Raw genomic sequence first — 72,089 nt, forward strand, 5'->3', positions numbered from 1 at the left:
CATAGGTACTCCCCTGTGTAACTTCAATGTTAGCCAGTGCCAGCTCATGCATGAAACCTCGTTTTCTCGTGCCCTTTGAGGAGGCCACTTTATATGTCAGTCACCAGGACTACGGGATGAACAACGTCATTCCACTGATTCAAATCCAGGAAAACATGCTGGTTAATCTGGCTGGTCAGGGGACTGGAAACGTGGCGCCTACATCTCACGGCCACATGAGCCCTGTGGGGGCTGAACTGGAGGAGGAGGAGGACATTGGAGCACAAGCAATGTATAGGGAAATGGGTGGTGTTTCTACACAGTGACAGGAGAGGAGGAGCAGCCGGAGGAGCAAGAGGGAGATGAGGAAGACGAGGCAGATGACCCAGACACACCGTGGAAGTATGCAGTGGAGATGGAGGCAGGGAGTCCCTCCGAATCACTTGCGTAAATGGCCCGATGCATGCTCACTTGCTTGATTAGTGACAGCCGAATTGTCACCATTCGGCAGAGGGATGACTACTGGCTCTCCACCATGTTAACCCTCGCTACCGGTCCAAAATGGGGACCTTTTTTTACACCTGCTGAGAGGGAGGACAATCTGAACTACTATAAAGACATCCTGTGTAGTCAGTTGGCTGCTGCTTACCTGCGCCATCGTCCATCCTCTCGAAGGTCTGACTGAGGGGGCCATATGTGCTTACATTCCACTGCCATGGGTGCTGGGGGGTGGCAGTACCAGCTCCATCAGCAGCAGCCTGAGTCTAGAGACGCTGATGAGCAGCTTTCTTCACCCGTATAGTGAAGAAACTACTCACCAGGAGCTAGACATAGAGCAGAACCTGAACCAGCAGGTGGTGGCATACTTGGAGTACACCCTGCCAGCCATAATTGAAGATCCGCTGAACTACTAGGCAGCCAAACTGGTTTTGTGGCCGCAACTGGCCGAGTTTGCCCTGGAAAAGCTGTCCTGCCCCGTCAGTAGTGTGGCATCAGAGCAGGTGGTTACTACAGCGGGGCCATAGTTACCCCAAGGAGATCTTGCCTGTCCACCCAAAATGTGGAGAGACTGATCTTTGTCAAGATGAATCAGGCGTGGATCAGCCAGGATTTCCACCCACCAGTGCCTCATGCATCAGATTAGATCATCCATGCTGCTTCACCCAAACCTTGACAAAAGAGACCGGTTTCTTCTGGCTACCTGCCTCAGCTACTATTCTGATGCTGCCACCCGCCTGATGCCACACATCTTATGCTAAGTGCTCCTTCTTACACCCACCATCGTCAGCGTGTACTGTTAATGACACCCACCTTCCCACTCTGTCACCGGGTCACTCTGTGGTCTCCTGATGCTGCTGCCACCTCCACACTATGTTATCTTGCCACTCTGTGGCCTCCTGATGCTGCTGCTGCCACCTCCATTCTGTCATTGTGCCACTCTCTTTTGAGAAATTCGCTCATCTCTAGACGTCAACACAAACTTACTGCTGACACCCTCTCCACTCTGTCAGGGGGGCTCTACTTGCATAAGCGTTTAATAGAACAGGGTCTGTAGACATCTATGTGGAATCAACTGAGGACGTTGTAAAAGACGTACACTCTTTCACGCTATAGTAGGATCTTGGGCCTCTGCGCGGTTCTTTATACCTGACGCTAACATCGTCCTGTAAGGTTGAGTTCACACTTGAGTTATTTGGTCAGTTTTGGCCCCGTAACTGCCCTAAGAAGTGAAGTGTGCATTGATTCTAAGAGCGACGCCTGTCATGTGCTCTTAGTATTGTATTGTTTCACTACCACAGCAGACTCACTATGCGTGTTGCTGCAAGGCACAGTGTTCTACACCACTATACAGGCTCTGTGCAGCCAGGAAATAGCTGCTTTTTAACGCAATTCTCAACAAATTAGTTCAGATCGAATCAAATCTTTTCGGAAAATTTGGCGTACCGACCAAATCAAATATTTGAGAAATTCGCTCATCTCTACAGATAGTGCAGAATTATTAGGCAAATGAGTATTTTGACCACATCATCCTCTTTATGCATGTTGTCTTACTCCAAGCTGTATAGGCTCGAAAGCCTACTACCAATTAAGCATATTAGGTGATGTGCATCTCTGTAATGAGAAGGGGTGTGGTCTAATGACATCAACACCCTATATTAGGTGTGCATAATTATTAGGCAACTTCCTTTCCTTTGGCAAAATGGGTCAAAAGAAGGACTTGACAGGCTCAGAAAAGTCAAAAATAGTGAGATATCTTGCAGAGGGATGCAGCACTCTTAAAATTGCAAAGCTTCGGAAGCGTGATCATCGAACAATCAAGCGTTTCATTCAAAATAGTCAACAGGGTCGCAAGAAGCGTGTGGAAAAACCAAGGTGCAAAATAACTGCCCATGAACTGAGAAAAGTCAAGCGTGCAGCTGCCAAGATGCCACTTGCCACCAGTTTGGCCATATTTCAGAGCTGCAACATCACTGGAGTGCCCAAAAGCACAAGGTGTGCAATACTCAGAGACATGGCCAAGGTAAGAAAGGCCGAAAGACGACCACCACTGAACAAGACACACAAGCTGAAACGTCAAGACTGGGCCAAGAAATATCTCAAAACTGATTTTTCTAAGGTTTTATGGACTGATGAAATGAGAGTGAGTCTTGATGGGCCAGATGGATGGGCCCGTGGCTGGATTGGTAAAGGGCAGAGAGCTCCAGTCCGACTCAGACGCCAGCAAGGTGGAGGTGGAGTACTGGTTTGGGCTGGTATCATCAAAGATGAGCTTGTGGGGCCTTTTCGGGTTGAGGATGGAGTCAAGCTCAACTCCCAGTCCTACTGCCAGTTTCTGGAAGACACCTTCCTCAAGCAGTGGTACAGGAAGAAGTCTGCATCCTTCAAGAAAAACATGATTTTCATGCAGGACAATGCTCCATCACACGCGTCCAAGTACTCCACAGCGTGGCTGGCAGGAAAGGGTATAAAAGAAGAAAATCTAATGACATGGCCTCCTTGTTCACCTGATCTGAACCCCATTGAGAACCTGTGCTCCATCATCAAATGTGAGATTTACAAGGAGGGAAAACAGTACACCTCTCTGAACAGTGTCTGGGAGGCTGTGGTTGCTGCTGCACGCAATGTTGATGGTGAACAGATCAAAACACTGACAGAATCCATGGATGGCAGGCTTTTGAGTGTCCTTGCAAAGAAAGGTGGCTATATTGGTCACTGATTTGTTTTTGTTTTGATTTTGAATGTCAGAAATGTATATTTGTGAATGTTGAGATGTTATATTGGTTTCACTGGTAAAAATAAATAATTGAAATGGGTATATATTTGTTTTTTGTTAAGTTGCCTAATAATTATGCACAGTAATAGTCACCTGCACACACAGATATCCCCCTAAAATAGCTAAAACTAAAAACAAACTAAAAACTACTTCCAAAAATATTCAGCTTTGATATTAATGAGTTTTTTGGGTTCATTGAGAACATGGTTGTTGTTCAATAATAAAATTAATCCTCAAAAATACAACTTGCCTAATAATTCTGCACTCCCTGTAGTTTCAAACTCTTGACTACTGTGGGCTGAGTGCCATATACCACAGCACTTCATTTTTACAGTGGAGTGCATATTCCTGTCCCTCTCAATCAGGGATGCCATCAGGCTAGGCAGGATAGTGTCTAGTAGTGTTAACACTGATTTGACAGCATCATGTGGGTGGTGAAACTACTCTAATTACGTCCAGTTGTCAATTTAGTCATAATTATTTTGGAGAAATAACAGTGGAAAGAAACACAGAATTATAACTAAACATGTACTAAAACTGAGAAAGAGAGACTTTTCCAGGCAATCTGAGCACTTTCAATTTGGACCTAAATTGAATTGGCCTGCAGATTTGGCCAAATGATACCAGAATCGACTATTTTTCTTCATCAATATCACTATCACTTTTCTTGCAGCCATTATGTCGGCAAAATGTAAGGACTAAGACTGGGAAAGTAAAACAACAATGACAATGATATAAGCACTCTGGTAAGCTGATAATGTAAAGTAACAAAAAAAAAGTTTTTAACAAAAATGACACACCCTTATATAATGTAATGGCGGCTTACAAGTGACACTTTGAGATATCACTTTTGTATTTAGCTTCCTGCTTTGGGTTGCTTAAAATCCTGGGTTATCAGTAAAACCAGCTGTTTCTAGAAGTTATTCTGTTGTTTTTATTAAACCTTTTAGTTCAATTAAAGTTGATAACGTTGAACTAATGGCTGTTTTAAAGTGTTTAAAACAACAATCGAATACAGTCTCCATTTCCTGCATAAGACGTCTTGGTAGATACCCTATTAAGAGACTATTCTGCTTATGTTGGCGTTTTATCCTCAGTCTATTAATTAGACATTCTGACTCCACATTCATTGATATGCATTAAAATGAAAACAATAAAAGAAAGAACCAAAAGGTCTTCGTTATTTTATGCATTCACTTCACATTTTAAATTCAAATTTTATTGGGAATATAAATTAATGTACTGTATATAATACATAGGTTGAATTGTATTATTTTGACCTGGATATGACAATCCTTTCAAAACAAAAAAAAGCATAACAGGATTACTGCCATAATAAATTATATTAAAATAGTATGAAGGCAATGATAACTCTAGTAGTAACTGTTTATATAAAGCCACAAAACATGCTAAGAGTGAATTAAAGATTCTATTAATTAGCAAACCTTATTAAGAAGGGAGTCATTTAATTCTTTACAGTGTAATATCAGACATCAGAGTCAGGTGTCAGGGTATGTAATTTCTCTCAAACCTACAGTATTATTGGCTTTGAGCAAATTGAAGCATCAGAAGTGGAATTCGTTCTGACGTTCAGGAAATCTTCGATTCGCAACAAATCCGAATTTCCTCACACTTCATGGTAACAAATCAGTTTTTCTTAAAATAGCGGCTGCACATGTTACAAAGTGAAGGTAAGAAACCTGGGAACGTGAGATCACCCATAATACCATGCAGCCAGCCAATCCACAGGTAGCCGTCCCCTGTGATGTCACAGCCCTATAAAATCCTCATCCCATTGTCCTGTGAGCTAGTGATAGGAAATTTAGCTCATTTTGGGGATTAGTTTATTCTGATCTAGTTCACTTGAAAGATTAGGTCAAAATATTAGTTTGTTCATCTAGTTCATTCTTTCTTTGGCTCTGTGATGCTACTGACAAATGATTAGAAGCACAGATCTGCTCTGTTACACATAGGATTTACAGCTCCTTGGATGAGTTATAGTTTTATTAAAAGCATCAGATATATTTATTATTATCCAGTAGTGTGAATAAGAACAGACAGATGATATTTGGTGCAGTGAACAGAACTCCAGTATAGCCTACTGCCTGTACTGCAGTACTATGTCCTGAGGTGATGGATATGGAGCCTGTGGCTTGTGAACTACACACACATACACTGTACAGTCGTGGCCAAAAGTTTTGAGAATTACATAAATATTGGAAATTGGAAAAGTTGCTACTTAAGTGTTTATAATAGCAATTTGCATATACTCCAGAATGTTATGAAGAGAAGAGTGATCAGATGAATTGCATAGTCCTTCTTTGCCATGAAAATTAACTCAATCCCAAAAAAACTTTCCACTGCATTTCATTGCTGTCATTAAAGGACCTGCTGAGATCATTTCAGTAATCGTCTTGTTAACTCAGGTGAGAATGTTGATGAGCACAAGGCTGGAGATCATTATGTCAGGCTGATTGGGTTAAAATGGCAGACTTGACATGTTAAAAGGAGGGTGATGCTTGAAATCATTGTTCTTCTATTGTTAACCATGGTGACCTGCAAAGAAACGCGTGCAGCCATCATTGCGTTGCATAAAAATGGCTTCACAGACAAGGATATTGTGGCTACTAAGATTGCACTTCAATCAACAATTTATAGGATCATCAAGAACTTCAAGGAAAGAGGTTCAATTCTTGTTAAAAAGGCTTCAGGGCGTCCAAGAAAGTCCAGCAAGCGCCAGGATCGTCTCCTAAAGAGGATTCAGCTGCGGGATCGGAGTGCCACCAGGGCAGAGCTTGCTCAGAAATGGCAGCAGGCAGGTGTGAGCGCATCTGCACGCACAGTGAGGCGAAGACTTTTGGAAGATGGCCTGGTGTCAAGAAGGGCAGCAAAGAAGCCACTTCTCTCCAAAATAAACATCAGGGACAGATTGATCTTCTGCAGAAAGTAAGGTGAATGGACTGCTGAGGACTGGGGCAAAGTCATAATCTCCGATGAAGCCTCTTTCCAATTGTTTGGGGCATCTGGAAAAAGGCTTGTCCGGGGAAGAAAAGGTAAGCGCTACCATCAGTCCTGTGTCATGCCAACAGTAAAGCATCCTGAGACCATTCATGTGTGGGGTTGCTTCTCATCCAAGGGAGTGGGCTCGCTCACAATTTTGCCCCAAAACACAGCCATCAATAAAGAATGGTACCAAAACACCCTCCAACAGCAACTTCTTCCAACAATCCAACAATAGTTTGGTGAAGAACAATGCATTTTCCAGCACGATGGAGCGCCGTGCCATAAGGCAAAAGTGATAACTAAGTGGCTCGGGGACCAAAACGTTGACATTTATTTTAGTGATACAGTTACTGTGCCTCAGTATTAAAGGCAGGTGACATATATCGCCATGTGCATCACTGCTGCTGCTGCTGACACCCTCCCTACTATGTCATGGAGCCTCTACTGTCACTGTTACTGCCAATCTCCCCACTCTGTCATGGGGCCACTATTGTCACTTTTTCTGCCGCATATAGAGCAGCTCACTGCAGCAACTCGCTCTATACATTCCCTCAGTCATATGGGTATACCTGATTTATAGCGATTCATGACAAATTAATTTGTAATGAATCAAATTTCTTGACTAACCTCGGCGAATCGGTCGAATCAAATTTTTTAAAACTTTGTTCATCTTAAATTATATTTGACTATTATATTTGAGAGCAGGGCCAGCTCCAGGTTCATGTGGGCCCTTGGGCAATAAATCCAAGTGGGCCCCCTTGAGGCATTTTTGTACATTTACATGTCCCTCTGTGGCTCCCACATGGTATAATGACCACCAGTGGCCCCTATACAGTATAATGACCACTAGTGGCCCTTCACACAGTATAATGACCCCCCAATGCCCCCAAACACAGTATAATGACCCTGAGTGGCCCCACACACAGTATAATGACCCCACAGTGCCCCTCCATTCAGAATAATAACCCCCAGTTGACCCCCATTCAGAATAATTTGGGGGGTTATACTGTATGGAGGGGGCACAGGGGGTCATTATATTGTATGGTGGTCACTGGGGGTCATTATGTTGAATGAGGGCTCTGGTGGTCATCATACTGAATGAAGGGTCATTGGGGATCATTATACTAATTGGGGGGCACTGGGGGTCATTATACTATGTAAGGGGCCCTCACAGTGTAATAACCCCCCCAGTGGCCCCCTCACATACCTGTCATTGATGGAGCGCAGGGGAACCGGCGGTCCTCTCATTCATTAACCGCAACTCCCTGCGCTCCTTCTCTCCTTAGGACTGCTGCAGCAGTGAGACATATGTCATGACGTTACTGCTGGGCCGGACCTGGAGGAGAGAAGGAGCTGTGCAGTGATGTAGATAGAACTGACTGGGCCCCACAGAAAATTTTAGTATGCCACCTGCCCCCTATGATGTGTACAAATGTGCAGCACTCCACGTTTTTGTATCCTACAGAGTCCAGTAAAAAAATGCATACGCTAAGGTATATGTTTGTTTTTGTTTTTTTTACAATGGAACTGTATGGTGAACGGATGCCACTGTACGGTATCAGTTTGAGGCATCTGTTAATGTTTACATTTTTGGTATGCATTAAATGGATAGCAAAAATGGGATGTGAACCCAGCCTTAGTGTCAGAATAAGCACCAGTACACAGCGGAGCAGCAGGGTGGAGAGGGGAGGCCGCTATGTACTGACAGAGCGCTACCTGGTCCTGGTGGTCAGAGGTGAGGACTGTGTTTCTCTAGGATCATTTATCTACTGGGAAATACAGGGCACATTATAATACACTAGAATCTATATACTATAAATATATTAGCTCTACCCCCGAATAATAATACAATTAGGGGGTCATTTATTATATAGAAATACGGCTATATTAGGCTTATTTCTGACACAGATTGTGGCGCAAAGGTCCTTAGCACCACAATCTGCATCTTTTTCCCGCTCATGCCAGGTCTAAAAAAGGTGGCGTGGGCAGGGAAAGGGATACAGTTATGGCCATACAGTTATTGGATACCACCGCCATACAGTGACCGGATAGCACCTCTGTACAGTGACCGGATAACACCGCCATACAGTGACCGGATAAAAGAGTATATGAAGGCACAGTACAGAGAATGACTAGGGGCACTGTACAGGGTGTGGTAAGAGGGCACAATTCAGGGTATAAGGGGGCACATTACGGGGTGAGGGGCACAGTATGAGGTGTGTGGCACAGTACAGGGTGGGGAACACAGTCACATGACCCTGTGACGTTAGAAGGTCCTTATGGTGAATTTGGTTCAGATGCCACCATAATGAGAGACAGAGGAGTGAGACAGGGGCCTAGGGCCCTGGATGGACAGGAGGTGTGAACACAACAAGTAGGTGGAAGGAGCTCTGAGGGAGATTCATACAAGAAGTAGTGGCAGAAGGTCTGTGCAGGGCAGCAACAGGAGATAGGAGGGTGGAACAGGAGCTCTGGATACATGAGGGAGGAAAGGAGACAGAAGGGGATCCATGAGGATGAGATAGAACAGGATATGGGGGGGCAGGTGTCATGGAGGCAAACTGCTTAATGAAGCAGTAAAACAACTAAATAGCATGAAACAGCATCCAGCAGCACTGTCCCTGTCCCACAGAGAAGAGACAGTCACAGTGAAAACTCACTGACAAACTCTGCGTGTCTGAAGCTGGTAAAGTAATCTGCTGCTCTGCTGAACGGAGTGAGGGGGAGTGTCTGAAGCTCTGCAGCAGCCGGCCTCATGTGACTCAGAGGGCCCACCAGAGGGGTACTGCGTAAGTGAAAGGACAGCAATGAGTGCTTCCATCTGTATTGATGGAAGTGCTCATAGCAGCTCAGTGGGCCCCCTCAGGAGCAGTGAGCCCCGGCATTTGCCCGGGTTTGAAGTTTTTCATTCCTGGGTTTCCTTTTTTTAAAGAGTTTGTCTCACTTCAGCAAACAGCATTTATCATGTAGAGAAAAATAATACAAGACGCTTCCTAATGTATTGTTATTATCCCTATTGCTTCCTTTGCTTGCTTGATTCATTTTTCCATCACATTATACACTGCTTGTTTCCAGGGGTTATGGTCACTGCTACAACGCACATATGTGGTGGCTGGGACGTGAGTTGCTGTGAATGCATGCCTACTCACAATCCTATGGTCTCCAGACACCAGAGGGGTCTGTGCTTTTTCCTATAGAAAAACTTGACCTCCGCTGCTGGATTGCAGTGTGGTCGTAACCCCTGGAAACAAGCCATGTATAATATGATGGAAAATTAATCAACCCAGCAAAGAAAATAATATGGACAATTACAGTACATTAGGAAATGCCTTCTTGCTGGTTCACTATAGAATACAATTTAAACTTACAGTATCACTCTGACCACAAAGCTCTTCACAGTGCTGCACCTTGCTATGTGTCTCTTCTCTCCTCTCTGCCTTGTATTAACTTTGTCTACTTGATAAATGCCATTTGCTGAAGTGAGACAACCCCTTTAACTTCTATGGTGCAAATAGAAAAGTTATTTTGTTACTGTTTGTTTTATGCAATAGCTCTGTCTCTTGAAAAGTACAGTACATGACTATGAAGGCATCAAAACTATGAATTAACACATGTGGAATTATATACATAACAAACAAGTGTGAAACAACTGAAAATATGTCATATTCTAGGTTCTTCAAAGTAGCCACCTTTTGCTTTGATTACTGCTTTGCACACTCTTGGCATTCTCTTGATGAGCTTCAAGAGGTAGTCCCCTGAAATGCTTTTCACTTCACAGGTGTTCCCTGTCAGGTTTAATAAGTGGGATTTCTTGCCTTATAAATGGGGTTGGGACCATCAGTTGCGTTGAAGAGAAGTCAGGTGGATACACAGCTAATAGTCCTACTGAATAGACTGTTAGAATTTGTATTATGGCAAGAAAAAAGCAGCTAAGTAAAGAAAAACGAGTGGCCATCATTACTTTAAGAAATGAAGGTCAGTCAGTCAGCCGAAAAATTGGGAAAACTTTGAAAGTAAGGGCTATTTGACCATGAAGGAGAGTGATGGGGTGCTGCGCCAGATGACCTGGCCTCCACAGTCACCGGACCTGAACCCAATCGAGATGGTTTGGTGTGAGCTGGACCGCAGAGTGAAGGCAAAAGGGCCAACAAGTGCTAAGCATCTCTGGGAACTCCTTTAAGACTGTTGGAAGACCATTTCAGGGGACTACCTCTTGAAGCTCATCAAGAGAATGCCAAGAGTGTGCAAAGCAGTAATCAAAGCAAAAGGTGGATACTTTGAAGAACCTAGAATATGACATATTTTCAGTTGTTTCACACTTGTTTGTTATGTATATAATTCCACATGTGTTAATTCATAGTTTTGATGCCTTCATAGTCATGAAAATAAAGAAAACTCTTTGAATGAGAAGGTGTGTCCAAACTTTTGGTCTGTACTGTATATGCTATTTAATAAGATGGATGAATGTAAGTCTCTTACAAATAATGACGCATTTACAAGTGCCAACTGAGGAGGCAATGATTGGGAAGGAACGATCTGCAGAAACATTGATTTTAGTTTCAGCGTAAGCAATAATTTCATCCAATGAATGAGGGTTTGCGCTGATAGGCGGCACTTTTAAATGGGCCTATTATCAGGAATTAGCATTCATACCAATGTTTGTTCCTACAATCTGCCTACTAATAGTGCTGTGTAAAGCGATCTTAAATGGCTTGTTCGGTGTTTTCATATTTATGACCAGGCTTGGCAGGGGTCTGACTCCAAGCAGCTGTTTGAAGAGAATGCAGCAGACCATCGGACCCCATTATAGTCAATAGGGCTGGCAGGCATTGCGTTAACATCTGGCAATGCCGAATCCATAGAGCTCTAGCAGGCTGTTCTCTGGCGCAACAGCCTGGCTGATCATGTTAGTGTGAAACAAGCCTTAGAGGTACCTAATGGACATTGCCTGTTATTTGCCTATTATCTACAAGTACACCCAGGCCCATTAAGTGATTCTTCCATTTTTTTCTTGTAGGACATATACTGCATGTAGATTATTAGATGCATAACTTTACATTTATACACTTTGAATTTGCCAAGTGGATGACCAAACACTCAGCATTTTAAACTCTGCTTGTAATTTTTGAACATCTTCCACAGACTGCACAGTACTACACAGCGTGATGTCATCTGCAAAATATAAGCTGTGCCATTAATGCCATCCACTATATTATTAATAAGTAACTTTAATAATGAACATAATAACTGCAAAGAGTGGTCCCTCTCCATCTTAAACGTTAAACCTTCGCTATCGCTCACTGTCAGGAAAGGTAGGGGGGAAGCAGAGAGTGGTCAGAAAAGGAGCATTGCTCTGACAGATTTTTGTCAGATTCAGCAGCACCAGTAGCTGTGTGCCTCACACACATACTAAAGAAGCAAAATGGAAGGATACTTCTAATAAAGCCCAAAGCTACTTAATTTTGCATTTAGAAAACAAATTAAGTACAAAAAAATCAGTGTTAAGGTGTTAATAGCCATTAAATGTTCAACATATCTACAATTATGAGAAGTAAAAGGCTAATGTATTGAAATATATCCATACAAATGAATATAAGATTGACATTGGTTCCTTGCTATGGAAAGAATTCCCAAATCCAGTGGTCACTTATATAGCATTCTGTCATTTAATTTAATTTTGCATCTGCTCTGTACAGGCAATAAACATTTAAAAAATAGGAAAACCCTCTGTTCAGGTCTACTCCTCCATTGCATCACAATAGTGAAAAACTAGTAAGTGGTATCTACTGCCAAGAGTTCACCTCGCATCATTATGCAGGGGCTGTATCAGGAGCAGGCATGGGATTCAGCCAGTTCCCTCCAGTTCTCCAGATCTGGTTGTTAAATTACTACTGGATTGGAGAACCATGTTACCAGCTGAGTCCCGATCCGGTGCTCTGGTGGCGGCAGAGCAGCTGGAGATGTTTGCTTCCATTGCTTTGACCGCCGCTGATAGTTTAGCTCCTTAGTTGGGTGGTATGTGTGTTGCAAATATATGGTGTATGTATATGTAAACATGTGTCGTGATACCGCGTGTCCGCTGTTGAGCGGGGAACCTGTTGTTAAAAATTTCCCATCCCTGATCAGGAGAGTTGCTGTGCTAACCAGACTAGCCCCGGCTGCTGGATTTTTATTTTTTTACTACATTCATTATGTTTATCACCCTGCTTGCTGATTTCTCTTTCACCTCGCTGGTCCTCTACTAATGTGCACACATCAATATTCTGTTATTAACTCCGTCGATGTATCCTGGGTCCCTAGCAGCCAAGTCCATCCTGCATTGCAGTGGACTCTGGTGAATACCTAGGGTAGTTTTCATTTCATACTACCTGGAGTGGTTTCAGAAGGCTGGTAGCAGTTTTAGGGTCCACAGGTGGTGGTCCCAAATGGTGACTGTAATACACCCTAAGATCTACTTCTTATTATTTGCATATTGCCAGTGTATTTTAGAGTACTGTATAGAGGATACACTCATTTCTACCTTAGGGCTCAGTGGTGCAAGCAATCCATTTTCCATATCTCATATGTGCAAGAACTCACTAAGGCCATGAGATGCAAACTAACCTCAGGATGTTTTTTTAAGTGTGGAAGGAAACCAGAGTACTCAAAACAGAGAAGGTTTGGGGTTTCAGTGGTCAGATTCAAACCCACAACCACATTCCTGCAAAAGTGAAGACTGTTGACTCCCATGTGCTTTAAACTACTCAATATAATTTCTCAGAACTGCTAACTCAGTAGTGCTAAATGCTTCTGGGAACTTCAGTTTCAATTGAGATTGATCAGAGATCATAGATATTTATATAAGATTCTTCCAACAATCTAATAATAAGGCCACTATTTTGCATCAGTATTTGTAAGCCCAAACCAGGAATGGAAAAAAAGAGGAAAAGCATGATTGAATGATTGGCATATCTTCCAGGTTTTAAACCTGTTCTAGGCTTCGGCTTACATTAATAGGAAAGTAGACAGGTTCATCTGACTGGAGATACCAATGCACACACACATTAACCCCTTAAGGACCAGGCTCATTTTCACCTTAAGGCCCAGGCCATTTTTTGCAAATCTGACCAGTGTCACTTTATGTGTGAATAACTTTAAAACGCTTTTACTTATCCAGGCCATTCTGAGATAGTTTTTTCGTCACATGTTGTACTTCATGACACTGGTAAAATGGAGTCAAAAAAATTCATTATTATATATAAAAAAATACCAAATTTACCCAAAATTTTGAAAAATGTGCAAATTTCCAAGTTTCAATTTCTCTACTTCTATAATACATAGTAATACCTCCAAAAATAGTTATTAATTTACATTCCCCATATGTCTACTTCATGTTTGGATTATTTTGGGAACGCCATTTTATTTTTTGGGGACGTTACAAGGCATAGAAGTTTAGAAGCAAATCTTGAAATTTTTTAGAAATTTTCTAAAACCCAGGTCTGAAGTCACTTTGTGAGGCTTACATAATACAAACCACCAAAAAATGACCCCATTCTAGAAACTACACCCCTCAAGGTATTCAAAACTGATTTTACAAACTTTGTTAGCCCTTTAGGTGTTCCGCAAGAGTTAATGGCAAATGGAGATAAAATTTCATAATTTAAATTTTTGGGCAAATTTTCCATTTTAATAATTTTTTTCCAATAACAAAGCAAGGGTTAACAGCAAAACAAAACTCAATATTTATTTCCCTGATTCTGATTAATTTACACCATGTCCCATTTGAAGCACCCCTGATGCACCCCTACAGTAGAAACTCCAAAAAAGTGACCCCATTTTGGAAACTAAGGGATAAGCTGGCAGTTTTGTTGGTACTATTTCAAGGTAAATATGATTTTTGGTTGCTCTATATTACACTTTTTTTGAGGCAAGGTAACAAAAAATAGAAATTCAGAAATTTCATCTCCATTTGGCAATAACTCTTGTGGAACACCTAAAGGGTTAACAAAGTTTGTAAAATCCGTTTGGAATACCTTGAGGGGTGTATTTTCTTAGATGGAGTAAATTTTTTGGAGTTTCTACTCTAGGGGTACATCAGGGGGGCTTCAAATGGGACATGGTGTAAAAAAAACAGTACAGCAAAATTTGCCTTCCAAAAACCATATGGCATTCCCTTCCTTCTGTGCCCTGCCGTTTGGCCATACAGCAGTTTACAGTGGTTGGGATGTTTCTGCAAACTACAGAATCGGGTCAATAAATATTGAGTTTTGTTTGGCTGTTAACCCTTGCTTTGTTACTGGAAAAATTTATTAAAATGGAAAATTTGCAAAAAATATAGCTGTTTTGGGACAGTTTTTATTTTTTCTTATTTACATTGTTGATCTGACAGGTTATATCGTGTGCTATTTTTATAGAGCAGGTTGTTACGGACGTGACAATACCAAATATGACAACTTTTTGGGGGGTTTTGCTTCAGTTTTACATAAAAATTTGTGTCTCCACATTCTGAAAGCCATACTTTTTTTTTTTGGGCGACTGTCTTATGTAGGGGCTCATTTTTTGCAGGATGATATGTTGGTTTGATTGGCACTATCTTGGGGTGCATATGACATTTTGGTCGCTTGCTATTGCAGTTTTTGTGATGTAAGGTGACAAAAATGGCTTTTGACACCGTATTTATATAAATTTTTTTGCTGTGTTCATCTGAGGGGTTGGGTTAGGTCATGTGTTATTTTTATAGAGCAGGTTTTTACGGACGTGGAGATACCTAATATGTATACTTTTTTATTTTATTTAAGTTTTACACAATAATATCACTTTTGAAACAAAAAAAAATTATGTTTTAATATCTCCAAAGTCTGATAGTCATATTTATTTATTTTTTTGGGCGCTTGTCCTATGTAGGGGCTCATATTTTGCGGGATGAGATGGCGGTTTTATTGGTACTATTTTAGGAGGCATATAACTTTCTGATCGCTTGTTATTGTTCTTTTTGTGATGTGAGGTGACAAAAATGTTTTTTTTTTACACTGTTTTTATTACTTTTTTTTACGGTATTTACCTGAGGGGTTAGGTCATGTGATAATATTTATAGAGCAGGTAATTACGGACGTGGCAATACCTAATATGTATAGTTTTTTTTATTTGTTTTACTTTAAAACAATAACAGCATTTTAGAAAAAGAAAAATCATGTTTTAGTGTCTCCATAGTCTGAGAGTCATATTTTGTTTACTTTTTGGGCGATTGTCTCATGTATGGGCTCATTTTTTGCGGGATGAGGTGCCGATTTGAATGGTACCATTTTGGTGTATATACGACTTTTTTGATCATTTTTATTACCTTTTTTGGGAAGTAAGGTGGGCAAAATTTCACTTTCATCATAGTTTTTATTTTAAATTTTTTATGGTGTTGACCGTGCGGGGAAAGTAACATGACCATTTCATAGATCAGGTCATTATGGACGCAGTGATATCAAACATGTGTAGTGCATTTTATTTTTTAATTTTTAATCTGTGATAAATGTTTTTTTTTTTACCCAGACCCCCTTTGTTCTTGAAGATCCAGTGGGTATGATGTCTGTATAATACAATACAGTACAGTACAGTATATAGTGTACTGTACTGTATTTTCACTTTACACTTAGTCTGATCAGACTTCTGCCTTTAGCAGAAGTCTGATTAGACTTAGCCTTACCATGGCAAGCCGGAAGCCTGTGAAGGCGTCCGGTTGCCATGGTAACCATCACCCGCTGCCACAACAGAGCAGCAGGTGATCCCGTCAAGAATCGGGGGCTGAAACGGCACAGCAGCCCCCCATAGGAGAGGAAGGGATCTCCCTCCCTGTTTAACCCCTTCCATACAGCGGTCCCTACGGACCGCGACATGGAAGGGGTTAAACGGCTGACATCTGGACGGGCTGATGATCGTGTGTGCACCCGCCCGCACTGCCTGCACCCCTGCAAAAATTAAAAGGTGTCATTTTGAAGTTTCTGATCCCCGCGGTCACGGACCACGGAGTTCAGAAACTTCCGAAAGCACTGCAAACTGCAGGTCTGAATTGACCTGCGGTTTGCAGCGATCACTGATACGTGGGGGTCACAGGACCCCCCTCGGCATTGTCACAGAGTGCCTGCTGAATGATTTCAGCAGGCACTCTGTTCCGATCACTGCCCACCGCCCTGTGTCCCCAAAAGGTTAAGCACATAAGATTCCAATATAATGTATTTAAAGGAAGTAACATGGCACTGTGGGGTTTATTTACATGCATATAGCACATATTTATATTTATATCCTATTAAGGGTCCATTGACATGACTGTATCTGTTTAAAACACGGATACTGGCCATGTGCCTCCTGCATTTTGCAGTTCCGCACATTATGCTTTATGTTAGAAATGCCTATTCTTATCCGCAAAATGGACAAGAAATAGGGCATGTTCTATCTTCTATATTTTTTGCAGAGCCACAGAACGGACATACGATGCGGACAGCACACAATGAATGGACCCTTAAGAAACAATGCTAGCATTATATCCCACAAACAATAGTGACATTGGAGACGGCTGTAGAGCGGAAGTTGTTGTTATAAATCACCATTATTTATAGAACGGTTATTGATTTCTCAACAATACACACCACTAAATAAAAGTTTAGCCTACAAGAAACATTACAGATAGTAGACTTGACCAAAGAGATGTAAACTTTTCCTAAAGTTGATAAATAAACAGATATTTGCTATCGTTTACAAATTGCCAAGTGTAACAATAATAATTCAACGTAATCATGCAAATATTGAGGTACCTCCTACATGACTTGAACAGTAAGGAATTATCACATTCAGTCTAAATCATCTATTGCCATCTGCTTTACATCTATATACTCTAAGGTTAGCCATACACATTAGAATAATGTCTTCCAGACCTGCTGATTTTAAAGGAATCGGTAGAGCATGTGATATGTATAGGGGCCTCTTAATATCAGTGGACAGAATCATCAGGCAGTTAGATTGCAACATGTCCAATGCGTATGATAAGGTGTCTACAATTGTCTTCCTCCTCTCTCCCCATTTAGAACACACACATACTTGTTAACATGTATGAGGGTTTCAGGAGAGATAGCTGTCAAGGGTGTTCGGCCATCAGAAATGTATGGCCAGGTGAAGAACATTTTCCACTAAAGACTAAAATTACATCTTGTGGCCATGTAAAACCATTCATATAACACCCCCCCCCCCCAATAATTACATAGAAATATGAAAGATAAAATACTATGACTGCTCAGCCATCATGGCCTCCATTCCTATCAGATTGATATAATAGGCATTCATGTGCTTTACAGTGAATTCCAGCTCCCAAGAAGAGGTTCTTATAGGCATGTATATATCTTAGGTGCCCAAATCATATTCTAAAAAGAAAACCACCATTGGTAAATGATCTGGGAAAAAGGTTTGTATGAAAACTGAAGGTTTATCAGAATAAAATGGTTTTTTTTAAGTCCCCTTTCACATTTTCCCTAAATTTAAAAGAGTAAACTGAAGAGTTTGCTAAATAATATATAGCATATTCAGTTTGAATTTAAATAAACATCAAGGGGGTCATTTATTAAGACTGGCGTTTTAGACACCAGTCTTAATAACCCTGTGCACTGGCGGTGGATCCACCAAACTTATGATGAGGCGCCGGCCTCTACATAACTTCAGAGCATCCACCACTGGTCTATATCTATGCCAGCTTCTTTGCTAGCTTAAATTTAGACTATTTTCTACACCTAAAAATCGACATAAAAAATAATAATGTATCAAAATTCAACTTATAGGCGCCGGCCTCTACATAACTCCAGAGCATCCACCGCTGGTCTATATCTATGCCAGCTTCTTTGCTAGCTTAAATTTAGACCATTTTCTACACCTAAAAATCTACATAAAAAATAATAATGTATCACAATTCAACTTATAGGCGCCGGCCTCTACATAACTTCAGAGCATCCACCGCTGGTCTATATCTATGCCAGCTTCTTAGCTAGCTTAAATTTAGACCATTTTCTACGCCTAAAAATCTACATAAAAAAATAATAATGTATCACAATTCAACTTATAGGAAAGACAATTCAAACAAATAAAAAATAGTGACCTCAAACGTAATACGAAGGCGTGAAAAGTCACAGACGGAACAAACACATTTATACTGTACATTCTCATTGGCTCTAATTTCTTCACAGCAAATCCAAATCTAACATCAGCTATTGCACCCCAATATAATTCAGAACAAAGGGGCCCTTTCTCAGCTTCAATTTACTTCAACACAATTATAAATGGCAGGATATATATTTCAATCATTTCACACATGATCCCACACAGATGAACAACTATAACTCAGATGACAAACTTAAACACATTATTTTACTGCACTACATATACCTAAAAAGTGTAAAAAGAAAAGAAAGAAAACTGAATGAAAATAAAAGAAATCAACAAACAGTAAAATATGCAATGCAACATCTAAATGCATATTTTAAAAGATAATTAAACTAAACACCTATCAAAGGGATTACATTTTTATCACACCCAGAATACTGATGAAATCCAACTATTCTTGGCTCTCAATAATATTGTAAGGAAATTCACACATTTTAAAAACATTTCTCTCTTTTAATTTGATGTACTATTTCACCAGACAATATTTTGTGTGCTTCCTTCTGAGATAATTTTTTTGGTACCATGGTACAATACCCCTTCCTTGTCTGCTGCTTTGATTATGATGTTTCAATTCTCCATTTTTGTTTGAGAGCGTTCTTATTTTAACTGTTAACAGATTATTTTTTATCAATTAACAAAATTCAAAGTAAATGAACAAAAGAGAAACCTAAATCAAATCAATATTTGGTGTGACCTCACTTTGCCTTCAAAACATCATCAATTCTTCTAGGTACACTTGCATACAGTTTTTGAAGGCACTCAGCAGGAAGGTTGTTCCAAACATCTTGGAGAACTACCCACAGATCTCCTGAGGATGTAGGCTTGCTCAAACTTGACAGACTCAGTGATGTTGAGATCATGGCTCTGTGGGGAAAATATCATCCCTTCCAGGACACCTTGATCTTCTTTATGCTGGAGACTGAAGAAAATGATTTGATTTATATTTCTCTTTTGTTCATTCACTTTGCATTTTAATTGATAAAAACAAACTATTCAAAAATTTTATTATTGAAAACATTCTTACTTTAAAGCATTTTTCCACACCTGCTTAAAACATTTGGACAATACTCTATATATATATAATCTGGCAGATATGTATGTGCATAAAGCCAAATAGAATTTTTATACACTTTACATCATGACTTTTTACTTTGGTAACTAAAAAATATCTATAACATCCTCCAGAACAATGTGAATAATTTATCCAAAAGTGAAATGAGAGCTCTAAAACAATAAAGGAAAATACAAACATCATAATCAAAGCAGCAGACAAGGGAAGGAGGTATTGTACTACAATATCAGGATGCTTATCTGATGGAAGCACACAAAATATTATCTGATGAAAAATATTCCATGTAATTAGAAGAACATTTCTAAAAGAGTTTGGAGTTAATTGCCTTAAGCCCTTAATCACTCAGTCTTGCTTTTTATTTTTTCTTCATTTTTTCCTTCCCACCTTCCAAGAACTGTAACCTTTTAAATTATTCACACACATAGTCATATTGCTTCGTCTTTGTGGGACAAGTTGTATTTTTTATTTGAACCATTTAATAATTTACAATAGATTGCCTTGGAAAATGGGAAACAATCTTTGTAGGTGAAACTGAAAAAAAATTCAAAATCCTATCATGGTTTTTGGGGCTTTTTTTAGTATTCATCGGGTGCTAAAAATGACACGACGACCATCTTCTGCAAGTCAGTTTGATTATAGCATTTCAAAATAAAAAAATGAGAAAACAGTCCTTTAACCTCAAACTTCCAATTTTACAACCTTCCTATAGTCCACAAGGCCAAAAAAAAGTATAATTTCTGGAATTGGGTCACTAATCTGTCAACTATAACATTATATTGATATTTTTTCATGAACTGGTCATACCCTTACCTTCCTATTTAAAATATTCCACTAGTCTTATCTGAGATTGGAAAGACTTTCCTTGGCAGACCTTCTGACCTTATATTTATCAGCCCCCTCCTGTAATAATGATCATGATTTAAAGTTGGAAGCTGTTGACTACTATCTTGCCAGCAATACCACAATCCCACCTGAGCAGAGAAACTTTCCTCAAGATGGCTTAAAATTCAAATTAGTATATTAGAGATTGGAGTACCGCACACTGTTTTACTCTTCCCAGTGTCAGCAAAGACCCACTGGTCATCCAACAATAGTAAAAATATGCGGCACACAGAATGTTTTTTGCAATTTAAAGGTAATTTTATTTAGCGATTTTCACAATAAGAAGTTCATGATCCAGTTTATAGGAAATTAAATTATGCGCAACCACTATCCATATATGAGCAGGACGTTTCAGTCCATAGGGTCCTTTTTCAGAGGCTTGGAGTTTCTGTGGTCAGAAATAAAGGGATATCACTAATTAAAATGACCTTTAAATTGCAAAAAATATTCCATGTGCCGCATATTTATACTATTATGGCTTAAAATTCAAATTGACACATAGCATATTTTAAAAGTAAAAAGCAATACAAGCACTCACCATCTGGGACCAATAGTAGAATAAAGGACAATAATTTTATTATATATAAAAATTAAGGATAAAATGTTTAGATTATACTATTGATAACTGTAAATACTCCAGAATATAGTTAACGAATAGTAGCAGTGGAGTGATAAAAAATTATAATAAAATTATATAAAGTTACAATAATAGCAATTTACAAATTGACAGATAGATGCAATAAAATTGGCAGAAAAAAGGAATGTCTCTTATTCCGTGGATAATTGAGCAAAAGTACAGAAACATGTGTGCAAAAATGTTAACAAAATTTCGGTGCAGGATGTGTGACTCCGGATAGTCATTAAAGGTTGATATACAGTACAGACCAAAAGTTTGGACACACCTTCTCATTCAAAGAGTTTTCTTTATTTTCATGACTATGAAAATTGTAGATTCACACTGAAGGCATCACAACTATGAATGTACACATGTGGAATTATATACATAACAAACAAGTGTGAAACAACTGAAAATATGTCATATTCTAGGTTCTTCAAAGTAGCCACCTTTTGCTTTGATTACTGCTTTGCACACTCTTGGCATTCTCTTGATGAGCTTCATGAGGTAGTCCCCTGAAATGGTTTTCACTTCACAGTTGTGCTCTGTCAGGTTTAATAAGTGGGATTTCTTGCCTTATAAATGGGGTTGGGACCATCAGTTGCGTTGAGGAGAAGTCAGGTGGATACACAGCTGATAGTCCTACTGAATAGACTGTTAGAATTTGTATTATGGCAAGAAAAAAGCAGCTAAGTAAAGAAAAACGAGTGACCATCATTACTTTAAGAAATGAAGGTCAGTCAGTCAGCCGAAAAATTGGGAAAACTTTGAAAGTAAGGGCTATTTGACCATGAAGGAGAGTGATGGGGTGCTGCGCCAGATGACCTGGCCTCCACAGTCACCGGACCTGAACCCAATCGAGATGGTTTGGGGTGAGCTGGACTGCAGAGTGAAGGCAAAAGGGCCAACAAGTGCTAAGCATCTCTGGGAACTCCTTCAAGACTGTTGGAAGACCATTTCAGGGGACTACCTCTTGAAGCTCATCAAGAGAATGCCAAGAGTGTGCAAAGCAGTAATCAAAGCAAAAGGTGGCTACTTTGAAGAACCTAGAATATGACATATTTTCAGTTGCTTCACACTTGTTTGTTATGTATATAATTCCACATGTGTTAATTCATAGTTTTGATGCCTTCATAGTCATGAAAATAAAGAAAACTCTTTGAATGAGAAGGGGTGTCCGAACTTTTGGTCTGTACTGTAGATGTTTAAAAACTTATCTAATTGAAGTGCATACTTGGGAAAAAACGGAAAAAAGGTTGCAATGTTCCAGATAATAAGTATCGAGTGTCCGTACTTGTAGGGGTCTTTCTGGAGATCACATTTGAGAAATATACTGTTAGTGATGATATTAAGTGTCAATCGTCTTTAATTGTATAAAACTATTGTACTGTAGATTTGCTCTTAAAAGGTCAAAGAGGTGAGACCATCTCTACTGTCAGCAAATTATTGTGGAATTCACACTTGAGGGATATAGGTATATAACGTCTCTATTCCCTTCAGACTTCTATAGATATGGCACTTGGAGGGTATAATATAAATAATGTATGTCTCTACTCACAGGAGATGTATTTAATTAGGGCTGGAATCGGGGGCGTCCCACCCGTTACTCAGCCACTCACCCGTTCTGGTGTGTCTGCATAGTTTCTGTGTTGCTCCGTGTGGAAGTTTTCGTGTAGCTCACCTCGCTACACTGTCGGGATCTCACGTGACTTTAGATCGCTCACGTGTTCGCCCGGCGTGTCACGTGTTGCTTTCAATCCTTGCGATTTTATTGTATATATTCGTGAGATTCCGATTATTTGTAATGGAAATATTTCAATAGTCTCTCACTGCCGAGTCCCCGACTTTGAAGTGAGCTCGAGATAAAATCGCAATAGTTGTGGAATATCGATTTTCATTCCAACACGGTGCTAATTTAAATTATATGTGAATTCCAGAGTCCTCGATTTTAGTAGATGAATAAATGGCTGAACTTGTAGTTATCTAAAAAGAGGGTCCCATCCAATACCGCCAGACGCATTTGAGGGGTACTACCTCTTCCAGCCTGGCCACTGAGAAAGAGGTAGTACACCTCGAAACGCGTCTGGGTGTATTGAATGGGACCCTCTTTTTGGATAACTACAAGTTCAGCCATTTATTCATCTACTAAAATCGAGGACTCTGGAATTCACATATAATTTAAATCAGCACCGTGTTGGAATGCAAATCTATATTTCAAAAACTATTGTGATTTTATCTCGAGCTCACTTCAAAGTCGGGGACTCGGTAGTGAGAGACAATCAAAATATTTCCATTACAAATAATCGGAATCTCACGATTATATACAATATATGTATACAATAAAATCGCAAGAATTGAAAGCAACACGTGACACGCCGGGCGAACACGTGACCGATCTAAAGTCACGTGAGACGCCAACAGTGTAGCGAGGAGAGCTACACGAAAACTTCCACACGGAGCAACACAGAAACTACGCAGACACACCAGGAGGGGTAAGTAACGGGTGGGACGCTCCCGATTCCAGCCTTAATTAAATACGTCTCCTGTGAATAGAGACATGCATTATTTATATTATACCGTCCAAATGCCATATCTATAGAAGTCTGCAGGGAATAGAGACGTTATATATCTATATCCCTCAAGTGTGAATTCCACAATAATTTGCTGACAGTAGAGATGGTCTCACCTATTTGACCTTTTAAGTGGAAATCTACAATAGTTTTCTACAATTAAAGACGATCGACACTTAATATCATCACTAACAGTATATTTCTCAAATGTGATCTCCAGAAAGACCCCTACAAGTACGGACACTCGATACTTATTATCTGAAACATTGCAACCTTTTTTCCTTTTTTTCCCAACAAGTATGCACAATTAGATGGATAAGTTTTTAAACATCTATATCAACCTTTAATGACTATCCGGAGTCACACATCCTGCACCGGAATATTGTTAACATTTTTGCACACATTTTTCTGCACTTTTGCACAATTATCCACGGAAAAAGAGACATTCCTTTTTTTACCAATTTTATTGCATCTATCAGTCAATTTGTAAATTGCTATTATTGTAACTTTATATAATTTTATTATTATTTTTTATCACTCCACTGCTACTATTCGTTAACTATATTCTGGAGTATTTGCAGTTTTCAATAGTCAATATAAACATTTTATCCTTAATTTTTATATATAATAAAATTATTGTCCTTTATTCTACTATTAGTCCCAGATGGTGAGTGCTTGAATTGCTTTTTACTTTTATCTATTACAAATTTTTTGACAGGGTGAGTCAAACACTACAAAGCACCCTTACCAATTTTGCAGAGGAGGGAGAGCCACTACAAACTATATCTATATAAACATAACATATTTTCCATTCAGGATGAACTATCTATCTATCTATAGCAATGTGGGACACCCCAACTTATGCAAATTTGTTCATTAGTGATTTGAGCCCTCATCCATATACAATTACCCCAATTCCAACAATCATATTATCTATTCCATGGTATATTGATGACCACTTTATAATGTAGACAAAATTCCTGAAGTGCACACTGTTAAAAATTGGTTCAGAATATACTGAACAGCCAATTCAGAAGAGTGAGAAAAACATCTCCAAAATTGCAGATTATAAAACACTGAGAAAAGTGAAGAAAATAAGTTCTTGAAAAATGATACCCCAAACCTCTTAAACTAGTTTCACATATGCATTAAAGCTATCTGGAAGGCTCCAGCTTGCTGTAGTTCGCAGCATCCGGCATAGACAGATACTGCCGTCTACTGTCGGCCCATTGATTATAATGGGATCCATCAGGGATCTGTCTGGTTTCTCACAAGAGTCACAGGATTTGGCTGGACAAAAACTAGTGCAAGCACCGTTTTTTGTCCGACCGGATCCCAGCACTTATGCCGCTGGATCCCATTATAGTCAATGAGTTCTGACAGTGTTATGGCCCCACCAGCTATGCCGCATAAGTTTAACTCCAATAGGCTGTTACTCTGCTGGAACAGCCTGCTGGATAGTTTTAGCGTGTATGTGAGAAAAGGTTTATAAAAATAGCTTTTAAGAAAACCTACAAGTAAGCCAAGCTAACTGTTTGAAAATGAAGTGAAATTCATGTATTAGTAGTAAGAAATTCCCCAGTAATTTTATAATAACATATGACAATGAAAAGAGAAATCATAAGATTTCTGAATAAACATTGGAATGCCCTTCGCCCTTCGGAAACATTCAGTTTTAAAACATTCTGTTACAACCATAAATAACATTTAGATATGTTAATAACAAAGTAAAAAAAATAAAAAATAAAAAACAACATTCCCTGGCAGACTAAGGCTACTTTCACACTAGCGTTTGACGGATCCGTTTGAAGGGCATTTTAAACGGATCCGTCAATAAACTGACTAAACGGAGCCAAACGGAAGCCATTCAGACGGATCCGTTTGTACGGATCCGTCTGTTTTACGGATCCGTTTGTCACGTTGGTTTCCGTTTTGTCATCCGTTTAGCGGATCCGTTTTGGAAGGAAAAGTATCTTTAGGTTCCATCTTCATGTATTCAGATCTATAGGGTTTTAATGCTCCTACATTTCTCCAGGGCTATCTTGTTGAAGTTCCAAAGCTGGTCCGGCTTTGATAATGGACCACACCTTTTGGACTCTTGTACATGACTACATGCACTTAAAGATGTATAGTGTTCGTTAGAGGGCCATATGTCCCTGATCGTCATTGATCGTGCGTACAGGAGTACAGAGCATCATGATGCTGACCATGTTGTGCCGCAAACTGGGCTATTGTCCCGCACTCATATGATCTATTAGTGCAAGACTATATCCCCGCGGGCAGCTCAACTTGCACAGGATGATTGTACACTATGATGCTGTGTGCTCTCGTGCGCACGATCAATGCCACTACGGGACATATGGCCCGCTCACGGACCGTATGTCTCTTGGGGCATACAGTCGTGTGCAAGAGGCCTTAAAGGGGTTTTCTCATCTCATACAATGGGGGCATACCACTTTAAGATATACCTACATTGTCTTATAGGTGCGGGTCCCACGGCTGGTACCCTCACATATATTGAGAACGAAGCCAAGAAAGTAGATGAGGTCGCACTGTGCTGCCGCCCTCCATTCACTTCTATGTGAGAGGCGGGGATTAGCGCTTGGTGGTGGACATACCATGGGAAATGTGTCCTACAGCAACAGTGCTCCCCGCTCCATTCTCGATATAGGTGCGGGTCCTACCAATGTTTACCCACACCTATCAGACAATGGGGACATATTCAAGTGAAATCCCCCCATTGTCTATGTGAATAACCCCTTTAAAAACTGTATGTCCCTTGCGTGTCCCTTGTGGTAATCACACTGGTTTTATTAGCGTCATCGGGAAATCATTAAACGTTAAAATCACAATTTATTAATGAATTCCTGATGCTCATGGACCGTGACTCCCACAAGGGCTCATATGAAAGGGCACAAGATTGAACAATGAGCAAGCATTTGCTTGTTCATGTGCCAATCATAGGGTCTACGATCAATAAAGAGCCAAAAGATAGCTCAATATTGATGGTCAGGTTTTAATGGATCTTACGACATTGGCACTAATGCTGTTTTGATATAAAAACTACCAAGGGTGTTATAATAAACGCACAGTAGTGAGACTAGGGTAGTTTTAATTTCAACACAGCTATAGTGCCAAGGTTCCCTGTACAGGACAATAAAACACAGACACAGTGCAGTAAAGTATAAACATTTTTTAATTTTTTTTACAGAAAAGAAATAAAATAAATATAAACAAAAATTATATTTACAATTGTTCATAACGGTGAGGGGAGGTGGACTGTCGTGGGGTTCATGGTCTGGGGCTGGCAATGGTAGCCCCCCTGTCCTGGCGATCCACTGAGGTAAAACTACGGGCCACAGGAAAGGATGCAGGGCGTAATTGCGGGGTGTGGAGAAAGGAAGGGTCTGAGGAGGAGGAGGCCCGAGCATGTGTAGAGGTGGAGGGAGTTTGAAAAGAAGTAGGAGGAAAATACGGGGCAGGAGAAGAAAAAGAAGCAGAAGGAAACACATGCTCGGGGGGGTGGGAAGGGAAAGGTTGTCGGTACTGGCCACTCGTGTGGGATGGGGGGTAGGTGTGGGATGGGGGGTAGGTGTGGGATGGGGGTGGGGGTGGGGGTTGGGGGCGGTGCATGATTTCCCATGACCCGTTCTCTAGCATGATCTTGTACTCATGCAACTGCTCGGGCGTCATTGAGTCCATCAAACTGATCATGCTTAGCCCATAATGGTAGTTTGGGCTGCGTTGAAATGCCGACTCCGCCCCCTCCCAGCGGCGAATCAAGTCAGCACCAAACTCCATCTGATGTTGGGCAAAACCTTCTAGAGAGTCGGAAACGACCTCTACAAGGTTTGCATAATCAACTCGATTTGGCCTACCGGATCTCTGCCTGCTCACCAGGGCTCTCAAATTTTGACGAAAACCTAAGAGCCTCTGTTGAGCGGAGGGACCCGGTAGGGGACTCGGATTATCCTGAGCCGATGCATGAGGGACAGGAGGGCTGGCGCTGGCGATCCGTTCCGGTTCCGCCTCAGGAGGTTGGTCAGGCTCCCGAGTGCTGCTGGCACTTCTGTAGAAAAAAAAAAAATGAAAGTTAGGAATTGTTCTCTAAATAAAACATCCATGTTCTATCTATGCTATGTCTACCGTATACCATAGGGGGCTGGCCAAAACAGGGAAGCTAAACGCTCTGCTGTCTCAGACAGCCCCTTAAATTCAGACGGAGAGAACAGTTGTCCATCTGACTGTGGGGGGCTGGCCAAAACAGGGAAGCCAAACGCCTCGCTGTCTCAGACAGCCCCTTAAATTCAGACGGAGAGAACAGTTGTCCATCTGACTGTGGGGGGCTGGCCAAAACAGGGGAGCCAAACGCTACCCTGTCTCAGACAGCCCCTCACAGTCAGACGGAGAGAACAGTTGTCCATCTGACTGTGGGGGGCTGGCCAAAACAGGGGAGCCAAACGCTACCCTGTCTCAGACAGCCCCTTACAGTCAGACGGAGAGAACAGTTGTCCATCTGACTGTAGGGGGGGCTGGCCAAAACAGGGGAGCCAAACGCTCCGCTGTCTCAGACAGCCCCTTTACAATTTATTTTTTGAACAGTTGTTATAAATATTTACCTTTTCGGTGCCATCGCCCTTCGTAGGAACCCCAGGGCCGCCGTATGGATGTAGGTGGCCCCTGAGGTTCCTCCGGAGCCACTCGGGGCCTGAACCTCCTTGTTGTAATCCCTCCTGAAGCGGTCCCGGATAGATCGCCAACGCGTTGTAACCAGTTTGACTATCGAAAAAAACAATAAAAACTAAAATCAGCATGATGAAGGAAAAGAACAATATTTTAAAGTATTAAAATACATATTGTTTTACTTACCATATTTCTCCTGAGCCGCCGCATCTAGATCCCCCCAGGTCTCAAAAACTGAAGCAGAGATGTCCCTCCAGAGCCGCTGGGTACGACGATGATCGGCGTGGTGGCGGTCGGAGTGGTCCCATAATGCTGGACGCGCCTCCACCAGTCGGATGAGGAGCAGTTTATCTATGCTCGGAACCCCGAACTCCTCATCTTCCCTGGTGGAGCCTACGGAACCCTGAAAAAAAGGAAATACAAAATTTAATGTAAATCCTAATACAAAATGCTAATTAAAACTACTTAATTCAATACTTACACATCTACGACCGCCACGCTCATTCCCGCGGACTCTGGAGGCGACTGGGGGATCCTCGCTGGCGGCTCTAGGTGCAGATTGCTAAAAACAATATTTTTTTTTTTTAGAAGACTGTACTTAAATAAAAAAAAAAAATTAAGATCTCTATATATATATATATATATATAAAAAAAGAAAAAAGATGGCAGCACCGTCACAGAAAAAAGAGAATGGAGGGTGCAAAAAGCCCAATGTGGATAAAAGCCAATCCAATAATGCAGACGTAGAAAAAGGGCAGCACTCCAATAAATAAAATAGCAAAAAACTTTATTTACCCATAAGGCTGTAGCGACGTTTCGGCTCTAACACAAGAGCCTTCCTCAAGCAGTGTGTACAGATCAAGATCCAAACATATATAGTGTTATAGCTAGCCATAGCCAATTACATGTTAAGTGAACATAATTAATAAATAAAGCAAAATACAGAATACATCATACATGTGAATACAGATAAAATCAGCAATACAATGTGGTTCAATCGTGGTGCACCTGATTGCTTAAAAACTATTACCATAAATATAAAACTTAGTGAGATATTTCTATAATTACATAGTTGATAATATGATCAGTGTCAACTGTAGATGATTAAATAAAGTGTCACGTGCTTACTATTACAGGTGGTGCATATTGAGGATGCAGGATGAGGGTCGGTTGTGGTCGCTGCTGACATGTGCGGTCCGGCGTGCCTAGGTCCCCACTGCGCATGCCAATACGACGTGTAATACATGTTGCCGGCCAGTATCAATACGACGTGTAATACATGCTGCCGGCCAGTATCAATCTCGTCACCTGACGCATATGCTCCTACGTCACCGCACCAAGACGGCCATTATGGATAAGGGCAAACAGCCCATTCTGTCGCCCTGACGATCATGCTGACAATTTAGTCCGATGCAGTGTGGAATCGGGATGGTACTGGCATGGGACAATGCCAGAGTGTCAAAAGTGGCTGAGTGGGCTCGGCTGAGGGATACCACAACAATGAAGAGTGGATCCGCCAGCCGTGACCACAGAGCGGCCGCGCATCTGTACGCAAATACAGAGTCGCGGCCGCTCCGATCCAACCCACCTGTCGCCACAACCTGTCGCCACAACATTCAGAGGGCTCTCCTCTTGACCCCTACCACACATGTAACGGAAAATAACAAAAACAAAAACAGTCTTCTGGAGGGAACACGGAAGTCGTTTTTCGCATAGACAATGGTATCCAGGCATCACGATCGCACTGTCAGCATGGAGGCCACACCGCCCATCATCACCCCAAACTCGCAGCATAACACCTGTAAATATAAAGATAAAGTGTGAGCATAAGTGCACGGAAGGGAATACAAAACATACAATATTAAAAGACTATTAGAATAAACGAAGATTTATGTATAGTACACACAAGTCACATAATCAACACTGGGACAATCGACATTAAAAAATACAAAGATAGAGGGCAAGACACGCCACTAACCGACCCCAACCTTGTAATCCACATTGAGACCATGTGGATGGAGGGAGTCCAACGTGTAGATCCATTTTAATTCTCGCTTTTTTAAAAGGCTAGTCCTGTTGCCACCTCTCCTAGGCATTGGTACATGGTCAATGATGCAAAATCTTAGGTCTTTCTCAGTGTGTTTCTGGTTGGCAAAGTGTTTAGATACTGGTAAATCCAGTCTTTTTTTCCTGACACTAAGTCGGTGATTGTTGAATCGTGTCTTAAAATCAGTTGTCGTTTCACCGACGTACAACAGATTACAAGGACAAACGATAACATACACAACAAAACTGGAGTCACAGGTCAGATAATGTCTCATCTGATATGAAACCCCAGTCCGTGGGTGCATGAAAGCTCTACCCTTAAGAATGAATTTACAGTTTACGCAGGACAAACAGGGAAAACAGCCGACACTGGCACCTGTCAGGGTCAGCTGTCTCGCTGTCTTCAGGGTTCCCACGTCTGCCCTTACCAATTGGTCCTTGAGACTCTTGGACCTGCGGTAGGACATGATCGGAGGAGAATGGAATTCCTTGACTGTGTTTAGACAACCGCCCAATATACCCCAGTGACGCCGAATAATGTTACTTATGTCGGCGCTCTGTTCACAGTGGGTGGAGATAAATGGAATCCTAGTCATCTGTTTTTGTTTTGCCTTCCTTTTTAGAGTGTCATCCCTGTTCAGTTGACTGACCAGTTTCTTTTGTTCCTGTAATAGCTTAATTGGATACCCTCGTTTCTCAAATTTATGTAACAGTGTATCCAAGGTATTGTTGGATGCCACAGGGTCAGAAACGATACGTTTAACCCTCAAGAACTGGGAGTATGGGAGGGATTTAACCATGGACCTAGGGTGATTACTGCTGTAGGTCAGTAGCGTGTTCCTGTCGGTTGACTTAGTAAATAATTCTGTCTGCAATTTACCATCCGACAGGATCACGCGAGTGTCCAAAAACTGCATTTCAACACAGGAATGCACCAAAGTGAACTGTAGTGCCCTATCAATTCCATTGAGGAAACTGTGAAAATCACAGAGTTGTTTGGCATCACCTGTCCAAATGAGGAAGACGTCGTCTATGTACCGCCACCACGCCCTAACATGTTGGAAGTGGTGGCTTCCATAGACGACGTCCTCCTCAAACCTGCGCATAAAGATATTGGCGTAAGTTGGGGCCACATTGGACCCCATCGCCACGCCCTGTTCCTGCACGTAGTATGAATCTTGAAATAAGAAATAATTGTGCCTAAGCACAATCTCCAACAAAGATAGTACAAAATGTTGGGAACCATCAGTGAGTGTGGATTTATCCAACATTGAACCGACCGCAGCCAATCCCTTTTGATGATCTATTGATGTATAAAGTGAAGTTACATCAAACGATGCAAGTATCACATCAGATACATCAACAAGATCAACATCCTGCAATTTAAGCAAAAAGTCGCTGGTGTCACGAATATATGAGCTGCCCCCACAAGCGAAACTGCACAGAACTTTATCAAGGAAGATGGCCACATGGCTGAAGATTGAATCGGAGCCCGAAACAATAGGGCGACCAGGGGGATCGACGAGGGACTTGTGGATCTTGGGCAACACATAAAGCACCGGAGTGACAGGATGTGTTACAGTAAGGAAATCCACAAGTCCCTCGTCAATAACCCCCGCATGCAGAGCCTCCGTCAATACATTTTCAATCAATTCAGCAACCTTGAACCTCGGGTCAAAATCAATGTGACTATAGACGGTTCTGTCACCCAATTGCCGCTTGATTTCGGCAATATACTTCTGGGTGTCAAGCACGACCACCGCGCCGCCTTTATCGGCGGCCTTAATGGTAAGTTCATGGTCGAGTTTTAATTCTTTAAGAGCAACCATCTCTTCCGCTGTCACATTGGGATGACCAAAAGGTTGTACAGATTTTATCGCCTTTAATCTCTGAATGTCAGATTTAACGGCAGCCATATACGCCTCCATTGCAGGCTCATTGACAACTGGATTGAAGGTGCTTCTAGTTGAAAGATCGAACATGTCAAGAGAGAAATCACTCATCTTGGCATGCTCGATCTTCCCCCTATTCTGGAACCAAATTCTCAACTTGATAGCACGAAAGAAATTATACAGGTCAAAATCAAGTTCGAACCAGTCCACAGTGGTTCGTGGGCAAAAAGAAAGCCCCTTACTTAATACACTCACTTGGGCGTCAGTCAAATTTTTTGAAGAAAGATTCACCACGAACCACTGTGGACTGGTTCGAACTTGATTTTGACCTGTATAATTTCTTTCGTGCTATCAAGTTGAGAATTTGGTTCCAGAATAGGGGGAAGATCGAGCATGCCAAGATGAGTGATTTCTCTCTTGACATGTTCGATCTTTCAACTAGAAGCACCTTCAATCCAGTTGTCAATGAGCCTGCAATGGAGGCGTATATGGCTGCCGTTAAATCTGACATTCAGAGATTAAAGGCGATAAAATCTGTACAACCTTTTGGTCATCCCAATGTGACAGCGGAAGAGATGGTTGCTCTTAAAGAATTAAAACTCGACCATGAACTTACCATTAAGGCCGCCGATAAAGGCGGCGCGGTGGTCGTGCTTGACACCCAGAAGTATATTGCCGAAATCAAGCGGCAATTGGGTGACAGAACCGTCTATAGTCACATTGATTTTGACCCGAGGTTCAAGGTTGCTGAATTGATTGAAAATGTATTGACGGAGGCTCTGCATGCGGGGGTTATTGACGAGGGACTTGTGGATTTCCTTACTGTAACACATCCTGTCACTCCGGTGCTTTATGTGTTGCCCAAGATCCACAAGTCCCTCGTCGATCCCCCTGGTCGCCCTATTGTTTCGGGCTCCGATTCAATCTTCAGCCATGTGGCCATCTTCCTTGATAAAGTTCTGTGCAGTTTCGCTTGTGGGGGCAGCTCATATATTCGTGACACCAGCGACTTTTTGCTTAAATTGCAGGATGTTGATCTTGTTGATGTATCTGATGTGATACTTGCATCGTTTGATGTAACTTCACTTTATACATCAATAGATCATCAAAAGGGATTGGCTGCGGTCGGTTCAATGTTGGATAAATCCACACTCACTGATGGTTCCCAACATTTTGTACTATCTTTGTTGGAGATTGTGCTTAGGCACAATTATTTCTTATTTCAAGATTCATACTACGTGCAGGAACAGGGCGTGGCGATGGGGTCCAATGTGGCCCCAACTTACGCCAATATCTTTATGCGCAGGTTTGAGGAGGACGTCGTCTATGGAAGCCACCACTTCCAACATGTTAGGGCGTGGTGGCGGTACATAGACGACGTCTTCCTCATTTGGACAGGTGATGCCAAACAACTCTGTGATTTTCACAGTTTCCTCAATGGAATTGATAGGGCACTACAGTTCACTTTGGTGCATTCCTGTGTTGAAATGCAGTTTTTGGACACTCGCGTGATCCTGTCGGATGGTAAATTGCAGACAGAATTATTTACTAAGTCAACCGACAGGAACACGCTACTGACCTACAGCAGTAATCACCCTAGGTCCATGGTTAAATCCCTCCCATACTCCCAGTTCTTGAGGGTTAAACGTATCGTTTCTGACCCTGTGGCATCCAACAATACCTTGGATACACTGTTACATAAATTTGAGAAACGAGGGTATCCAATTAAGCTATTACAGGAACAAAAGAAACTGGTCAGTCAACTGAACAGGGATGACACTCTAAAAAGGAAGGCAAAACAAAAACAGATGACTAGGATTCCATTTATCTCCACCCACTGTGAACAGAGCGCCGACATAAGTAACATTATTCGGCGTCACTGGGGTATATTGGGCGGTTGTCTAAACACAGTCAAGGAATTCCATTCTCCTCCGATCATGTCCTACCGCAGGTCCAAGAGTCTCAAGGACCAATTGGTAAGGGCAGACGTGGGAACCCTGAAGACAGCGAGACAGCTGACCCTGACAGGTGCCAGTGTCGGCTGTTTTCCCTGTTTGTCCTGCGTAAACTGTAAATTCATTCTTAAGGGTAGAGCTTTCATGCACCCACGGACTGGGGTTTCATATCAGATGAGACATTATCTGACCTGTGACTCCAGTTTTGTTGTGTATGTTATCGTTTGTCCTTGTAATCTGTTGTACGTCGGTGAAACGACAACTGATTTTAAGACACGATTCAACAATCACCGACTTAGTGTCAGGAAAAAAAGACTGGATTTACCAGTATCTAAACACTTTGCCAACCAGAAACACACTGAGAAAGACCTAAGATTTTGCATCATTGACCATGTACCAATGCCTAGGAGAGGTGGCAACAGGACTAGCCTTTTAAAAAAGCGAGAATTAAAATGGATCTACACGTTGGACTCCCTCCATCCACATGGTCTCAATGTGGATTACAAGGTTGGGGTCGGTTAGTGGCGTGTCTTGCCCTCTATCTTTGTATTTTTTAATGTCGATTGTCCCAGTGTTGATTATGTGACTTGTGTGTACTATACATAAATCTTCGTTTATTCTAATAGTCTTTTAATATTGTATGTTTTGTATTCCCTTCCGTGCACTTATGCTCACACTTTATCTTTATATTTACAGGTGTTATGCTGCGAGTTTGGGGTGATGATGGGCGGTGTGGCCTCCATGCTGACAGTGCGATCGTGATGCCTGGATACCATTGTCTATGCGAAAAACGACTTCCGTGTTCCCTCCAGAAGACTGTTTTTGTTTTTGTTATTTTCCGTTACATGTGTGGTAGGGGTCAAGAGGAGAGCCCTCTGAATGTTGTGGCGACAGGTTGTGGCGACAGGTGGGTTGGATCGGAGCGGCCGCGACTCTGTATTTGCGTACAGATGCGCGGCCGCTCTGTGGTCACGGCTGGCGGATCCACTCTTCATTGTTGTGGTATCCCTCAGCCGAGCCCACTCAGCCACTTTTGACACTCTGGCATTGTCCCATGCCAGTACCATCCCGATTCCACACTGCATCGGACTAAATTGTCAGCATGATCGTCAGGGCGACAGAATGGGCTGTTTGCCCTTATCCATAATGGCCGTCTTGGTGCGGTGACGTAGGAGCATATGCGTCAGGTGACGAGATTGATACTGGCCGGCAGCATGTATTACACGTCGTATTGATACTGGCCGGCAACATGTATTACACGTCGTATTGGCATGCGCAGTGGGGACCTAGGCACGCCGGACCGCACATGTCAGCAGCGACCACAACCGACCCTCATCCTGCATCCTCAATATGCACCACCTGTAATAGTAAGCACGTGACACTTTATTTAATCATCTACAGTTGACACTGATCATATTATCAACTATGTAATTATAGAAATATCTCACTAAGTTTTATATTTATGGTAATAGTTTTTAAGCAATCAGGTGCACCACGATTGAACCACATTGTATTGCTGATTTTATCTGTATTCACATGTATGATGTATTCTGTATTTTGCTTTATTTATTAATTATGTTCACTTAACATGTAATTGGCTATGGCTAGCTATAACACTATATATGTTTGGATCTTGATCTGTACACACTGCTTGAGGAAGGCTCTTGTGTTAGAGCCGAAACGTCGCTACAGCCTTATGGGTAAATAAAGTTTTTTGCTATTTTATTTATTGGAGTGCTGCCCTTTTTCTACGTCTATATATATATATATATACTTACTTCTTGACAGCCCCGGTCCGGGCTTGGTCCACCTCCCCTGGACGCTGGCGATTCGGCAGGTGATGGAGAGCCCTCCACAGACGATGATGAAGAAATCTATAATAAGGGCACATACTGATTAATGCAACGAATCAAACAGTAAAAACTCCAAATGTTGATTTTATACTTACCGGCCACTGAATACGGCGGCGGCGCCTTCTGGGTGGGTCACTCCAGTCTATGGATGTCTTCTTTGATGACATCTGTACGCAACAGAATACCAGACAAAATGCAGATAACGTTAAAGGAACTTGTAGAGCACTATTTCCTCATATATCAACAATTTTTTTTTTTCAATACTTACTTTTTAAAATATAGATCTGGGCTTGCCCACCGCAGATAGTTTTTATTTTTTTTATTTTTTTGGGAACGACCCTAATAATAAAATGATTAAAAAAATGAATCCGACAGGAGCCATGATCCCCCCCCCCAACTGCCATAAACACCCCCAGAGACAGCAGCCCCCCACAATGACATCAGGCCCCCAGTTCCAAACAACCTTCCCACAGTGCCCTCAGCCCCCCCAATGCCAGCAGCTCCCACAGTTCCAGCCACAAACACCGCCGCAATGTCAGAAGCACCGCACAGTTCCAGCCACAAACACCGCCGCAATGTCACAAGCACCGCACAGTTCCAGCCACAAACACCGCCGCAATGTCACAAGCACCGCACAGTTCCAGCCACAAACACCGCCGCAATGTCAGAAGCACCGCACAGTTCCAGCCACAAACACCGCCGCAATGTCAGAAGCACCGCACAGTTCCAGCCACAAACACCGCCGCAATGTCAGAAGCACCGCACAGTTCCAGCCACATACACCGCCGCAATGTCAGAAGCACCGCACAGTTCCAGCCACAAACACCGCCGCAATGTCAGAAGCACCGCACAGTTCCAGCCACAAACACCGCCGCAATGTCAGAAGCACCGCACAGTTCCAGCCACATACACCGCCGCAATGTCAGAAGCACCGCACAGTTCCAGCCACAAACACCGCTGCAATGTCAGAAGCACCGCACAGTTCCAGCCACAAACACCGCCGCAATGTCAGAAGCACCGCACAGTTCCAGCCACATACACCGCCGCAATGTCAGAAGCACCGCACAGTTCCAGCCACAAACACCGCCGCAATGTCAGAAGCACCGCACAGTTCCAGCCACAAACACCGCCGCAATGTCAGAAGCACCGCACAGTTCCAGCCACATACACCGCCGCGATGTCAGAAGCACCGCACAGTTCCAGCCACAAACACCGCCGCAATGTCAGAAGCACCGCACAGTTCCAGCCACATACACCGCCGCAATGTCAGAAGCACCGCACAGTTCCAGCCACATACACCGCCGCGATGTCAGAAGCACCGCACAGTTCCAGCCACAAACACCGCCGCAATGTCAGAAGCACCGCACAGTTCCAGCCACATACACCGCCGCAATGTCAGAAGCACCGCACAGTTCCAGCCACAAACACCCCCGCAGTGCCAGCAGCAACCACAGCTTCAGCCACAAACAACATTGCCAGCAGACCCCCCCCAGTTCCAGCCACACAGCCCCCCCCCCCAGTGCCAGAAGCCCCCCATAAAGGCAGCCCACACCACCAGTGCCAGCGGCTCCCACAGTTCCAGACACACACCCCTTACCAAGTGCCAGCAGCCCCCCCACCCTAGAAATAGAGAGATAGATAGATAGACAGTGAAAAAAGAAAGATAGACAAACAGACAAAACTTCATACTTACCAGTCTCACCAAGTCGATAATCCAAAATGGCCGACGATGAGGGGGAGGGACAGGAAGTTACTGGGCATGCGCAGAGACGTGAACGGTTTCGAACGGATCCGTGTCAAAGCGGAGCCAGGACAGACGGATCCGTCTCCATTGACTTCCATTGTAAGTCTGAATGGATCCGCACGCCTCCGCACGGCCAGGCGGACATCAAAACGCTGCAAGCTGCGTTCGGGTGTCCGGCTGCTGAGCGGAACGGAGGCTGAACGCTGCCAGACTGATGCATTCTGAGCGAATCCTTATCCACTCAGAATGCATTGGGGCAGTACGGATCCGTTCGGGGCCGCTCGTGAGCCCCTTCAAACGGAGCGCACGAGCGGACACCCGAACGCTAGTGTGAAAGTAGCCTAAGAGAACCAAAGAAAACTGGGAATCAGAGTTCAGAATCAGATTCATTACTTAGGCTTGTAACATCTCACAATGCCTGGTTGAACAATGGTCAGTTATTTTCTCTGGGTTTGTAAAGGCATTGAAAGAAAAATAGAAATTCATTCATAAAACTGTCCATCTACTGTATGTCACAAGGGTTCACACAGGAAGAAATATATGGACAGATGCTTAGTGCAGTTGCCATTGTAATGAATGTCAATGACAAAGTGCAAAGAAGGCAGACGTGAGAGTTCAACAAGGTGAACAGGCAGATTCATGTCAATCAGGCTTCCAAACTGAGTCTGTATGAAGAGGAAGTGGTGAGCATCCTTCTTCCTGTAGTCATTGTTGATGCTGTTCCTGTAATATATTACAGTAGCTGAAATGTATTAAATGATCTGTCCCTCTCGATTCCTTTTTATCACAAAAATCACATTTAAAAAAAGGAAATACTATATTTAAAGAAGTGTATTTGTATATTTTATTGCAATAATGTAATCATGTCTTTAAAATAATAGCATTCTGAATACAGAATGCATAGTAAAACAGCGCTAGAGGGGTTAAAAAAATATAAAAAAATAATTTAACTCACCTTAATCCACTTGCTCGCGTAGCCGGCATCTCCGTCTGTCTCTTTTACTGTATAGGACCTGTGGTGAGCATTAACTATAGTTCAAGGACCTGGGATGACGTCACTCTGGTCATCACATGGTACGTCACATGATCTTTTACCATGGTGATTCTCCATGGTAAAAGATCATGTGACGTACCATGTGATGACCAGATTGACGTCATCCCAGGTCCTTGAACTATAGTTAATGCTCACCACAGGTCCTATACAGTAAAAGAGACAGATGGAGATGCCGGCTACGCGAGCAAGTGGATTAAGGTGAGTTAAATGATTTTTAATTTTTTTTTTAACCCCTCTAGCGCTGTTTTACTATGCATTCTGTATTCAGAATGCTATTATTTTCCCTTATAACCATGTTATAAGGGAAAATAATAATGATCGGGTCTCCATCCCGATCGTCTCCTAGCAACCGTGCGTGAAATCGCACCGCATCCGCACTTGCTTGCGGATGCTTGCGATTTTCACGCAACCCCATTCATTTCTATGGGGCCTGCGTTACGTGAAAAACGCACAAAGAGGAGTATGCTGCGATTTTCACGCAACGCAAAAGTGATGCGTGAAAATCACTGCTCGTGTGCACAGCCCCATAGAAATGAATGGGTCGGTATTCAGTGCGGGTGCAATGCGTTCACCTCCCGCATCGCATCCGCGCGGAATACTCGCTCGTGTGAAAGGGGCCTTTAGGGTGCTTGACTCCCAGCAGGCAGCTCTCATACGGCTATCAGCCTTGCAGTATGGCGGAACTCCTCAGCTCCCAAACACAGAGCTTCCACATCTCCACTATCACCTGGAGGATCATTCCACACACAGCTGAGCTGCTGGCTGGGTTTTTAAATCCCAGCCCAAAACCTGGCCTGGAACGTGGGGAACAGCCACCCACCCTGCTCTTTGGCTGCTCCCAATAAGAACCGGCCCGGATCGGCTTTATAGCCACACTAAGTAAAAACAGTGCAAGCGAGCACTAGCTGACGCTACCCTCGGTGACATGTACCTTCCATCAATGACGGACCCTTGCGCCTTCCTACAGTGGCGATGTTTCCTTCCTGCCTTCTTCTAACAAATGAGTGCTTTACTTCATTGCAGAGGACGGCGCTCACTGGTTCTTACTGCCTCCTGCACCCCCAGATATACTATAGGTGCCTGCAATAACCAGTAAGCGTTTTCCCTGAGGGCTCATGCACACAGCCATTGTTTTAGTCCGCATCCAAGCCACATTTTTTTGGCTTGGATGCAGACCCATTCACTTCAGTGGGGCCGCAAAAGATGCGAACAGCACTCCGTGTGCTGTCCACATCTGTTACTCCATTTTGCAAAATGCAAAAACACATGGCTGATGTCCTGCGGACCAAAAGAAAAGGTATGGTCATGTGTATGAGGCCTTACTAGCCGGGAAAGCACTTATTGGTTAACCCTTTAATGACCCGGCCTGAAATAATGACCAGTCACTTTTTTGTGATTTAGCACACGTGGTTCAAACACTTGTAACTTTTTTATTTTTGGGACTACCAAAATACCTTTTGCAGCTTTTTATTACATGAGGGCTTTTTAATATATTTTTTTAGTTTTACTTGGGGGAAACTGTACATTTTTTTTTAAAAGTCATTTCAAATTATAGCTCATATTTAAATATGCTAATTATTATAATTAGTAACCTATATAGTTTCACATGAATGGGGTGATAATTGTAATGTTTTTGCTTAGTGTGGGCGTTTTTTTATTTATTTATTTATCTATCTATTCTTTTTTTTATATAGATATATATATATATATATATATATATATATATATATATATATATATATTTCTGATATAAAAAGACCTTTGGGGGACACTGACTTTTAATTTTGCACATTTTCCTTTTTTTTTCCTTTTATTTGTATATTATTTTGTATTTTTTTTTTTACCATCACTTTATTATTTATTTTTAAAATATATTTTTGCCAAATAATATGACAGTGAACAATTTTATTTTGTACTTTTTCCTTTTTATAGTTTTCTTTTACTTGTATTTTATTTATTTATTTATTTATTTTACATCTTTTTGCAAAAATATCCTTTCCTTCATTTTTTTTTTTTTTATAAATATTTTTGAAGCACTGTATGTCCACCAATAGGTCTTTAAAAGACCTCTGGGGGACACTGACTTGTTTTTTGTTTTGTTTTTTTGCACTTTTTTTTACTTTTACTTGCATTTTTTTATTGTCTTTTCAATTTTTTTTAACTTTAATATATATATTTGCCATATAATTTGTCCCCAAAAGGTCTATAAAAAACCTTTGGGCACACAGCCTTTTTTTTTGCACTATTTCCACTGCAACTGGAGCATCCAAAGGAGCACTAGTTACAGGGAAAATCAGCCTCCTGGTGAGGCTTTGTACAAGGCAGAGCTGATAAGGCTCTGCACTCCTCTGCCCCTGACACCCGGCGATCACATGATTGCAGGGTCTAAACTGCACAGTGCGCCGCTCACCTGTGTGAGGAGAAGGCAGAAGCAGACGGGGGCCGCAAACCATGGCTCTGGAAGCCGCATGCGGCCCAGGTTGTGCACCCCTGCCCTAGTGGCAGCTACAGGCAAAAATCATGTTTTAAATCTTTATCTATGCAGTGATTGTGGTGCTCTGTATAAAAATAATGGACCTCCAACTTAGCTGCATTACAAAATTAATGAGCAATTTTGGAATTAAAAAACAACATGCCAATAAAATGTAGAGAATCACTTTAACCCATACATCCGCTATATCAAAATGACTGTTATGGAAAAGAGACACAGTTTTAACCCCTTCTCGCATTATTACGTACATGTACATGGGGGAATGTGGTGCTTTACCGCATTCCCATGTGCATGTACATGATGCGATTAAACTGTCAGCGCACGGAGCGATGCGCTGACAGTTAAGTTTTGCTGGCACACGGTGGTTGCTAGTCAACTTGTGAAGCTGGTGGGGAGCGAATCGCAGCGCTCCCGGCCGGCGATCGCTGTGATTGGTCCATTACTGCAGATGTACCAATCACAGCTCATTGACGCGATTTAGGGAGGTACTGTGTGCACTCTACTTCTCTGATTGTCCCAATTCCTGTCAGGAAAGCGATCAAAGAAGGAGCTTTGTCAGAATCCACTCACCACAAACGTTTTAACCCCTTTTAGCCCCTTCAGTGCCGAAACGCCACTCTTCTGTGCCCCAATCAGTGACACAGCTCAGTTCTGTGCCTCATCTGTCAGCCTATCATCATCAGTTCTGTGAATCATCCCCTGCCTCACACATAATTAACCACTTTAGTGCCGATTTGCCACTCTTCTGTGCCTGTCACTCCAGCCTGTCTGGCCGTCCATCAAGAAACCTGTCACTCCAGCCTGTCCGTCAAAACACCTCTCACTCCATCCTGTCCATCAAAATACCGGTTACTCCAGCCTGTCCGTCAAAACACCTCTCAATCCATCCTGTCCATCAAAACACCTGTCACTCCAGCCTGTCTGTCAAGACACCTGTCATTCCAGCCTGTCTGTCAAGACACCTGTCACTCCAGCCTGTCCATCAAGACACCTGTCACTCCGGCCTGTCCATCAAGACACCTGTCACTCCGGCCTGTCTGTCAAGACACCTGTCACTCTATCCTGTCTGTCAAGACACCTGTCACTCCAGCCTGTCCATCCGTCAAGACACCTGTCACTCCAGCCTGTCTGTAAAGACACCTGTCACTTCAGCCTGTCTGTCCGTCAAGACACCTGTCACTCGAGTCTGTCTGCCCATCAAGACAGCTGTCACTCCAGCCTGTCCGTCAAGACACCTGTCACTCGAGTCTGTCCGCCCATCAAGACACCTGTCACTCCAGCCTGTCCATCAAGATACCTGTGACTCGAGTCTGTCCGTCCATCAAGACACCTGTCACTCCAGCCAGTCAGTCTATAAAGACTCCTGTCACATCAGCCTGTCCATCCGTCAAGACACTTGTCACTCCAGCCTGTCCGTCTGTTAAGACATCTGTCACTTCAGCCTGTCCTTCAAGACACCTGTCACTCCAGCCTATCCGTCCGTCAAGACACCTCTCACTCCAGCCTGTCCATCAAGACACCTGTCACTCCAGCCTCCGGCCGTCTGTTAAGACACCTGTCACACCAGCATGTCCATCCGTCAAGACACCTGTCACACCAGCCTGTCCGTACGTCAAGACACTTGTCACTCCAGCCTGTCCGTACGTCAAGACACTTGTCACTCCAGCCTGTCCGTCTGTTAAGACATCTGTCACTTCAACCTGTCCGTCAAGACACCTGTCACTCCAGCCTGTCCGTCCGTCAAGACACCTGTCACTCTAGCCTGTCCGTTAAGACACCTGTCACTTGAATCTGTCTGTCCTTCAAGACACCTGTCACTCCAGCCTATCCGTCCGTCAAGACACCTCTCACTCCAGCCTGTCCATCAAGACACCTGTCACTCCAGCCTCCGGCCGTCTGTTAAGACACCTGTCACTCCAGTCTGTCCATCCATCAAGACACCTGTCACACCAGCCTGTCCATCCGTCAAGACACCTGTCACACCAGCCTGTCCGTACGTCAAGACACATGTCACACACTCCCAAGTTACTTTAAAAAAAAAAATTAACCCTGTCACTACGTGTGCCATCCTCCTGTTTGTACATACTCGTGTCCTGTGCTTGAGTGGCACCATTCTGTAAAATATAAGTCTCCTATGCCCCATGTGGATTTGTGCCACCTATAATTGTAAAATAATACATTAATTAACCCCTTTTCTGCCCCAATAAGGAAATTGGCACTACTCTGTGCCCCATACTAGACCCCTGTATATAATTTTCAGCCTCCTGAGGCTCATCGCCAGCCATCTGTGCTACCTGTGACCAGGGCTGTCTTTAATATTGATTGGACCCTGGCAAGAATTTACTTGGGCTCCCTGGATCCCGCCTTCCCACACCCTAGCATGCAATCAATGCCCTCCACAACACACACGCAACAAAAAAATCCACACACCTCGTAGAGTAGTAAACTTTAATAATGATGAGTGGCCACTAGAGGTGTTCCTTGGCAGTAATGTAAATGCTGCCTTTTTTCAGAAAAGGCAGTGTTTACAGTAAAAAGCTTGCAGAGACATGCTATAGCCACCAGAACTACTACGTTTAGCTGTTGTGGTTCTGGTGACTATAGTGTCCCTTAATATAGAGGGGAAAAAAGAATCAGTACAAAAGTATCAAATAAAATGGCTGTATCATTATTCTAAAAATTAAAAAAGCACAACTTCTAACACAAATATATAGTATTTTGCAGATTCCTTTTTTTTTTTTTACAATGTGCAGATAGTACTGTACTACTAACCCCTCCATCCACCCCTACATACAGGATAATTCAGTGCCACATACCTCTTAAATCCAGTGACGTCTCTTCGATGTAGATGTTCTCTTTCCTCATCTTCTCCTTTCAGACCTTTAGACCAGACCACCATTTTTCAGCCATTTCTCGTCTCTGCAGTTTTACAAACAAAATCTTAGTTTACTACTTTTCCATCATCCTCCCATCTTCTGGACAAATCATCCTACCACCCCCAATACTGTGCCGCTGTGCTCCCCAATACTATACTGCAGAAACAGATAGACCCCCTGATAATAGTAGTACCATGCAGATAGTGCCCTTCAATAATTATTGGCACACAGTGCCCTAAAATAACTGCGCCCAGCAAATAGTGCCCCTGACACTAACAATGTAAACATAACGTCCCCAAAAAATAATTGTGGTAAGCTGATACTGTGCCAAGGTGCCCCCACAGTAATAGTGCTCCCAAAAGTCCCACCAATAAGAATTATTCTCTGCTAGAGCACACATGGTAGTAATAGTGCTTCTACAGTGCCCCCAACATGTCCTCACTGTGCCTCAGAAGTAATAATGCTTCCATAGCACCCATATTAGTAATCATGTTCTCCATAGACCACCAGTAGTAATAAAGCCCATCATAATGCCCCCCAGTAGTAATAATAACGTGCCAGTGGAAAAAATACCCACTTTTAATGCCCCCAGTTGAGCTAATGTCCCCATAGTGCCCCCATAATGTGCCAGTATAAAATACCCCTATATAGTGCCCCCGGTAAAAGCCTTCATAGTTCTCCTCTCCCCCTTCTTTCTAGTGCCCCCCATAATGTAACAATATAAAATGCCCCATATATAGTGCCCCAGTAGATGTCCCCAGTGTCCCCCATAATTTTCAAGTATAAAATACCCCTTCTTAGTGCCCCCATAGATGAGCACATAGTACTCCTCTCTCCCCTTCCCCATAGTACCCACCATAAGGTGCCCCAGTGTAAAATGCCGTATACAGAGCCCCCATATAAAATACCCCTTTTTTGTGGCCTCAGTAGAAGCCCCCATAGTGTTCCTCTCCCCCCTTCCCCCATTTAAAATACCCCCTCCTTGTGGCCATAGTGCCCCCATTAATGTGCCAGTAAGAAGTGCCCCCATAGATTCCCCCACAGTGCCACCCAATAATGTGCCAGTAAAAAGTGCCACCCAATAATGTGCCAGTAAAAAGTGCCACCAATAATGTGCCAGTAAGAAGTGCCCCATAGATGCCCCCACAGTGCCCCCCAATAATGTGCTAGTAAGAGGTGCCCCCACAGTGCCCCCCAATAATGTGCTAGTAAGATGTGCCCCCATAGATGCCCCCCAATAATGTGCCAGTAACAAGTGCCCCCATAGAAGCCCCCCAATCATGTGCCAGTAACAAGTGCCCCCATAAATGCCCTCCAATCATGTGCCAGTAACAAGTGCCCCCATAGATGCCCCCAATCATGTGCCAGTTACAAGTGCCCCCATAGATGCCCCCCAATCATGTGGCAGTAACAGGTGCCCCCGTAGGTGCCCCCTAATCATGTGCCAGTAACAAGTACCCCCATAGATGCCCCCCAATTCTATCTTCATTCAGCAGGACCTGCGCTGACGTCACGTGGTGAGCATGATTACGTCATAAAAGGTCCTTTTGCAGGTCCTGAAAGAAGAAGAGAAGACGATGCCGGCTGCGTAAACAAGAGGATGAGGAGAGTTAATTTTTTTTTTTTAACCCCTCAAGCCACATTTTAGTAAGCATTCTGTATTAAGAATGCTATTATTTTCCCTTATAACCATGCTATAAGGGAAAATAATACAGTGAATTTACTTTAATGGGGTCTGGGGTTGCTCATCCCTGTCATCTCCTAGCAACCATGCGTGAAAATCGCACCGCATCCGCACTTGCTTGCGGATGCTTGCGATTTTCACGCAGCCCCATTCATTTCTATGGGGCCTGCGTTGCAAGTGATGCGTAAAAATCACTGCTCATCTGCACAGAGCCATTGTAGTGAATGGGTCCGGATTCAGTGCGAGTGCAATGCGTTCACCTCACGCATTGCACCCGCGCGGAAAACTCGCCCGTGTGAAAGGGGCCTTATAGATCAGACAGTGCGTCGTGGGGAAAGCAGGGCTGTTTGCTCAGAAAATTTGAGGACAAACGGGATGTTCTTGTGTTAACTACCATCCATGCAAATCAATCTACCCCAGTCCCAGTCCGAGGAACCACAGAGCAGAACACCAAGCCTGTGTGTATCCAGAGTTACAACTAGTTCAAGTGCGGAGTGGATCTTTCAGACCAGGTAGGACAGCCCTACAGTGCCTTATAAAAACCTAAGGTGTGGTACAAAAAATTAACTGTGTACCTAACCCAAGTGTCACTATATAATGCCTTTGTCATCCATAGAACAGCTAGTCATGGGGGAACCTTCTTGGAATTCTAGGAAAAAATAATAAAAAAAATTATTTTTGGCGTTCAGGAAGGAGAGGGCAGTATTTCAGTCAGCAGTGCTTCTGGGGTCTCAAGAATAATACATCGGCAGCATTTCCCTGGAATACTTCCCCCCACAGAAAAAAAAAGGCGACCCCAAAAAAGATGTCTAGTTTTCTCGGTTAAAGGGATTAGGAAAGACACCACTCACTACTGTCAGACCTGCCCCTCTAAACTGGGCCTCTGCATTGGAGAGTGCTTACAAGTTTATCACACCTCCACTGATATCCATTAAGTTAATTTCATTAATTTCTTAATTGATCCATGAGAAGACATTTTCAGCTTAGCATTTTTGTATTTGGCAATCCAATAATACCCCCCCCCCCCCCAAAAAAAAAAAAAAAAAAAAAACATTAAAAATTACCATTATACCCCTAGATAAATACATTGAAGGGTGTCATTTTATTAAATGAGGCATTCCTTTAATTTCCTTTTATGTTCTGGCACCCCTAGATCCTCGTTTTTGCGGGTTTCACAGTCTCAGGGTGTCTTCAAATGTGACATGGTGCCTGAAAATTATTCCAGCAAAATCTGCCCTCCAAAAGCCACATGGTGTTCCTCCCATTCTGAGCCCTACTGTGTGCCCATACAGCAGGCTACAAGCACCTATGGGGTGTTTCCTTAATGGGGAGAAAATGGGGAACATATACTGGGGTGCATTTTCTCCTTTAACCCCTTGTGAAAAAAAATAGTAATTTTTCATTTTCACAAATGTGTGCTTTGAAATCCTTTTGTGTTTCTGCCTTCTGTGAGACACCTGTTTGCTGAAAAGTAACCTTTCCACCACTTAAAAATGTTTGTACAGGGTGCTCTTTCCAAAATGGAGTAAATTCTTGGAGTTTTTAATTTCTGGAGAGCTCAGAGATTTTTTTAATGCGACATGGCACCTAAAATCCATGTCTGCAAATTCAGGCCAGCCAAATTCACATTTAGCTATTTGCTTGCTGTGCACCCATACAGCGGCCTACAAGCACATATGGGGTGTTTCCTGAATGGGGAGAAAATGGGGAACACATACTGGGGTGCATTTTCTTCTTTAACCCCTTGTGAAGGTGAAAAATTGGGGTATACTAGTAATTTAGCATTTTCACAAATGTGTGTTTTGAAATCCTGTGTGTTTTGTTTCTGCCTTCTGTGAGACACCTGTGTGCTGAAAAGTACCATTTTCACCACTTAAAATATTTGTACTGGGATGCTCTTTCCAAAATGGGGTCACTTCTTGGGTTTTTAATTTCTGGGGAGCTCAGGAATTTTTTTTATGCGACATGGCACCTAAAATCCATGTCTGCCAATTCACAGCAGCCAAATTCACATTTAGCTATTTGCCTGCTGTGTGCCCATGCAGCAGGCTACAAGCACATATGGGGTGTTTCCTAAATGGGGAAAAAATGGGGAACACATACTGGGGTGCATTTTCTCCTTTAACCCCTTGTAAAAAAAAAATTGAAATCCTTTAACAAGTGTTTCTGCCTTCTGTGAGACACCTGTCTGTTGAAAAGTACCCTTTCCACCACTTAAAATGTTCGTACGGGGGTGATCTTTCCAAAATGGGGTCACTTCTTGGGGTTTTTCATTTCTGGGGACCTCAGGAATCTTTTAAATGTGAGATGGCACCTAAAATCCATGTCTGCAAATTCAGGCCAGCCAAATTCACATTTAGCTATTTGCTTGCTGTGCACCCATACAGCGGCCTACAAGCACATATGGGGTGTTTCCTGAATGGGGAGAAAATGGGGAACACATACTGGGGTGCATTTTCTTCTTTAACCCCTTGTGAAGGTGAAAAATTGGGGTATACTAGTAATTTAGCATTTTCACAAATGTGTGTTTTGAAATCCTGTGTGTTTTGTTTCTGCCTTCTGTGAGACACCTGTGTGCTGAAAAGTACCATTTTCACCACTTAAAATATTTGTACTGGGATGCTCTTTCCAAAATGGGGTCACTTCTTGGGTTTTTAATTTCTGGGGAGCTCAGGAATTTTTTTTATGCGACATGGCACCTAAAATCCATGTCTGCCAATTCACAGCAGCCAAATTCACATTTAGCTATTTGCCTGCTGTGTGCCCATGCAGCAGGCTACAAGCACATATGGGGTGTTTCCTAAATGGGGAAAAAATGGGGAACACATACTGGGGTGCATTTTCTCCTTTAACCCCTTGTAAAAAAAAAATTGAAATCCTTTAACAAGTGTTTCTGCCTTCTGTGAGACACCTGTCTGTTGAAAAGTACCCTTTCCACCACTTAAAATGTTCGTACGGGGGTGATCTTTCCAAAATGGGGTCACTTCTTGGGGTTTTTCATTTCTGGGGACCTCAGGAATCTTTTAAATGTGAGATGGCACCTAAAATCCATGTCTGCAATTTAGGCCTGTCAGAAAATCCATATTTTGCTGTTTTCCTGCTGTGCGCCCATGCAGCAGGCTACAAGCACATATGGGGTGTTTCCTAAATGGGGAGAAAATGGGGAACACATACTGGGGTGCATTTTTTCGTTTAACCCCTTGTGAAAAAAAAATTGGGGTCTGCTAGTAATTTATCATTTTCACAAATGTGTGCTTTGAAATCCTTTAACAAGTGTTTCTGCCTTCTGTGAGACACCTGTTTACTGAAACGTACCCTTTTTACCACTTAAAATGTTCGTACAGGGGTGCTTTTTCCAAAATGGGGTCACTGCTTGGGGTTTTTAATTTCTGGGGAGCTCAGGATTTTTTTTTTAATGCGAAATGGCATCTAAAATCAATGTCTGCCAATTCTGGTCATCAAAATCCATATTTTGCTGTTTGACTCTAGAGCCCTGCTGTGCGCCCATAAATTATTTTTTGAGTACATATGGGGTATTGCCATATGTGAGGGGAAATGGGGAACAAAATGTGGGGTGCATTTTGTCCTGTTATCCTTTGGGAAAGTGAAAAATGTGGGTATAAAACAATTTTTTCAGGATTTTTTTTTAAATTTTTCCTTTTCATAGCCAAGTATTTCCTAATTCTGTGAAATGCCTGATGGGTCAAAGTGCTCACTACACACCGTGAAATATTCTTTGAGGGGTGTAGTTTCTGGAATTAGGTCACTTTTTGGTGGTTTCCACCTCAGGGTGTCTTCATATGCGACATAGCTCCCAATTACCATTCCAGCTAAATCCACTTTCCAAAAGCCATATGGTGCTCCTTCCACTTTGAAGCCTGCTGTGTGCCCATACATCAGGTTTTGAGCACATATGGGGTGTTTCTGTAAACTCCAGATTCAGGGTAATAGATTTTGAGTTTTGTTTGACTGTTAAACTTTGATATGTTGCAGAAAAAAAATTGATAAAAATAAAGAATCTGCTAATAAAAGTGAAATTTTGAAATTTCATTCCAATTTTCCTTTAATTCTCGAGGGGCACCTAAAGGGTTAACAACATTTGTAAAATCAGTTTTGAATAGCTTGAGGGGTGTAGTTTCTAAAATGGGGTGAGTTATGGGTGGTTTCTAATATGTAAGCCCCAGAAAGTGACTTCATAACTGAACTGGCCCTGAAAAAGTTGGGTTTTGGAAATGTAAACTTTTTTTTTTAAAGATTTGCTTCTAAACTTCTAAGCCTTGTAACGTCTCAAAAAAATAAAATGTAATTTTTATAATGATCCAAACATGAAGTAGACATATGGGGAGTGTAAAGTAATAACTATTTTTGGAGGTATTACTATCTATTATAAAAGTAGAGAAATAGAAATTAGCAAATTTGCTAATTTGTCAAAATTTTTGGTAAATTTGGTATTTTTTTTTATAAATAAAAATGAAATATTTTGACTCAATTTTGCCACTGTCATGAATTACAATATGTGACAAGAAAACAATCTCAGAATGGCCTGGATAAGTAAAAGCGTTTTAAAGTTATTGCCACATAAAGTGACACATGTCAGATTTCCAATTAGGTTGTGTCCTGAAGGGGTTAAAGAGAATTTTAGTTGCACTTTGAGCTAGTAAAAAAATTAAAAATAATTTTCTTTACCATTTTTTAACATTTCTTGAGTATAAAAAGATAAAAACAACAAATACCTGAAAATTACATCAAAATAAAACCAGATGAAACACCAAAAAAGGCACAAAAATAATTTACATAATACCAGAAAAATTACACGAAAATAAAGCCAGGTGAAACACCAAAAAAGGCACAAAAATAATTTACATAATCAAAAGGGAAATAAAGTGAAAAAATGGCTTTCAAAGGCAGGGGTTAAACGACCTGGCATAGAGCTGATTCAGTTTAGTAAAATAGTTAATTTTCCTATCTTTCCTTGCCACTAACAATGCTGCTGGTCACATTAGAAAATATGTAAAAATGAATGGGAATCGTCCTATCAATTATTTAGTCAAAGTAGCTGTGATGGGCACATTCTAGGTCATTCATGTGTCTCGCAGTTCCCAGAGCAGAGCCAAGTCAAATAATTCAACTAAAACATAAATTTGAGAAAGTGAGTAGTAGAGGTTACATTAGATTCGCTTGCTGGTTTGCTATCCAGGGAATTATATTGTACTGGAAACTGCACCTGCAGAACATAAAACAATAACCAAGTGAAATATTTGATTAATAACCTGCTATGAGAACGTCCCTTGTGGATGGAGCCAACTAGCCAGCCTTTTTGTTTTACTCTTATATGTATTACAATTGTGTTTAGCCTAATAATGATAGTTGCAGATAAGATAAGTTTGTTTTAATGAGACAGATCCATGTGATAATTGCTATCTTGCTAAGAAAAAAATAGCTGCTAGTTCATCAGCTTTCTAGGCCCATATAACTGCCTTTCTGCGGAGAATTCCCAAAGTGATTTACACAAAATGAAAACGTACAGTTCTGATTGTGTCCAGACAGTAAAAATTTATTCTATTGCTTTAGGGAGATGGGCGAATTTGCCTTCATTTCTAAACACATTAAAAGTAGACATTACAGGGGTCTGAGTTCAAAAACCCCCACTTAGCTAATTGAGGATGTTACCAAAATCAAGATTCCCTCCATATGACATACTGTAGCATAGAGCCCATATATATTCCCAGCTTTGGAGGACCACCAATGTCCAATAGAATCAATGAGCATCCATAGTTATCGATGGGTGCAGTGTAATTTACATTGCCGGTCCCAGATGACAAAAGTAAAAAAAATGGTTTACCAGGGGCGTGCCCGCGAAGCCGAGGAGTATGGCCGCTTGATTTTAGTGCTCCTGCTCCAGCAAAGCTTTCCAGTTTAGCAGAACCTTATATTCGCTTTCTAACCTTTCCTTTCGGTGCCGGCCGGTACCGGAACCCTCCCTGATGATGACCAGGGGAAAACGAAGCATAAAGAAGCAGGGGAAGCTGGAGTTTTTCTTCGGGCAAGACTGGGATAAAGATGGCGCCGGCACACGAGATCTGCAAGCAGAGCCTACCTCCAGCCAGACATCCTCTGCGAGCGTGTGCTCTCCCCGAGCCTCAGATGATGGAAGCTCGCAGCAACAGAGCCCTCGTGGTTCCCCGCAACACGCCCGCACGGGTGAGAGCATGAATATCATTAAAGGGCACAAGATGGGGCGCAATAATGCATCTCCGGGCAACCCTGCGGCGCAACAGTCTCCTATTACAAGCAGAGACCTAGGTTACAAGATCCCGCTGCAGAAGCCCAGGAAACATGCCGAAGCCATGGACTGAAAGACACCGGCACCTTGACAGAGGTGCTTCGCAACTTCCCCACGGACGATAAACCTGCGTCCAGCATCTTGCTTAAGGACATGCTCCTGGCCTTTAACCATTCAGTCACCAACCATTTATCGCAGTTAATTGCACCTATCCAAACATCTGTCACAGATCTGGACAATAGAGTTCAGCATGTTGAACAAAAAATGGGCAAATTCACTGAGTCGCATAATAGCCTTATAGACTCCCACGAGGCCCAGTCGGAGGAAATCACATACCTCAGAGCGAAAGTGGCGGATCTAGAGGACTGGTCCTGCAGAAATAACCTGAAACTGCGTGGAGTGCCGGAGACGGTCCTGGCTACGGATCTCCAAGCCTACATTAAAAAGCTGATGAAGCTCCTCTTGCCTGGTTGCACCGAACAAGATCTTATCATCGATCGGGCTCACAGGATTGCTAAACCAAGCCAAAGAAGACACCCTGGCAGCAGCAAGGGTATTGGATACCTTGCCGGATCCGTACCAACCAGTAAAGCTCTTCGCAGACCTCTCCATAGCTACCTTGCAATTACGTCGCACGCTAGCTCCCATTACCCTAGCGCTGAGATCACATTCTATTCAGTACCGATGGGGTTACCCTGTAAAGTTGCTAGTACAGAGGAATGGAGCTGTAGTGGTAATACGTTCAGTAGAAGAGGGTAAAGCTGTACTAGCTACCTGGAACATCACAGCGGCTGAGGTCCCTCCCGCGAAACAACACCAACATCTACCAGAAAATGGAGAGTGGCACCGGGTGGAAAGACGCCGTCAGAAGATACACCGCTGAAGGGTTCTTTTACTTATCCTGCATCTAGCAGGAGCAGGGATTCGTTCTACCTTCTTGGATCCTCCTGGTGGTAGGCATGACTGTTTCCCCCCTACGAAGACCACAAGGGGTTTTGCGTTCCAGCCCTTGTGCTATTCCATTACTGCCCCAATACTTGGGCAGTCAGTTTTGGTTCACATTGTTAATGTTTATACAGTACAGACCAAAAGTTTGGACACACCTTCTCATTCAAAGAGTTTTCTTTATTTTCATGACTATGAAAATTGTAGATTTACACTGAAGGCATCAAAACTATGAATTAACACATGTGGAATTATATACATAACAAACAAGTGTGAAACAACTGAAAATATGTCATATTCTAGGTTCTTCAAAGTAGCCACCTTTTGCTTTGATTACTGCTTTGCACACTCTTGGCATTCTCTTGATGAGCTTCAAGAGGTAGTCCCCTGAAATGGTTTTCACTTCATAGGTGTGCCCTGTCAGGTTTAACCGCTTGCCGCCACGCTAACGCCGAAAGGCGTCATCGCGGCGGCTACCCCAGGCTACGCTAACGCCAATTGGCGTCATCTCGCGTGAGCCGAGATTTCCTGTGAACGCGCACACAGGAACGCGCGCGCTCACAGGAACGGAAGGTAAGAGAGTTGATCTCCAGCCTGCCAGCGGCGATCGTTCGCTGGCAGGCTGGAGATGTGTTTTTTTTAACCCCTAACAGGTATATTAGACGCTGTTTTGATAACAGCGTCTAATATACCTGCTACCTGGTCCTCTGGTGGTCCCCTTTGTTTGGATCGACCACCAGAGGACACAGGTAGCTCAGTAAAGTAGCACCAAGCACCACTACACTACACTACACCCCCCCGTCACTTATTAACCCCTTATTAGCCCCTGATCACCCCTGATCACCCCATATAGACTCCCTGATCACCCCCCTGTCATTGATTACCCCCCTGTCATTGATCACACCCCTGTAAAGCTCCATTCAGACGTCCGCATGATTTTTACGGATCCACTGATAATGGATCGGATCCGCAAAACGCACACGGACGTCTGAATGGAGCCTTACAGGGGCGTGATCAATGACTGTGGTGATCACCCCATATAGACTCCCTCATCAACCCCCTGTCATTGATCACACCCCTGTAAAGTTCCATTCAGACGTCCGCATGATTTTTACGGATCCACTGATAGATGGATCGGATCCGCAAAACGCACACGGACGTCTGAATGGAGCCTTACAGGGGCGTGATCAATGACTGTGGTGATCACCCCATATAGACTCCCTGATCACCCCCCCTGTCATTGATTGATTACCCCCCTGTCATTGATCACACCCCTGTAAAGCTCCATTCAGACGTCCGCATGATTTTTACGGATCCACTGATAGATGGATCGGATCCGCAAAACGCACACGGACGTCTGAATGGAGCCTTAGGGCTCTTTCACACTTGCGTTATTGTCTTCCGGCATAGAGTTCCGTCGTCGGGACTCTATGCCGGAAGAATACTGATCAGGATTATCCTAATGCATTCTGAATGGAGAGTAATCCGTTCAGGATGCATCAGGATGTCTTCAGTTCCGGTACGGAACGTTTTTTGGCCGGAGAAAATACCGCAGCATGCTGCGCTTTTTGCTCCGGCCAAAAATCCTGAAGACTTGCCGCAAGGCCGGATCCGGGATCAATGCCCATTGAAAGGCATTGATCCGGATCCGGCCTTAAGCTAAACGTCGTTTCGGCGCATTGCCGGACCCGACGTTTAGCTTTTTCTGAATAGTTACCATGGCTGCCGGGACGCTAAAGTCCTGACAGCCATGGTAAGTGTAGCGGGGAGCAGGGGAGCAGCATACTTACCGTCCGTGCGGCTCCCCGGGCGCTCCAGAGTGACGTCAGGGCGCCCCAAGCGCATGGATCACGTGATCACATGGATCACGTCATCCATGCGCATGGGGCGCTCTGACGTCATTCTGGAGCGCCCCGGGAGCCGCACGGACTGTAAGTATACCGCTCCCCCGCTCCCCGCTCCTACTATGGCAACCAGGACTTTAATAGCGTCCTGGGTGCCATAGTAACACTGAAAGCATTTGGAAGACGGTTCCGTCTTCAAATGCTTTCAGTACACTTGCGTTGTTACGGATCCGGCAGGCACCTCCGGCAACGGAAGTGCATGCCGGATCCCAACAACGCAAGTGTGAAAGAGGCCTTACAGGGGCGTGATCAATGACTGTGGTGATCACCCCATATAGACTCCCTCATCACCCCCCTGTCATTGATCACACCCCTGTAAAGTTCCATTCAGACGTCCGCATGATTTTTACGGATCCACTGATAGATGGATCGGATCCGCAAAACGCACACGGACGTCTGAATGGAGCCTTACAGGGGCGTGATCAATGACTGTGGTGATCACCCCATATAGACTCCCTGATCACCCCCCCTGTCATTGATTACCCCCCTGTCATTGATCACACCCCTGTAAAGCTCCATTCAGACGTCCGCATGATTTTTACGGATCCACTGATAGATGGATCGGATCCGCAAAACGCATACGGACGTCTGAATGGAGCCTTACAGGGGCGTGATCAATGATTGTGGTGATCACCCCATATAGACTCCCTCATCACCCCCCTGTCATTGATCACACCCCTGTAAAGCTCCATTCAGACGTCCGCATGATTTTTACGGATCCACTGATAGATGGATCGGATCCGCAAAACACATACGGACATCTGAATGGAGCCTTATAGGGGGGTGATTAATGACAGGGGGGTGATCACCCCATATAGACTCACTGATCACCCCCCTGTCATTGATCACCCCCCCTGTCATTGATTGATTACCCCCCTGTCATTGATCACACCCCTGTAAAGCTCCATTCAGACGTCCGCATGATTTTACGGATCCACTGATAGATGGATCGGATCCGCAAAACGCATACGGACGTCTGAATGGAGCCTTACAGGGGCATGATCAATGACTGTGGTGATCACCCCATATAGACTCCCTGATCACCCTCCTGTCATTGATTACCCCCCTGTCATTGATCACCCCCCCCCTGTCAGGCTGCATTCAGATGTCCGTATGATTTTTACGGATCCACGGATACATGGATCGGATCCGCAAAACACATACGGATATCTGAATGGAGCCTTATAGGGGGGTGATCAATGACAGGGGGGTGATCACCCCATATAGACTCCCTGATCACCCCCCCTGTCATTGATCACCCCCCCTGTCATTGATCACCCCCCCTGTCATTGATCACCCCCCCTGTCATTGATCACCCCCCTGTCATTGATCACCCCCCTGTCAGGCTCCATTCAGACATTTTTTTGGCCAAAGTTAGCGGAAATTATTATTTTTTTCTTACAAAGTCTCATATTCCACTAACTTGTGTCAAAAAATTTAATCTCACATGAACTCACCATACCCCTCACGGAATCCAAATGCGTAAATTTTTTTAGACATTTATATTCCAGACTTCTTCTCACGCTTTAGGGCCCCTAGAATGCCAGGGCAGTATAAATACCCCACATGTGACCCCATTTCGGAAAGAAGACACCCCCAGGTATTCCGTGAGGGGCATATTGAGTCCATGAAAGATTGAAATTTTTGTCCCAAGTTAGCGGAAAGGGAGACTTTGTGAGAAAAAAATTAAAAATATAAATTTCTGCTAACTTGTGCCAAAAAAAAAAAAATTCTATGAACTCGCCATGCCCCTCATTGAATACCTTGGGGTGTCTTCTTTCCAAAATGGGGTCACATGTGGGGTATTTATACTGCCCTGGCATTCTAGGGGCCCCAAAGCGTGAGAAGAAGTCTGGAACCAAATGTCTAAAAATGCCCTCCTAAAAGGAATTTGGGCACCTTTGCGCATCTAGGCTGCAAAAAAAGTGTCACACATCTGGTATCGCCGTACTCAGGAGAAGTTGGGGAATGTGTTTTGGGGTGTCATTTTACATATACCCATGCTGGGTGAGAGAAATATCTTGGTCAAATGCCAACTTTGTATAAAAAAATGGGAAAAGTTGTCTTTTGCCAAGATATTTCTCTCACCCAGCATGGGTATATGTAAAAAGACACCCCAAAACACATTCCCCAACTTCTCCTGAATACGGCGATACCACATGTGTGACACTTTTTTGCAGCCTAGGTGGGCAAAGGGGCCCATATTCCAAAGAGCACCTTTAGGATTTCACAGGTCATTTACCTACTTACCACACATTAGGGCCCCTGGAAAATGCCAGGGCAGAATAACTACCCCACAAGTGACCCCATTTTGGAAAGAAGACATCCCAAGGTATTCGCTGATGGGCATAGTGAGTTCATGGAAGTTTTGATTTTTTGTCACAAGTTAGTGGAAAATGATGATTTTTTTTTTCTTACAAAGTCTCATATTCCACTAACTTGTGACAAAAAATAAAAACTTTCACAAACTCACTATGCCCATCAGCGAATACCTTGGGGTGTCTTCTTTCCAAAATGGGGTCACTTGTGGGGTAGTTATACTGCCCTGGCATTCTAGGGGCCCAAATGTGTGGTAAGGAGTTTGAAATCAAATTCTGTAAAAAATGACCAGTGAAATCCGAAAGGTGCTCTTTGGAATATGGGCCCCTTTGCCCACCTAGGCTGCAAAAAAGTGTCACACATGTGGTATCTCCGTATTCAGGAGAAGTTGGGGAATGTGTTTTGGGGTGTCATTTTACATATTCCCATGCTGGGTGAGAGAAATATCTTGGCAAAAGACAACTTTTACCATTTTTTTTATACAAAGTTGTTTTTTGCCAAGATATTTCTCTCACCCAGCATGGGTATATGTAAAATGACACCCCAAAACACATTCCCCAAGTTCTCCTGAATACGGAGATACCACATGTGTGACACTTTCTTGCAGCCTAGGTGGGCAAAGGGGCCCACATTCCAAAGAGCACCTTTCGGATTTCACCAGCCATTTTTTACAGAATTTGATTTCAAACTCCTTACCACACATTTTGGCCCCTAGAATGCCAGGGCAGTATAACTACCCCACAAGTGACCCCATTTTGGAAAGAAGACATCCCAAGGTATTCGCTGATGGGCATAGTGAGTTCATGGAAGCTTTTATTTTTTGTCAGAAGTTAGTGGAATATGAGACTTTGTAAGAATAAAAAAAAAATCATCATTTTCCGCTAACTTGGGACAAAAAATAAAAAGTTCTATGAACTCACTATGCCCATCAGCGAATACCTTAGGGTGTCTACTTTCCGAAATGGGGTCATTTGTGGGGTGTTTGTACTGTCTGGGCATTGTAGAACCTCAGGAAACATGACAGGTGCTCAGAAAGTCAGAGCTGCTTCAAAAAGCGGAAATTCACATTTTTGTACCATAGTTTGTAAACGCTATAACTTTTACCCAAACCATTTTTTTTTTACCCAAACATTTTTTTTTTATCAAAGACATGTAGAACAATAAATCTAGAGCAAAATTTATATATGGATCTCGTTTTTTTTGCCAAATTTTATAACTGAAAGTGAAAAATGTCATTTTTTTGCAAAAAAATCGTTAAATTTCGATTCATAACAAAAAAAGTAAAAATGTCAGCAGCAATGAAATACCACCAAATGAAAGCTCTATTAGTGAGAAGAAAAGGAGGTAAAATTCATTTGGGTGGTAAGTTGCATGACCGAGCAATAAACCGCTAAAGTTGTGGAGTGCCGATTTGTAAAAAAGGGCCTGGTCTTTAGGGGGGTGTAAACCTGTGGTCCTTAAGTGGTTAATAAGTGGGATTTCTTGCCTTATAAATGGGGTTGGGACCATCAGTTGCATTGAGGAGAAGTCAGGTGGATACACAGCTGATAGTCCTACTGAATAGACTGTTAGAATTTGTATTATGGCAAGAAAAAAGCAGCTAAGTAAAGAAAAACGAGTGGCCATCATTACTTTAAGAAATGAAGGTCAGTCAGTCAGCTGAAAAATTGGGAAAACTTTGAAAGTAAGGGCTATTTGACCATGAAGGAGAGTGATGGGGTGCTGCGCCAGATGACCTGGCCTCCACAGTCACCGGACCTGAACCCAATCGAGAGTGAAGGCAAAAGGGCCAACAAGTGCTAAGCATCTCTAGGAACTCCTTCAAGACTGTTGGAAGACCATTTCAGGGGACTACCTCTTGAAGCTCATCAAGAGAATGCCAAGAGTGTGCAAAGCAGTAATCAAAGCAAAAGGTGGCTACTTTGAAGAACCTAGAATATGACATATTTTCAGTTGTTTCACACTTGTTTGTTATGTATATAATTCCACATGTGTTAATTCATAGTTTTGATGCCTTCATAGTCATGAAAATAAAGAAAACTCTTTGAATGAGAAGGTGTGTCCAAACTTTTGGTCTGTACTGTAAATATTTGCCTGTACTTTTTCTTTGAGCAGTGTCCATATTTCACCATACATTTGATTATAATTAGGGATGAGCGAACCCGAACTGTATAGTTCGGGTTCGTACCGAATTTTGGCGTGTCCGTGACACGGACCCGAACCCGAACATTTTCGTAAAAGTCCGGGTTCGGGTTCGGTGTTCGGCGCTTTCTTGGCGCTTTTTGAAAGGCTGCAAAGCAGCCAATCAACAAGCGTCATACTACTTGGCCCAAGAGGCCATCACAGCCATGCCTACTATTGGCATGTCTGTGATTGGCCAGTGCACCATGTGACCCAGCCTCTATTTAAGCTGGAGTCACGTAGCGCCGCACGTCACTCTGCTATGATCAGTATAGGGAGAGGTTGCAGCTGCGACGTTAGGGCGAGATTAGGCAGATTAACTCCTCCAAAAGACTTCATTCTGTGATCGATCTGCAGCTGTGGATCATTGAAGTGCTATTATTGACTTGCTCACTTTTTTGAGGCTGCCCAGAGCGTTTTTAGATCACTTTTTTTCTGGGGTGATCATCTTGTCACTTTTGGTGCGCCAGCACGAGCTATCAACAAGTGTATTTAACCATCGATAGTGTGGTTATTTTGTGCTATATCCTACATCAGCTGCAGGCTGAGCCTGTGTCACCGAAGTGCATTTAACCATCAACAGTCTGGTTATTTTTTGGCCATATACTACATCAGCTGCAGGCTGAGCCTGTGTCACCCAAGTGCATTTAACCATCAACAGTCTGGTTATTTTGTGCTATATCCTACATCAGCTGCAGGCTGAGCCTGTGTCACCCAAGTGCATTTAACCATCAACAGTGTGGTTATTTTTTGGCCATATACTACATCTGGTGCAGGCTGAGCCTGTGTCACCCAAGTGCATTTAACCATAAACAGTGTGGTTATTTTTTGGCCATATATTACATCAGGGGCAAGTTGAGCCTGTCACCCAGCGCCTAAAAAATAGACCTGACATTTCTATTCAACCAAATCTGCACTGTTGTAGCTGGTCAAATTATTTGTAGTGACCGTAAAAGCAGACTTTTTGTTCTGGGTTGAAAAAGCATTCCCAAATTTGCCATTCTCAAAATAACTAGTTTCTGGTATTTGAGGCCTACTTGAAATCTATCCCAAAAAGAAAATATTACATTGAAGGTATTGATAGTGTCATTCAGAAAAACCTAAGACACACGCTAGCGTGCTGATAGAAGTGTGATTCTGTGATTAAACCTATACCTGTCACACAGCGCAAAAAAAAACAGGTCTCACATCTTTATTCAACCAAATCTGCACGGTTGTAGCTGGTCAAGTTATTTGTAGTGACCGTAAAAGCAGACTTTTTGTTCTGGATTGAAAAAGCATTCCCAAATTTGCCATTCTCAAAATAACTAGTTTCTGGTATTTGAGGCCTACTTGAAATCTATCCCAAAAAGAAAATCTTACATTGAAGGTATTGATAGTGTCATTAAGAAAAACCTAAGACACATGCTAGCGTGCTGATAGAAGTGTGATTCTGTGATTAAACCTATACCTGTCACACAGCGCAAAAAAAAACAGGTCTCGCATCTCTATTCAACCAAATCTGCACTGTTGTAGCTGGTCAAGTTATTTGTAGTGACCGTAAAAGCAGACTTTTTGTTCTGGGTTGAAAAAGCATTCCCAAATTTGCCATTCTCAAAATAACTAGTTTCTGGTATTTGAGGCCTACTTGAAATCTATCCCAAAAAGAAAATCTTACATTGAAGGTATTGATAGTGTCATTCAGAAAAACCTAAGACACACGCTAGCGTGCTGATAGAAGTGTGATTCTGTGATTAAACCTATACCTGTCACACAGCGCAAAAAAAAACAGGTCTCACATCTCTATTCAACCAAATCTGCACTGTTTTAGCTGGTCAAGTTATTTGTAGTGACCGTAAAAGCACACTTTTTTTTCTGGGTTGAAAAAGCATTCCCAAATTTGCCATTCTCAAAATTGTGGTGAACGGGAACAATGAGGAAAACATCTAATAAGGGACGCGGACGCGGACGTGGACATGGTCGTGGTGGTGTTAGTGGACCCTCTGGTGCTGGGAGAGGACGTGGCCGTTCTGCCACAGCCACACGTCCTAGTGAACCAACTACCTCAGGTCCCAGTAGCCAGCAGAATTTACAGCGATATTTGGTGGGGCCCAATGCCGTTCTAAGGATGGTAAGGCCTGAGCATGGTACAGGCATTAGTCAATTGGGTGGCCGACAGTGGATCCAGCACGTTCACATTATCTCCCACCCAGTCTTCTGCAGAAAGCGCACAGATGGCGCATGAAAACCAAGCCCATCGGTCTGTCACATCACCCCCATGCATATCAGGGAAACTGTCTGAGCCTCAAGTTATGCAGCAGTCTCTTATGCTGTTTGAAGACTCTGCTGCCAGGGTTTCCCAAGGGCATCCACCTAGCCCTTCCCCAGGGGTGGAAGAGATAGAATGCACTAACGCACAACCACTTATTTTTCCTGATGATGAGGACATGGGAATACCACCTCAGCACGTCTCTGATGATGACGAAACACAGGTGCCAACTGCTGCGTCTTTCTGCAGTGTGCAGACTGAACAGGAGGTCAGGGATCAAGACTGGGTGGAAGACGATGCAGGGGACGATGAGGTCCTAGACCCCATATGGAATGAAGGTCGTGCCACTGACTTTCACAGTTCGGAGGAAGAGGCAGTGGTGAGACCGAGCCAACAGCGTAGCAAAAGAGGGAGCAGTGGGCAAAATCAGAACACCCGCCGCTAAGAGACTCCGCAGTGGAACTGCAGTGGAGTAAACACCTTAAAAACAAGGAAGTCACTCAGGCTCCCCCTGCTACCTCTTCTGCTGCTGCCGCCTCGGCCTCTTCTGCTGCTGCCGCCTCGGCCTCTTCTGCTGCCGCCGCCTCGGCCTCTTCCTCCGCCTCTGGAGGAACGTTGGCACCTGCCGCCCAGCAAACATGGGATGTACCACCAACACCACCACCTGCGTCACCAAGCATCTCAACCATGTCACACGGCAGCGTTCAGCTCTCCATCTCACAAACATTTGAGAAAAAGCGTAAATTCCCACCTAGCCACCCTCGATCCCTGGCCCTGAATGCCAGCATTTCTAAACTACTGGCCTATGAAATGCTGTCATTTAGGCTGGTGGACACACACAGCTTCAAACAGCTCATGTCACTTGCTGTCCCACAGTATGTTGTTCCCAGCCGCCACTACTTCTCCAAGAGAGCCGTGCCTTCCCTGCACAAACAAGTGTCCGATAAAATCAAGTGTGCACTGCGCAGCGCCATCTGTGGCAAGGTCCACCTAACCACAGATACATGGACCAGTAAGCACGGCCAGGGACGCTATATCTCCCTAACTGCACACTGGGTAAATGTAGTGGCGGCTGGGCCCCAGGCGGAGAGCTGTTTGGCGCACGTCCTTCCGCCGCCAAGGATCGCAGGGCAACATTCTTTGCCTCCTGTCTCCTCCTCCTCCTACTCAGCTTCCTTCTCCTCTTCTTCCACCTGCTCATCCAGTCAGCCACACACCTTCACCACCAACTTCAGCACAGCACGGAGTAAACGTCAGCAGGCCATTCTGAAACTCATATGTTTGGGGGACAGGCCCCACACTGCACAGGAGTTGTGGCGGGGTATAGAACAACAGACCGACGAGTGGTTGCTGCCGGTAAGCCTCAAGCCCGGCCTAGTGGTGTGCGATAATGGGCGAAATCTCGTTGCAGCTCTGGGACTAGCCGGTTTGACGCACATCCCTTGCCTGGCGCATGTGCTGAATTTGGTGGTGCAGAAGTTCATTCGCAACTACCCCGACATGTCAGAGCTGCTGCATAAAGTGCGGGCCATCTGTTCGCGCTTCCGGCGTTCACACCCTGCCGCTGCTCGCCTGTCTGCGCTACAGCGTAACTTCGGCCTTCCCGCTCACCGCCTCATATGCGACGTGCCCACCAGGTGGAACTCCACCTTGCATATGCTGGACAGACTGTGCGAGCAGCAGCAGGCCATAGTGGAGTTTCAGCTGCAGCACGCACGGGTCAGTCGCACTGTGGATCAGACCCACTTCACCACCAATGACTGGGCCTCCATGCAAGACCTGTGTGCCCTGTTGCGCTGTTTCGAGTACTCCACCAACATGGCCAGTGGCGATGACGCCGTTATCAGCGTTACAATACCACTTCTATGTCTCCTTGAGAAAACACTTAGGGCAATGATGGAAGAGGAGGTGGCCCAGGAGGAAGAGGAGGAAGAGGGGTCATTTTTAGCACTTTCAGGCCAGTCTCTTCGAAGTGACTCAGAGGGAGGTTTTTTGCAACACCAGAGGCCAGGTACAAATGTGGCCAGACAAAGTCCACTACTGGAGGACGAGGAGGACGAGGATGAGGAGGAGGTGGAGGAGGATGAGGATGAAGCATGTTCACAGCGGGGTGGCACCCAAAGCAGCTCGGGCCCATCACTGGTGCGTGGCTGGGGGGAAACACAGGACGATGACGATACGCCTCCCACAGAGGACAGCTTGTCCTTACCTCTGGGCAGCCTGGCAAACATGAGCGACTACATGCTGCAGTGCCTGCGCAACGACAGCAGAGTTGCCCACATTTTAACGTGTGCGGACTACTGGGTTGCCACCCTGCTGGATCCCCGGTACAAAGACAATGTGCCCACCTTACTTCCTACACTGGAGCGTGATAGGAAGATGCGCGAGTACAAGCGCACGTTGGTAGACGCGCTACTGAGAGCATTCCCAAATGTCACAGGGGAACCAGTGGAAGCCCAAGGCGAAGGCAGAGGAGGAGCAAAAGGTCGCCAACGCAGCTGTGTCACGCCCAGCTCCTCTGAGGGCAGGGTTAGCATGGCAGAGATGTGGAAAAGTTTTGTCACCACGCCACAGCTAAGTGCACCACCACCTGATACGGAACGTGTTAGCAGGAGGCAACATTTCACTAACATGGTGGAACAGTACCTGTGCACACCCCTCCACGTACTGACTGATGGTTCGGCCCCATTCAACTTCTGGGTCTCCAAATTGTCCACATGGCCAGAGCTAGCCTTTTATGCCTTGGAGGTGCTGGCCTGCCCGGCGGCCAGCGTTTTGTCTGAACGTGTATTCAGCACGGCAGGGGGCGTCATTACAGACAAACGCAGCCGCCTGTCTACAGCCAATGTGGACAAGCTGACGTTCATAAAAATGAACCAGGCATGGATCCCACAGGACCTGTCCATCCCTTGTGCAGATTAGATATTAACTACCTCCCCTTAACAATATATTATTCTACTCCAGGGCACTTCCTCATTCAATACTATTTTTAATTTCATTTTACCATTATATTGCGGGGCAACCCAAAGTTGAATGAACCTCTCCTCTGTCTGGGTGCCGGGGCCTAAATGTGTGACAGTGGCCTGTTCCAGTGGTGGGTGACGTGAAGCCTGATTCTCTGCTATGACATGAATACAGATTCTGCGCTGACATAATGCCAGATTCTCTGTTACGGGACCTCTCTCCTCTGCCTGGGTGCCGGGGCCTAAATGTGTGACAGTGGCCTGTTCCAGTGGTGGGTGACGTGAAGCCTGATTCTCTGCTATGACATGAATACAGATTCTGCGCTGACATAAGGCCAGATTCTCTGTTACGGGACCTCTCTCCTCTGCCTGGGTGCCTGGGCCTAAATGTGTGACAGTGGCCTGTTCCACTGGTGGGTGAAGTGAAGCCTGATTCTCTGCTATGACATGAATACAGATTCTGCGCTGACATAAGGCCAGATTCTCTGTTACGGGACCTCTCTCCTCTGCCTGGGTGCCTGGGCCTAAATGTGTGACAGTGGCCTGTTCCAGTGGTGGGTGACGTGAAGCCTGATTCTCTGCTATGACATGAATACAGATTCTGCGCTGACATAAGGCCAGATTCTCTGTTACGGGACCTCTCTCCTCTGCCTGGGTGCCTGGGCCTAAATGTGTGACAGTGGCCTGTTCCAATGGTGGGTGACGTGAAGCCTGATTCTCTGCTATGACATGAAGACAGATTCTGCGCTGACATAATGCCAGATTCTCTGTTACGGGACCTCTCTCCTCTGCCTGGGTGCCGGGGCCTAAATGTGTGACAGTGGCCTGTTCCAGTGGTGGGTGACGTGAAGCCTGATTCTCTGCTGTGACATGAAGACAGATTCTGCGCTGACATAAGGCCAGATTCTCTGTTACGGGACCTCTCCTCTGCCTGGGTGCCTGGGCCTAAATGTGTGACAGTGGCCTGTTCCAGTGGTGGGTGACGTGAAGCCTGAGTTCTACCAGGAGTACAGATATTCTAAATTCCCTACTGGGGTTATTTCTACAACAAGTGGTTGAGGAGCCAACCCGGAGGGAGGCCATTTTGGATTTGGTATTCACAAATTGGGATTCGGTATATGATGTCATTGTAGGCGAAACCTTGGGATCTAGTGATCACCAGTCAGTGTGGTTTAATATAAGAACTGTGAAAGAGTCCCACCACACAAAAACAAAAGTTTTAAATTTTAGAAAAACAGACTTTTCAAAAATGAAATTAGTCATAAATGAGTCCTTATCAGACTGGAACGGATTACATGGAGTCCAGGAGAAATGGGACTACTTAAAAGGTGCATTATTGAAGGCAACAGAAAATTGCATTAGACTTGTCAGTAAAAGCAAAAAAAGGAAGAGACCACTGTGGTACTCAGCAGAAGTGGCCCAAATCATTAAAAATAAAAAGCTAGCATTTTGTAATTATAAAAAAAACCAGAGCAATGAAGATAAGGAAATCTACAAGATTAGGCAGAAAGAGGCCAAGCAAGTTATAAGAACTTCTAAAGCGCAGGCAGAAGAAAAACTAGCTCAGTCTATGAAAAAAGGGGATAAGACATTCTTCAGATATATAAATGAAAAAAGGAAATTAAAACAAGGAATAACTAAATTAAAAACAAAGGACGGAAGGTATGTAGAAGAGAATAAAGGGCTAGCCGACTGCCTTAATGAATACTTCTGTTCAGTTTTTACAAAAGAAAAAGGAGAAGGACCTCCACTAGAAAGGATGACTAATAAATCGTTTGATGCATGTATCTTTACAGAGGAAGATGTTCTAAGTTTGCTGTCTAAAGTGAAGACAAATAAGTCACAGGGGCCTGATGAGATACACCCAAAATTATTAAAAGAGCTTAGTGGTGAGCTGGCAAAACCGTTAACAGATTTATTTAACCAATCATTAGTAACAGGAGTCGTCCCGGAAGATTGGAAATTAGCAAATGTCGTGCCCATTCACAAGAAAGGTAGTAGGGAGGAATCGAGCAACTATAGACCAGTGAGTCTGACATCAATAGTAGGCAAATTAATGGAAACCCTATTAAAGGATAGGATTGTGGAACATCTAAAATCCCATGGATTGCAAGATGAAAAACAACATGGGTTTACTTCAGGGAGATCATGTCAAACAAATCTTATAGATTTTTTTGACTGGGTGACTAAAATAATAGACGGTGGAGGTGCAGTAGACATCGCATATGTAGATTTTAGTAAGGCTTTTGACACTGTCCCACATAGAAGACTTATCAATAAACTGCAGTCATTGAGCATGGACTCCCATATTGTTGAGTGGATTAGGCAGTGGCTGAGTGACAGACAGCAGAGGGTTGTAGTCAATGGAGAACATTCAAAACAAGGTCATGTTACCAGTGGGGTTCCACAGGGATCTGTACTGGGACCAATTTTGTTTAATATCTTCATAAGTGATATTGCAAAAGGCCTCGATGGTAAGGTTTGTCTTTTTGCTGATGACACAAAGATATGTAACAGGGTTGATGTTCCTGGAGGGAAACGCCAAATGGAAAAGGATTTAGCAAAACTAGAAGAATGGTCAGAACTCTGGCAACTGAAATTTAATGTGGATAAGTGCAAGATAATGCACCTGGGGCGTAAAAACCCAAGGGCAGAATATAGAATATTTGACACAGTCCTGACCTCAGTATCTGAGGAAAAGGATTTAGGAGTAATTATTTCAGAAGACTTAAATGTGGGAAGACAATGTAATAGAGCAGCACGAAATGCCAGCAGAATGCTTGGATGTATAGGGAGAGGTATAAGCAGTAGAAAGAGTGAAGTGCTTATTCCGCTGTACAGAACACTGGTGAGACCTCACTTGGAGTATTGTGCGCAGTACTGGAGGCCATATCTCCAGAAGGATATAGATACTCTAGAGAGAGTTCAGAGAAGAGCTACTAAACTAGTACATGGATTGCAGGATAAAACTTACCAGGAAAGGTTAAAGGACCTTAATATGTATAGCTTGGAAGAAAGAAGAGACAGAGGGGATATGATAGAAACTTTTAAATACATAAAGGGAATCAACTCGGTAAAGGAGGAGAGCATATTTAAAAGAAGAAAAACTACCACAAGAGGACACAGTTTTAAATTAGAGGGGCAAAGGTTTAAAAGTAATATAAGGAAGTATTACTTTACTGAGAGAGTAGTGGATGCATGGAATAGCCTTCCTGCAGAAGTGGTAGCTGCAAATACAGTGAAGGGGTTTAAGCATGCATGGGATAGGCATAAGGCTATCCTTCATATAAGATAGGGCCAGGGACTATTCATAGGATTCAGATATATTGGGCAGACTAGATGGGCCAAATGGTTCTTATCTGCAGACACATTCTATGTTTCTATGTTTCTATGATTCTCTGCTATGACATGAAGACTGATTCTGCGCTGACATAAGGCCAGATTCTCTGTTATGGGACCGCTCTCCTCTGTCTGGGTGCTGGGGCCTAAATGTGTGACAGTGGCCTGTTCCAGTGGTGGGTGACGTGAAGCCTGATTCTCTGCTATGACATGAAGACAGATTCTGCGCTGACATAAGGCCAGATTCTCTGTTACGGGACCTCTCCTCTGCCTGGGTGCCTGGGCCTAAATGTGTGACAGTGGCCTGTTCCAGTGGTGGGTGACGTGAAGCCTGATTCTCTGCTATGACATGAAGACTGATTCTGCACTGACATAAGGCCAGATTCTCTGTTACGGGACCGCTCTCCTCTGTCTGGGTGCCGGGGCCTAAATGTGTGACAGTGGCCTGTTCCAGTGGTGGGTGACGTTAAGCCTGATTCTCTGCTATGACATGAAGACAGATTCTGCGCTGACATAAGGCCAGATTCTCTGTTACGGGACCTCTCCTCTGCCTGGGTGTCTGGGCCTAAATGTGTGACAGTGGCCTGTTCCAGTGGTGGGTGACGTGAAGCCTGATTCTCTGCTATGACATAAAGACTGATTCTGCGCTGACATGAAGTCAGATTCTCTGCTATGGCATGAAGAGACTGATTCTCTGCTGACATGAAGCCAGATTCTTTGCTATGGCATGAAGAGACTGATTCTCTGCTGACGTGAAGCCAGATTCTCTGCTATGGGACCTCTGTCCAATTGATATTGGTTCATTTTTATTTTTTTAATTTTAATTTTAATTCATTTTCCTATCCACATTTGTTTGCAGGAGATTTACCTACATGTTGCTGCCTTTTGCAGCCCTCTAGCTCTTTCCTGGGCTGTTTTACAGCCTTTTTAGTGCCCAAAAGTTCGGGTCCCCATTGACTTCAATGGGGTTCGGGACGAAGTTCGGATCGGGTTCGGATCCCGAACCCGAACATTTACGGGAAGTTCGGCCGAACTTCTCGAACCCGAACATCCAGGTGTTCGCTCAACTCTAATTATAATGCAATGTGCTGATGCGTGCCTCCCTCTACATCATCTGAGCGATTTCTCATTTGCAGTTATATACTTAACAAGATGGTGTTGACAATAGGATCCTTAAATGTAAGGGGCTTGAATAGTCCATTCAAGAGGCGGATGATGTGGAGGGAGGCTCTCTCGATTAAATGTGATATTTTTGGTGCACAAGAGACACACATAGTGGAGGCTGATGTAGGGAGGTTAAAACATCCATCTTTCCCGACCTTGATCCACTCCCACGGTATAGGTAAAAAGAGGGGAGTACTTTTAGCAATCCGGAACTCAGTTGCACACACGGAGAAGACTACAGTAGTAGATTCAGGGGGACGTTATGTTATACATGTGTGTTCTATAAATAATGTAATCTACACTCTAGTAACACAAAAAAGGGGGGTCAGCACATCCCAATGCGTAGGTGCACATCGCAGTGTGGCTGCAAATATACATTTGACAAACACATAGGGCAACAGCACTCTACAAACCAAAGGTAGAGTACAAAAGTATATTACATAGTAAATGCTATGCTAATAACTTAAAGATGCTTAGAAAATACATTTTGTACAAAATCATTTGAGCCCGTCTGCCGCACGCCAAGGCGATCTCTAATAAGACGGGTCCTAACACTAAAGCTCATCTTTTGGGTGCCATAACAGCGACCATGAAATCCAGGAAATGCAGGTCCCTCATGTATGCTGGGCCCCTGTTGATCCATATCTGTGTGGAGCCAAAATGGCCTACATGGAATCCAGGGACTATAAATACCAGCTTGCATTCTGAGCAAACTATATACTCAAGCTAATTAAAATCAGCCTGTGAGGCAGAAGAGGCTAGGGAGTGCACGACCCTGCATATGGGAGTCAGCCACTACTCCCATATATAATGCTACAAACACAAAAAGGGGGGTCAGCACATCCCAATGTGTAGGTGCACGTCGCAGTGTGGCTGCAAATATACATTTGACAAACACATAGGGCAACAGCACTCTACAAACCAAAGGCAGAGTACAAAAGTATATTACATAGTAAATGCTATGCTAATAACTTAGAGATTCTTAGCAAATACATTTTGTACAAAATCATTTGAGCCCGTCTGCCGCACGCCAAGGCGATCTCTAATAAGACGGGTCCTAACACTAAAGTTCACCTGTTGGGTGCCATAACAGCGACCATGAAATCCATGTATATAGTTTGCTCAGCATGCATGCTGGTATTAATAGTCCCTGGATTCCATGTAGGCCATTTTGGCTCCACACAGATATGGATCAACAGGGGCCCAGCATGCATGTGGGACCTGCATTTCCTGGATTTCATGGTCGCTGTTATGGCACCCAACAGGTGAGCTTTAGTGTTAGGACCCGTCTTATTAGAGATCGCCTTGGCATGCGGCAGACGGGCTCAAATGATTTTGTACAAAATCTATTTGCTAAGCATCTCTAAGTTATTAGCATAGCATTTACTATGTAATATATTTTTGTACTCTACCTTTGGTTTGTAGAGTGCTGTTGCCCTATGTGTTTGTCAAATCTACACTCTACTAGGTGTTTATGCCCCGAACATCCGGCCTTTGCGGTTTCTAAACAAGCTTTTTCCAAAAATACAGTCTTTGAGGGAAGGCAGAGTTATCATTTGTGGAGATTTTAATCTAGTCCCTGACCCATCTCAAGACTCTTCCTCCATCTCAAGAACCTGCTCCACCTCTCTTGCACCGTCATTGCTGGCTAACTCCATGTTTGACGTATGGTGCATTCACCATGCATCCGAGAGGGATTTCTCATATTACTCACTTGCACACCAAACTTACTCCCGTATAGATTTGATTCTAGTTGATAGGGCCTCCCTGAGTGCCTTCGTAAGGTCCTCTATTGGGATGATTACCTGGTCGGACCATGCCCCAGTGTCCTTAGAATTGACAGAAGAATTCACCACCGCACCCAATCCGTTATGGAGGGCTAATGAATTCATACTGGCTAATACAAAATACCAATCTGAGGTGTCCGCAGCCCTACAGGAATATTTTAAATTCAACGCTGCCTCTGTGTTGGATCCCACTATAGTATGGACAGCTCACAAGGCGTTTATTAGGGGCATCCTACTGAAGTTGAGCCATAGGCACCAAAAGTTGAGGGAAAAATACCAAAATGATCTTATATTGCAAATACAAAATGTAGAAGAACAAAATAAGATCTCCCCATCATTGGTGCTCTTTGAAAAGTTAAGAGTTCTTAGATTTCAGCTTAGAGAAAGTTTCCTGCACACATACGAGCTCTCTCTTAAAAAGACTAAAGCTATATACTATTCACAAGCCAATAAAGCTGGGAGATTGCTAGCAAGCCGGGTAAAAGCAAGAGCCCTGAAATCTAGGATAGCTTTCCTTTGGGACCCCTACAAATCCTACAAATTGTACGATCCGAAAGCTATAGCCAATAGATTCATGTCTTACTATTCTCAACTGTATAACTTAAAAGATGAATCAGGTTTTGTCCCTGCCTCTTTCGGTGATATAGATAATTTTCTGAGATCTTTAACGATACCCTCTTTGGACAAATGTCAAAGCGAATCCCTTTGTGCTCCCGTCTCTCAGGCCGAAATCTCTAAAATAATAAATGGTTTGCCACATCATAAAAGTTCCGGTCCAGATGGGCTTCCGAACTCCTACTACAAAACCTTCTCTGATTGCCTGCTCCCACATCTTCATGCATCTCTGTCTCGTGCCATGGCAACGGGGAAAATGCCAAAAGAAATGCTAGAAGCGGTTATCGTGACTCTACCCAAATCCGGGAAGGACCCTTCAACTCCACAAAACTTCCGCCCCATTTCCTTACTTAATACAGATCTTAAGATCTACGCAAAGATTCTAGCAACCCGATTAGCGGATATCATCCCCACCTTAGTGGCCCCAGATCAAGTAGGATTTGTACAAGGGTGTCAGATCACGGATAATTCAAGGAGGGTACTGAACTTGATCGAC

The 72,089-nt window shown here is 43.3% G+C and overlaps 1 long non-coding RNA gene across 1 annotated transcript; it reads right to left on the bottom strand.

Moving 5' to 3' along the window:
- Positions 1 to 28,207: 28,207 nt before the first annotated feature.
- LOC121005311 lies at positions 28,208 to 35,945 on the bottom strand. The gene is made up of 3 exons (XR_005779910.1): positions 35,922 to 35,945; positions 28,437 to 28,812; positions 28,208 to 28,346 (listed from the first exon to the last, which is right to left on the bottom strand). It is a non-coding gene; the product is annotated as an uncharacterized LOC121005311 (long non-coding RNA).
- Positions 35,946 to 72,089: the final 36,144 nt, after the last annotated feature.

This window comes from Bufo bufo, chromosome 6 (assembly GCF_905171765.1).
Source record: "Bufo bufo chromosome 6, aBufBuf1.1, whole genome shotgun sequence".
In the NCBI taxonomy this organism is placed as follows: domain Eukaryota; kingdom Metazoa; phylum Chordata; class Amphibia; order Anura; family Bufonidae; genus Bufo; species Bufo bufo.